The sequence below is a fragment of the Balaenoptera musculus genome, chromosome 1, assembly GCF_009873245.2.
Source record: "Balaenoptera musculus isolate JJ_BM4_2016_0621 chromosome 1, mBalMus1.pri.v3, whole genome shotgun sequence".
Lineage (NCBI taxonomy): Eukaryota > Metazoa > Chordata > Mammalia > Artiodactyla > Balaenopteridae > Balaenoptera > Balaenoptera musculus.
In genome coordinates, this window is record NC_045785.1 from 121,918,847 (window position 1) to 121,985,465 (window position 66,619).

The 66,619-nt window shown below is 40.9% G+C and overlaps 2 protein-coding genes across 3 annotated transcripts in view; one reads left to right on the top strand and one right to left on the bottom strand.

Moving 5' to 3' along the window:
* Positions 1–8,515, top strand: part of MGST3 (microsomal glutathione S-transferase 3) — a 19,838-nt gene extending 11,323 nt beyond the window's left edge. Inside the window, exons 1-6 of one of the 2 annotated variants that reach the window (XM_036825096.1) lie at positions 1,116–1,206; positions 3,010–3,133; positions 4,257–4,330; positions 5,186–5,243; positions 7,484–7,556; positions 8,268–8,515. In XM_036825096.1, coding sequence (XP_036680991.1) covers positions 1,118–1,206; positions 3,010–3,133; positions 4,257–4,330; positions 5,186–5,243; positions 7,484–7,556; positions 8,268–8,404 — 555 coding nt within the window. In that variant the 5' untranslated portion in view covers positions 1,116–1,117 and the 3' untranslated portion in view covers positions 8,405–8,515. Of the gene's footprint in view, positions 1–1,115; positions 1,207–3,009; positions 3,134–4,256; positions 4,331–5,185; positions 5,244–7,483; positions 7,557–8,267 lie in introns of those variants that run through there. The other variant, XM_036825104.1, reaches the window with a different exon arrangement.
* Positions 8,516–25,895: 17,380 nt separating this feature from the next.
* On the bottom strand, positions 25,896–54,370 carry ALDH9A1 (aldehyde dehydrogenase 9 family member A1). Its single transcript, XM_036860365.1, has 11 exons — positions 54,044–54,370; positions 52,091–52,236; positions 44,037–44,166; positions 43,142–43,276; positions 41,655–41,851; positions 40,843–40,983; positions 35,711–35,899; positions 35,391–35,478; positions 31,725–31,866; positions 28,258–28,370; positions 25,896–26,644 (listed from the first exon to the last, which is right to left on the bottom strand). The coding sequence occupies exons 1-11, from the start codon at positions 54,222–54,224 to the stop codon at positions 26,550–26,552; spliced, it is 1,557 nt and encodes a 518-aa protein (XP_036716260.1). The 5' UTR covers positions 54,225–54,370; the 3' UTR covers positions 25,896–26,549.
* Between the last annotated feature and the right edge of the window lie 12,249 nt (positions 54,371–66,619).

Consider the following 66,619-nt stretch of genomic DNA (forward strand, 5'->3'; position numbering starts at 1 on the left):
ACAGGCTTGGCTCTGGCACCTATGCAGGTGTGTCCAGGGCTCCTGCAGGGAGAGCCTTGGAGAGGGCCGCCTCTCTCCTCCTGCCCCTAGTACGCTCACTGTTTCCTGACCGATTACGCTGTCCTTTGCACACCACCCACTTTAGCATCGGACTCTGGGTCTCCCTTACTGTAAATTCTCCGTCCTTCAAAGGTCTTGTTCCTGGCTCTGCTTGCCCTCACCTAGATTCTTTTCCCCTCAGTACCTATCACCGTACCAAAGTGTGAGGAGAGTCACTTTCACTTTAGGTGTGACTGCCTAAAAGTGTAACCTCCCAGGTTGCATTTATACTTTGGAAGAGGAGGTCAGTAGTAAACATTAATTTCTAATTGCAGGTTTTTGAGCGGTTGCCTTTCTGAGTGTTCATTGCCTGCAATAGAAACATCTACTCAAAGGACACTTCTCTGTCCTGCCACCTAGCTTCTCCTACCCAAATCCTTACAGGCCAGAAAAACAGAGGCCAGTGACCGAGCCACCGAATTCTAATGTTTTGCCTGGGCTTGCTGGAGTATTTGGGGAAGAATTCTAAAACCTGCTCTGGTCTTAGCTCTGCCCTCATCTCTCTACCTGAGCCTCCATTTCCTTTTCTGTAAAATGGAGCTTATGGGATTTGGGGGGAGAGGAAAAATGAGCTGAAAAGTCTGCACCAACACAAGGTTACCCCAGGCTGCGAGAGAGCCTAGCCTCCTGTCTAAAGGTGAGGTCTGAACAGACTTTCAACTTGCACACTTTGACCTAAACCAGATATGCTTAATTGTATCGTTCTTAAACAGGCGGCTTTTGACAAAGTTAGAGACAGCTTCGTTTTCAGTGGCCTGTTTGGCCCAGATGTGTTGAACCCCAGGGATATCAGGTAGTCATGTTTATTTATTTTCAAAGAGGTGTTCAGTATTCACCCCATATTTTTGTTTTAATAACTACTACCAAAGCTTCCTCCCCAAGCTGATTTTCTAAACTCTGGAAAGGACTAATTCTAAAAGAGAATGAGGGCAGGGAAGCTTGGAAGGCAGCCAAAGGCTCCTTGCTCTCCGCAGCCACACGAGATGGCCCAGGAGAGGCTGACCTGGAGGTGATTCCCATGCTGAGTCATGGGGACGACCCTTTCCAGTGTGTGTCCCCTTGTCCCGGAGGAGGGGATGCTGGGTGCCCCTCCGCAAGCAGCTCTAGGTAAAGAAAGAATATAGCAGGGGAAACTAACGGGAATTATTGTGAAACATGGTTGGGGGTGGGCAGATTTTAGGATTTTGGCTCCAAATGTTATTTTGCAGACCTAAGGGAAACTTACTTTTAAAGAACTGACCTGTTTGCTGGCCCCAAATTCCACACTGAGAAAGATTCTGTGATCCCAATGCCAGTTCAGCTCTAAATCGTCAAGTGGGATTGAAAGGGGACATCGGAACTGAATTGGAACCTAAATCTGAATCCCAACTCGGATACTTTCTCTTTCAGACCTTGGGAATATTACTTAACCTCTGGGTGCTCTTTGGAAAATAGGGGTATTAGCATCTTGTTGGGTTGTTTGTGAGGATGACTAAAACATTTGGGAGCAGGGTAACCTTCCCAGGCTTTCAGGAGAGGTTGCAGCCAAACAGTTTTCAGGGGTGGAAATTTTTTTTTCTTTGGCCACGCCATGTGGCATGCGGGATCTTAGTTCCCTGACCAGGGATCGAACCTGTGTCCCCTGCAGTGGGATCGCGGAGTCCTAACTACCGGACCACCAGGGAATTCCCAGGGATGGAAATTTTAAACTGAAGACAGAATACACACAGGAGCTGTTGGCCTGTGGCAGCCATGCACGTGATGAGACAGCAGCTAAGGATCTCTGGAAGCGTTGTAGCTATTTCTCTGTGTCCTGCCGTGCTCTGACCCTTCAGACATCTGGTGATCAATGCTCAGATAGACTGGAGGGCAGCACTAACTTACTCTGAATTTATTAGGGCTTCTTCCCACCCAGCAGGTTTTCCTCTCTTTGATCTCCGGTATGTTTCTTTCCTTCTTTCTTCTTTCCTCCTGGAGCAGGACAAGAGCTAAAAGAGCTGAAATTGCTGAACACTGAAAAATGCGGAGATGAGCTTTTTCTCCAAACATTTCATATGAAATTTTTCAAACATGCAGAAAAGTTGGAAGAATTGTATAGTGAACATCCATATAGCTACCACCCAGGTTCTAGCATTAATATTTTGCTATATTAGCTTGTATCATCATTTTCTGATGCATTTCAAAATAAGCTGCATTGCAGGCACTAGAACACATCATGGGGTTAGTTTTGAGGTGTTAATTTGATGAAGAATCTGGGTTCTCCAAGAGCTGCCCAGAGCCTTGCTCTGCTTTCAAAGAACTAGAACTGATCCCTTCCCTACAAGTGTGATATTTCTGCTGCTGTACCAGCACGTGCCTCAGGATCCAAGGGAGGCCCTAGGGTTCCTGCCCTCAGAGTGTCCCCGATGCCAATAGACATACAAGCGAAAAACTTGGAATCACTGTGTACATACTGACTATATCCCGTTTCTCTCTCTGTTTCTCTTTCTTTCTCTTTCTCTCTTTCTTTCTCTTTCTCTCTCTCTCTGTCTCTCTCTCTGTAACTTAGTATATCTTTTAGCATTTTGCCTTGCTAAATATTTTTTTAAATTGTGGTTTTTAGTGGCCAGACCATCCAATAGCAGTGACTACTGCAATGGTTTAGATAAATCTCATACATGCAATGTTGATCAAAAGAACTCAGGCACAAAAGAGAATATACAATGTGATCGTGAACTTTTCTGTGTGTATATCGCAGACTTGAATCATTTTTTAATTCTGCTGGGTGGTATACAGTAATATCTCTACCTCTTAGAACCACCAGATCACTCATGCCTCTTTTTGATCTGTAGCGATACGTTTGCTGGTAACAAAGCATCCCACTCTTGAGGCCTCCTGCAGCTTGGAGCCCACAGTGCCAGGTGGCGCCTGAATGTGTTCTTTCTCCCACAGAGTCAGGATGGCCGTCCTCTCTAAGGAATATGGTTTTGTGATTCTAACTGGTGCTGCCAGCTTCATAATGGTAACTCATCTAGCCATCAACGTTTCCAAGGCCCGCAAGAAGTACAAAGTGGAGGTGAGTAGGAACACAGTGGTGCCTCTGTGGGTTCGTCGGGGCAAGAACTTGTTTTCAGTTGTGGAGGGAAAGGTGAGGTGCTAGTGGTCAGCGGTGGCAGTTTCAGGCCTGTTCCTATTAGAAATTCTGCCCCTGTCTGGCAGGAGGAAGGCAAGAAATATGGGGCCCTTCTGGAGAGTCATTTCCATCTTGTTTTACTTTTGTCTCTTCTGTAAAAAGACCAGGTGTGCTTTTGGCTGGAGCTCTTTGCTAGGAAGACAGTTATTTTCTAAAGGGGGTTAAATAGGGAATTCCCGGGCTGTCCAGTGGTTAGGACTCTGCATTTTCACTGCCAAGGGCCCAGGTTCGACCCCTGTTTAGGGAACTAAGATCCCACAAGCCTCACAGTGAGGCCAAAAATAAAACGGGGGGTGGAGGGGGTTAAATAGCAGTTGTTTCCTGGTGTGCCACTTTAAAATGATGTCTTCTGGTGATTTTCCTGTTTCCCAAGTAGAAGAGAAGCACGTGGTGCTGAGTTAGCCTGTGTTTGGACATCAGACATAGGGAGGAGATCTACTGAATGCTTCCTTTAGCTCTAGCTGATCTAGAAGGGATACTTACTGAAGCTGTCCCTGGTGAGCAATGTTAAATGTCTACTTCTTTTGAGCAATTTATAATTAGAGCTCCTTTTAAAGTTTTCATGTCTAGTTTATTATTTTGATGGGCACATTAAAACTCTCACACACTCAGTTTCTGTTCCCCCATTAAAGGGAACCTTAAAAGGATGTGGTATTTGCTGACTCTTGGGAAGGAGCTATTTCCCAATGGCATCCTTGTAATGCATCCCAAAGCCACCAGTGATGGCATAACGTCAACAAAAACCCCGAATTTGGCACAAGCTGCCTCTACCCCTTGAATGGCACAGACATATATTCTTGTCACTGGATATTAATAGACACAGATTGAATCTGCCTCTGAGAATGAGACCTCTGTCACCACATGCATGTAAGCAGAAATTGAATGATCATCTGACCAAGGTTATGGCAGAAAATGCTTTGGGATACATTATCTTTAAGGTTGATTTTAACTCTCAACACTGAATGCTACACTTGACCGTTTGATCACACACACTTTGTTTTAACAGTATCCTACAATGTATAGCACTGACCCTGAAAACGGACACCTCTTCAACTGCATTCAGCGGGCCCACCAGAACACGTGAGTGCTGGCCCTGCCCGGCCCCCAAGACATCTGCAGAATGGGTGTTTTCTGTCCAACACCTCAACCCTTGGTACTCTGTTTGCTGAGTAATAGCAACGATGACGATCATGGATACTCATTAAAAGTATCATTAAAAATGTATAAATGAACAGATTAAATATTAAGCAAAATTAAGAGTTGTTAGGATGGTGGGATTCTAGATGACCTTTTCTTTTTTTCTTCCATTTCTTTTAGTTTTAATTGAAGTAGCATTGATTTACAATGTTGTTAATTTCTGCTGTACAGCCAAATGATTCAGTTATAAATATATATATATTCTTTTTTGATATTCTTTTCCATTATGGTTTATTACAGGATATTGAATATAGTTCTCTGTGCTATACAGTAGGACCTTGTTGTTTATCCATTCTATATATAATAGCTTACATCTGCTAATCCCAACCTCCCACTTCATCCCTCCCCCAATGCCCTTTTCAAACATGAATTTAATGCTGCATTACTCTTCTGCAGTATTTGCAGCAAGTTCACTCTAAACTGATACTGAATCTCCCAGCCTAGGGGGTGAGAGGCTTTGAGCTCTGTAAGGAAATCTACTCTAATTCGCCTCATCAGTTTGTCAGATTTGAGGTCTTTGACTCACTGTGTTCTGAGTTACCTCTAATCTAATCCCAAGCAGAGCAAAAGAAGGTGGATCTTAGCGGTCAGGCCTTCTGCCCTCTGGTCAATGTTTATTTTTATTCTCAAGTTTCTAACTTGGCAAGTAAGAATGTAAAGGGTTCTTAGTTTTACATAGACATACTTATATAGAGCACTTTAAAGGAAAAAAAAACCTTTTTTTTCTATCTATTCCAGGTTGGAAGTGTACCCTCCCTTCTTATTTTTTCTAGCTGTCGGAGGTGTTTACCACCCAGTAAGTTTTTCCGGGGAGGGGGTTCATCTAATTAGATTTAATAGATTGAATTCACTGAGCCATTCAGGAGGGAAGAGGAAATGAAACTTTAATGAACATCTTCAATGTCTAGGCACCATGTATTTAAAAGAATTTCATTCAGTTACTTCTTACAAAGTTCCTTAAAGTAGGTAGAATTTTTCCCGTTTTTTACAGATAAGGAGAAACCTCTTGGATACTATGTAACTTTCTCAAGATCAAATAGCTACAGAGTAGATGAATCAGAATTTGAACCCAGGTCTCTCTGATCCTAGGAGGTTCATGTCCATTGAGTTTTCCTTTGCCACATTATTCATGCAACGAACGTTTCCTGGACACCTGAACAAAACAGGCAAAGACTCCTGGTTTCATGGAGCTGACTCTTAGTTGGGGTCGCAGACAAAAAGCAATTCAAGGACATCGTGTAGCATGTTAGAAGGTGATGCTCCCCACAGAGGAAGCAAAAACAGGGATGGTGGAAAGGGAGTGCCTGGGGACGGGGGGGACAGTGTTGAGTGGGGCGGTCAGGAGGACCGCCTTGATGTGAAGGTGACACTTAAGCAGTAGGTGAGGGAGCAGGTGCTGCAGATGTCTCCAGACATCTGCAGGCAGGAGACGAGCCAGGGCGAGGCCCTGGGGCAGGAGCCTGCCTGGTCTGTGTGGTGCACAGTGAGCGGTGCGGCTTCAGTGGTGAGCAGGAGGTGAGGGCTGCAGGTGAGGGTGGACCTCAGGGCCGTGTAGGCCGCTATGGCCCTTGTGAGCCTTAGGTTTGGTCTGCACTACACCTTATCTAAATAAAGCAAGTTTATCTGAGCCTGATTAGTTGCCACTGGGGTCTTGCCTTACACAGAAAGTGTTTCCTTTTCAGGGCCCCGATTTCCCCTCCATTGAGTTCAGACCAGAGTGCTGGCACCTCACATTTCTGGTTCTGAGACTTTCATAAGCCTCTGGTCTGTACCTGAATGGCCTTGTGCTTTTTTTGTCAGCTGCCAGAATGGCACATCTATAGTTCATGACCTCAAAGTCTTGTATTTTTTTCAAAGAAAAATCTGCTACTCTCTTAGAGAAGATGTTTCTTTCTTGTGCCTCTAAAGAGCCCCAATCCTAGCAAGTAAATAGGCTAGCTGGTCTAAACAGACTAGCTGGTCTCTCTAGGCGTCACCTGATGTCCACCCCAGCCCCGTTCCTGTCCCACTTCCCTAGATCCCATTCCTTGTGCTTAGTTCTTGGAAATACTCTAAGACTACTCTGAAGACAAGCACCTAATATTGTTCCTGGGTTGACGGTAATTATGCGACTTTAAAGAGAGACCTGGCAGAAACTACAGAGCTTCTAGATAGTGACTTGTGCGCCTGGGGGTTTTATTTATAGTTGTTTCATGCTCCTACTGATACTTAACTTTCCCTAAAATCATCAAAACAAACAAATAAAAATCCTAAAGTAGGAACCTCGCCCCCACTGATGCCACTGCTAAATTGAAAAGACAGCTGGGGACAGTGACGCCCAGTGACTCACGTCCTCACACACCCTCTCTCTTCCTCTCCCCTGTCTCCTTTAGACCAAATGGGTTGGTCACCCCGGCAGGGTGTCCAAATGGAAGGATTTCCCATCTTGCATGAGTTTTCACTCTCTCTTCCCAAGGGTGTCGGGAATGGGGAGACTTTCCCCTCCAAGACCACATGTTCTGGGATTCACAACATGACACACTCCCCTGACTTTTTCTAGTGGAGCCCCATGCCTATGCGTGGGCCACAGCACAGCCCCTTAGAGCCCTCCCAGAGGGGACCTGGCTGAGATGAAGCAGCACGCAGCCGTGGGGTGTGCAGTCCATCTCCTGTCCACAGGGCTCCTCCCCTAGTCCTGCCTTTCAGTCGGTTTCCTCTCCTGGCTTACTCCGCAACCCCCAGGCCTGCCTCTCCTTCCCCTGTGCTCTAGCACACTGAGTCCCCTGGGGCAGGCTGGGAGGTTCCTCCCATCCCACCTACCTAGGAGAAGGCCAGCAATCACCTCCCAGGTCTCTGAGCAGTTCACAGAAGGATCACAGCGCTTTGATTTTCCTGACTGAAACAACTTCATTCTACCCTAACTTTGGTAGGGAGTATTTTACTATATCCATAAAACTGTTAACTCTTTGTTAAAACATTGTGTAATCAATCCTAGATGTTAATAAAATTCTGCCTGTTTCTTTCATGCAAATAACTAACAGAGCCCTTTTATTTTAGCGTGTAGTTTCTGGCTTGGGCTTGGCCTGGATTGTTGGACGAGTTCTTTATGCTTATGGCTATTACACAGGAGGTAAGGACATATTGACATCTGTCAAGGAAACAAATTTAAAATCTTATACTACTATATTTTCCTGTTTAGCAGGGCTTTAAGAAGAGGGAAAGTAACTTGATATTAAGGTGAAAGATCTGTTATCTTCTTTCTTTTTATTAACCTTTGAATAGTAACAAAGCGCATTCTGCATTTTCAATGTGTCAGTTGCTGTTCTAAGAACTTTGCATATGCTATTTAGCCTTACAACAATTCTGTGACATAGATAATATTATTTTATAGATGAGGAAACTGAGGCTTAGAAAGATTAAGACTCTAGGTCACAGAGCTACTAAGTGTAAACTAGAAAGCCAGGATTCAAACCCAGGCAGTCTGACCCCAGATCCCCTGCTCCTAATCAGTACTATAAATGGTGTGCCTGAGAGAGAAGGGGGAAGAGATTCTTCTGGCTGGACTTACCTCTTGGAAGAGGGAAAACTCCAAAAGATCCTGGAGCGAAGGTGCTCTAATTATTATCCCACAACGTGTTTTAAAGTTCAATACTGTTGTGGCACACGACTTTGCATGCAGTATGTAACATACTGACAGCTTAGGCTGAAGAGCTGGTTGGCCTCCTAAGACTAGATGGTCTAATGTACAACCCCAAGTGCCTTGACAGAATGGCTGGTGGATGTTGACAGCACTGTCATTGTGGAGCACCCCCAGTAACTTCTGCTCTTTCCTCTTTTTTAGAACCTAGAAAGCGGAAACGGGGAGCCTTGAGCTTCATCGCCCTCATTGGCCTGATGGGCACCACGGTGTGCTCTGCTTTCCAGCATCTTGGTTGGGTTAGAACTGGCTTGAGCGGTGGGTGCAAAAGCTGCCATTAAAGAGTTATAGGGTGTTTTGAAACTCTCATTCATTTTGACTGACTTTTATTTTCAGTGACTTTTTTTTTTTTCCCTAAATAAAAACTTACCTGGCGTCAGCCTCATACCTAACCCTGACTCTCAGTTATTTCTTTTTGAGTCTTTATCTAAAATATAAGTAGCCTGTTCCTAGTAGATGAGAGAGAGGCCACAGGTATTAAGCACTCCTTCTCACCCTGCCAGAGGATGTTTACTTAACGTGTGAGCTGGAAAAAGGTCTATTTGTGGAAATATGTTCATAGTCATGCCACAGCAGTGAAAAACTGGGGCTCGAAGAAAGTCTTTTAGTGCTAGTTATAAGATTATCTTATCACTTGCTAATACATAGGATTTAAAAAAAACCTCTATTGAAGATTGCTTCTAATGCTTAAAAACTGAAGTGATAGACTAAATTTAAGGTTATGAAACTTAATAGAGATGAATCTAATTTCCTGCATTTGGATGCAAAGATCTGATTGCATAGGTACAAATGGGGAAGGACAACCTTAGCAACAAAATATGGAAGACTTAAAAGGTTTTAGCTGACTTGGAGAACAATGCGAGTTGGCAGAATGAGATGGCTGTTCCAGAAATGAATGTGGCCCTAAACTACTTAACAGTAATAGTGTCTAGATCTGTGCTTTCCAATACAGCCACTAGCCACATAGGACTATTTACATTTAAATTTATGCTATACTATATAAATAAAACAAAAAAATCAGCTCTTTAGTTGCTCTAACCACATTTCAAGTGTTCAGTAGCCTTTGAGGATTAGATAGGATTTGAACCCAGGTCTGACTCTCAAATCCATGCTTTTTCCATTGTACCCCACTACCACTTCGAGGAGCTAAAACATTTAAGGATAGAATGCCCTGGTCGGCAATTGAAGATGGTCAGCTTTGGCTAGATGACTGCCTGGAGTCCTCAGGGCATTGGATGAGAAAGCTGGACTAGATCAGTGTTGGTTCATGAGAAATTTTCACCAGTGGAGAGCAAAATAAGAAAAATGAGGACTGTTTTTATAAAGCTTTAACTTGTATTCTTTTTTACATTAAAATGTCCCTTTATGAAATGATGGTGGTGATGAATGGTACGGTTTTCTTTGTTCCTGACTTAAAAAGATAATATAATTAAAAATTTGTAATAAGCTAGGGTTGTGGTTTGGGTTGTTTTTTATTTTGATTTTTGCCTTTTTGGTTTTTGTTTGATAAGAACTGCACCTAAAGAGATTGGAGAACTTGTTAAGGTTTCTTTTCTCATCAGAGTATAGGCATCAGCGAAGCAGGGCAGGGGAGACATGGAGACAAAGTTGGGTTTTCACCTTTGTTTGAAGTCTTAACAGGGTATGCTTTTCAAAGTAATATGATCCATCTTTGTCATTTTGCTATTATAGAATGGGCTCAAAGGAAGTTTTATAAGGAACCCAACACATGAAAGGGTGCTGTGGTTGAAGTGGGGAACCCAGAGCTCTGCCTTTTCATTTCCCTGTTTCCTCCACAAACACACTTCCAGGGCACCCAAGGGCTGGGCAGAATCCAGTTTGTATCAATGCCATAGAGAATAACCCTGCCTGGCCAGCTAGTTTCTATTAAATTCCCTGGTCTCATGGAGAAAAAAAAAAGGGCATAAGTACTGCTTCCACTCACTGCTGTTCCGCAGTGTACATTCCAAAGAGTCAGTTTATTTCTATGGAATAACACATTCTGAGTTCTGTTATAGGTGGAAATTAGAGAACCATACCAGTCTACCGTTGCTCCATACTGAACCTCAAGTATCCCCCCCGCTGCAGGTAGCTATATGCCCTTGAGTTTATTAGCCTCCCTAAGCCTCCATTTGCTCAGCTGTAGGTTGGGGATAATGATAATACTTACTGTATAAGGTTCTTTTTTTAAAATTGAAGTATAGTTGATTTATAATGTTGTGTTAGTTTCTGGTATACAGCAAAGTAATTCAGTTTCATATATATATATTCTTTTCAGATTCTTTTCCATTATAGTTTATTACAAGATATTGAATACAGTTCCCTGTGCTATACAGTAGGTCCTTGTTGCTTATCTATTTTACATATAGTAGTTTGTATCTGCTAAGCCCAAATTCCTAACATCCCTCCCCTATCCCCTTTCCCCTTTGGTAACCATAAGTTTTTTTTCTATGTCTGTGAGTGTATTTGTTTGGTAAATAAGTTCATTTGTATCATTTTTTAGATTCCACATATAAGTGATATTATTTGATATTTGTCTTTGTCTGACTTATTTCACTTAGTATGATAATCTCTAGATCCATCCATGTTGCTGCAAATGGCATTATTTCGTTTTTTTCATACCTGAATAATATTCCATTATATATATATATATATATATATATATACACACACACACACACACACACACACACACACACCCCACATCTTCTTTATCCATTCATCTGTCAATGGACATTTAGATTGCTTCCATGTCTTGGCTATTGTAAATAGTGCTTCTATGAACATTGGGGTGCATGTATCTTTTTGAAGTATGGTTTTCTCCAAATATATGCCCAGGAGTGGGACTGCTGGATCACATGGCAACTCTATTTTTAGTTGTTTAAGGAGCCTCCATACTGTTCTCCATAGTGGCTGTACCAATTTACATTCCCACCAACAGTGTAGGAGGGCTCCCATTTCTTCACACCCTCTCCAGCATTTATTATTTGTAGACTTTTCGATGATGGCCATTCTGACCAGTGTGAGGTGATACCTCACTGTAATTTTGATTTGCATTTTTCTAATCCATTGCTAATTAGCAGTGTTGAGCTTTTTTTTATGTGTCTGTTAGCCATCTATATGTCTTCTTTGGAGAAATGTCTGTTTATGTCTTCTGCCCATTTTCTGACTGGGTTTTGTTTTTCTTGTTATTGAGCTATATGAGCTGTTTGTATATTTTGGAAATTAAGCCCTTGTGGGTCACATCATTTGCAAATATTTTCTCCCCGTCTATAGGTTGTCTTGTCACTTTATGGTTTCCTTTGCTGTGCAAAAGCTGGTAAGTTTGATTAGGTCCCATTTGTTTATTTTGCTTTTATTTCTATTGCCTTGGCAGACTAACCTAAGAAAACATTGCTATGATTTATATCAGAGAATGTTTTGCCTATATTCTCTTCTAGGAGTTTTATGGTGTAATCTCTTATATTTAAGTCTTTAAGCCTTTTTGAGTTTATTTTTGTGTATGGTGTGAGGGAGTGTTCTAACTTCATTGATTTACATGTGGCTTTCCAACTTTCCCAACACCATTTGCTGAAGAGACTGTCTTTTCTCCACTGTATATTCTTGCCTCCTTTGTCAAAGATTAATTAACTGTTAGTGTGTGGGTTTATTTCTGGTCTCTCTGTTCTGTTCCATTGATCCATGTTTGTTTTTGTGCCAATACCATGTTGTTCTGATTACTGTAGCTTTGTAGTATTGTCTGAAGTCTGAGAGGGTCATGCCTCCAGCTTTGTTCTTTTTCCTCAGGATTGCTTTGGCAATCTGGGTCTTTCATGGTTCCATATAAATTTTAGGATAATTTGTTCTAGTTCTGTGAAAAATATCATGGGTAATTTGATAGGGATCACATTAAATCTGTAGATTGCTTTGGGTAGTGTAGCCGCTTTAACAATATGAATTCTTCCACTCCAAGAGCATGGGATTACTTTCCATTTCTTTGAATCATCTTCAGTTTCCTTTATCAAGGTTTTATAGTTCTCAGATATAAATCTTTCACCTCCTTGGTCAGGTTTATTCCTATGTATTTTTTTAATGTGATTTTAAAAGGGACTTTTTTCTTACTTTCCTTTTCTGATATTTCACTGTTAGCGTAAAGAAATGCAACCAATTTCTGTATGTTAACCTTGTATCCTGCTACCTTGCTGAATTCGTTTATCAGTTCTAGTAGTTTTTATGTGGCATCTTTAGGATTTTCTACATATAGTATCATGTTATCTGCATGTAATGACAATTTTACCTCTTCCCTTCCAATTTGGATACCTTTTATATCATTTTCTTTTCTGATTGCTGTGGCAAGGATTTCCAATACTATGTTGAATAGAAGTGGGCATCCTTCTCTTGTTCCAGATTTTAGCAGGAAGGCTTTCAGCTTTTCACCACTGAGTATTATGTTGACTGTTAATTGTGTTGAGATATGTTCCCTCTATACCCACTTTGGTAAGAGTTTTTATCATGAATGGATGTTGAATTTTATCAATTGCTTTTTCTGCATCTATTAAAATGATCATGTGGTTTTTGTCTTTTCCTTTGTTGATGTGGTGTGTCACATCGATTGACTTGTGTATTTTTTAAAATCAAATCGTATTGGGAGAAGTAATTTATCTTATGGAAAAGTTTTAAGGCTTATCCCATTGAAACAAAGGAAAAGTTGAACCAAAGAAAACTTTACAATAGATTATATTGCATGAGCTCCCACAGGTAATGGGAAATATACGTACATATTAGATTACATATACTTTGAATAAACAAAGAGGAATTACTATGATGTTAATATTTTCATGTGACCAACACTGAAGGATAAATTATGCTCGTAACTGGACTATAAATTAACAGTTCACCTGATTTCTCTATGCCAATAGTAAAGACTTCTGACTTTTGATTAAATAGCTATAAGCTGCATATTTTTTCCAAGTAAACTAAGCAGTTTTGTTTTGTTTTGATTTGCATATGTTAAGCCATCTTTGCGACCCTGGGGTGAACCCAACTAGATCATGGTGTATGATCATTTTTATGTTTTGAAGGATTTGGTTTGCTAATATTTTTGTTGAGAATTTTTGCATCTATATTCATCAGAGATGATGAATACTGTAGTTTTCTTTTTTGTTAGTGTCCTTGGTTTTGGTATCAGGGTGATGATGGCTTCATAGAATGACTTTGGGAGTGTTCCCTCCTCTTCAGTCTTTTGGAAGAGTTTGAGAAGGATTGGTATAAGTTCTTCTTTGTATGTTTGGTAGAATTTCCCAGTGAAGCCATCTGGTCCTGGACTTTTCTTTGCAGGGAGTTTTTTAAATTGCAGATTAGTGATTGGTCTGTGCAAATTATCTACTCCTTGATTCAGTTTTGGTGGGCTGTATGTTTCTAGAAACTTGTCCATTTCTTCTAGGTTGTTCCATTTGTTGACATATAATTGTTCATAGTATTCTCTTATGGTTTTTAATATTTCTGTGGTATCAGTTGTTATTTCTCTTCTTTCATTTATTTTATTTGGGTCCTCTTTCTTTTCATCTTGGTGAGCCTGGCCAGAGGTTTGTCTATTTTATTTTTTCAAAAAACATGCTCTTGGGACTTCCCTGGTGATGCAGTGGTTAAGAATCTGCCTGCCAATGCAGGGGACACAGGTTCAATCCCTGGTCCAGGAAGATCCCACATGCCGTGGAGCAACTAAGCCCGTGCACCACAACTACTGGGCCTGCACTCTAGAGCCCCCACACCACAACTACTGAAGCCTGCGCACCCTAGAGCCCACATGCCGCAACTACTGAGCCCATGCTCCGCAACAAGAGGTACCACTGCAATAAGAAGCCTGTGCACTGCAACGAAGAGTAGCCCCCGCTCACCACAACTAGAGAAAGTCTGTGCGCAGCAATGAAGACCCAACTCAGCCAAAAAAAAAAGAAACATGCTCTTGATTTGATTGATTTTTTCTATGGTTTTTTACTATTTTATTTACTCTCTGATCTTTACTATTTCCTTCCTTCTGCTGACTTTAGGTTTTGTTTGTTCTTTTTCTAATTCTTTTAGGTGGTAGGTTAGGTTGTTTGAGATTTTTCTTGTTTTTTGATTAAGGCCTGTATCACTATGAACTTCCCTCTAAGGACTGCTTTTGCTGCATCCCATAGATTTTGTATAGTTGTGTTTTCATTGTCAGTTGTCTCAAGGTATTTTTAAAATTTCTTCTTTGATTTCATTGTTGACCCATTGGTTTTTTTTTAGTAGCATGTTGTTTAGTCTCCGTGTAATCATTTTTTTTCCTCGTTTCTCTTTCTCTGGTTTTTTTTTTTTTTTTTTTTTGTCTGCATTGGGTCTTCATTGCTGCACAGGCTTTCTCTAGTTGCGGCGAGTGGGGGCTACTCTTTCTTGTGGTGTGGGGGCTTTCATTGCGGTGGCTTCTGTTGTTGCGGAGCATGGGCTGTAGGCGTGCAGGCTTCAGTAGTCGCAGCACACAGGCTCAGTAGTTGTGGCTCGCGGGCTCTAGAGCACAGGCTCAGTAGTTGTGGCCCACGGGCTTAGCTGCTCCGTAGCATATGGGATCTTCCCGGACTAGGGATCGAACCCGGGTCCCCTGCATTGGCAGGTGGATTCTTAACCACTGTGCCACCAGGGAAGTTCCTGTGGTTGATTTTTAGTTTCATGCTGTTGTGGTCAGAAAAAATGAGTGAAATCATTTCTACCCTCTTAAATTTGTTGAGGTTTGTTTTGTGTTTTAGTATGTGGTCTATCCTAGAGAATGTTCCATGTGTGCTTGAAAAGAATGTGTATTCTGGTTTCTTTGGATGTAATGTCCTGAAAATATCAATTAAGTCTAACTGTTCTATTGTGTCATTTAGGATCTCTTTCGCCTTATTGATTTTCTGTCTGGAAGATCTGTCCCTTGATGTCAGTGGGGTGTTAACGTCTCCTACTACTATTGTATTCCCATCAATTTCTCCCTTTATGTCTGTTAGTATTTGTTTTATGTATTTAGGTGCTCCTATATTGGGAGCATATATGTTAAGAAGAAGTATAATATCCTCTTCTTGTATTGATCCTTTTATCATTATATAGTGTCCTTTTTTATCTTTCTTTATAGTCTTGTTTTAAAGTCTATTTTTTTCTGATATGAATATTGCTACCCTCGCTCTCTTGCTATTCCCATTTTCAAGAAATATCTTTTTCCATCCCCTCACTTTCAATCTGTGTGTCCTTCGTCCTAAAGTGGATCTCTTATAAGCAACATATTGTAAGCTCTTGTTGTATTATCCAATCTGCCACTCTATGTCTTTTAATCAGAGCATTTAGTCCATTAACATTTAAGGTAATTAATAGATATGTATTTTTTGCCATTTTAAACCTTGTTTCCTAGTTGATCTTGTATTTCTTCTTTGTTCCTTTCTTTTTGTTTGTGGTTACCCTGGTTTTCAAGTATGTTAACTCATTACTATATCTATTTGCTTTAGATTGGTAGTCATATAAGCTCAAACACATTCTAAGAAAAAATCTACATTTTTCTTACTCCCATCTCCCACATTTTATGATTCTGATATCCTCTTTTGCATCTTCATGCTTATCCTTTTGCTGTTCATTGTAGTTATAATCACTTCCACAAAAAATTTTTGATTTTTTTTTTAATCTATGTACTGGCTTATTTTAGTGTTTTACTTTCCTATTGTGATTTTCTCTTTTCTTTATAGATTCTTGCTTCTTTTCTATTTAGAGAAGACTCTCAATATTTCTTTCAGGATAGATTTAGTATTGCTGTATTTTTAAATTTTTGCATGTCTGAGAAATTCTTTCTCTCTCCTTGTATGATCAGGCCACCCAAGACGGTTGTTCTCCTGCTCTCTGTACATCCCCTGCTCAACCAGTGCCTGCTTCACCTATACCCTACTCACATGACTGACCTTCCTACACATACTTGCCCCCACCCCAGCTAGTTCTTCCTACATATTTGCCCCCAACCTAGCTAGTGACTGTTCTAATCTTTAATCAGAATATCTCCACCATGATTGATAGCTTATCAAAGGGGCACTGAGGGGGTGTGCCCCTCTGCTAGTTTCCCTGGTAACCAATGAGCCAACCTGACCTCAATTCCCCCTATAACTGGTAACCTTGCCCTCACCCCAGGAACAAAGATTGCCGCCACGTCCTGCCCATCTGCCACACACAGTGGGGTGTTGCTCCAGGACCTTGCTTCAGTCATGTTAGATCCCCCATCCATTAAACCATTAATGTCTCTGTCACGGACTCGGGGCTCTTTCTTTGGTCTCAAGGATGGACTAGTACAGAGCTTGTAGGCCTGCAGGGTGCAGCCCCAAAATTGACAAAGCCAGCAAGGAGACCCAGGAAACTCCTGTGAGCACAGAGATATCAGGAAATAAGGACAGGGAATGGAAAGTTGCAGGGACTGTCCACTAACATGTGGGGTACAAAAGTTGTGGGAGAAATCCCAATGTGGCCGTCTACTAACACATGGGGCCCATAAGTTGCAGGGGAAATCCTGGGGTGGCTATCCACTAGTATGTGGGGCCCTATGGTGGCTGTCCTTGATGAATGAGGGCTGCCAAGAGAGTATGGAGAACAATGGCCTAATGGCTCTGCTATTGTATCAAAATGAGCCTTTTGTAATTGGTTTGGCTTTACTCTTGGGTGTGTGCATGAGTGCCCCAGTATATGAGTCCAAATCCTGTTGTCTCTCCCTGATTTTGACCCTTGTTAGGGGGTCCTGGTAACTTGAATGCTGATTCATGTTCCTCTGAAAGTGATGGATATGAATGTGAGTGAATGATATGTACTACTGTCTATCACTATTGTTTGTTTAAACTGAATTGGCTATTCAGAAACTGAAAAAATTCCCTGAAAATGTCCAAGATGGGACTCTTGACATTCTAAAACTGTTTTTTGCATATGCCATTAGAGGAAATTAGCTTTCTAGAAGGAAATGGTATTTCTCTTCCTGTGCCTTTGAGACATAAATAATCTACCTGAGAGTGAAGGGGGAAAAAGAGACCCTCTTAAACTCTAGCAGGAAAACTGTGAGGTCTCTGTGTCTATATAGATATATGTATGTCTATGTGTACCTTATAAACATGATGTATCACTGTCTCCAAATGGCATGGCAAAGATTGGTTTGTGGATGAGCTCTGTTTAATTGGCTTAAAAGAAATTAAGCACTTATATAAATTCTCAGAAAGATAAAAGAAACTGTCCAGAATGAATTTCAGGTTCACATGATCTGGGAAATATTCAGTACTGAATTGATATCTGCTATTGAAACTACTTAAGCTTGTTGGTTTGATTAATATAGATATGTCTTTAGAGTCATCAGTGTTAAGTATAATACTTCTGTTGTACCTAGGTTTACGAGAGGTCAAATAAAACCTTAATATATCTGTTGCAAATTTGTCAGCAAGGAAAATAACTTGGGGACTTCCCTGGTGGCGCAGTGGTTAAGAATTCGCCTGCCAATGCAGGGGACACAGGTTCGAGCCCTGGTCCGGGAAGATCCCACGTGCCGTGAAGCAACTACGCCAGTGCGCCACAACTACTGAGCCTGCCCTCTGGAGCCCACGAGCCACAACTACTGAGCCCGCGTGCCACAACTGCTGAAGCCCGTGCGCCTAGAGTCCATGCTCCACAAGAGAAGCCACCACAATGAGAAGCCCATGCACCACAACAAAGAGTAGCCCTCGCTTACCACTAGAGAAAGTCTGCGCACATCAGTGAAGACCCAACGCAGCCAAAAATTAATTAATTAATTAATTTAAAAAAAGAAAAGAACTTGATATAATGAAACTTTAAGGAAATGTAAATGAGATAAGAGATTTGGGACAAACTCTCTAGGAATTACTATGTTTTGGGAATGTCTATCTAAAATAGTCTCTCCAGATTTTGGCAACTTGAAACTAAATGAAGAGAATTCATTGACTATCTGGGTCATTTCAAATAGGATAAAATATTGGAACATTAATTGCTGGGTGGGTCTAAGTTTACCTACCTTTGCCTTCTTAGGAGAGGAAGACTAAAGCGTAAGTTTTCCAATCAGGAAATGCTGGTATAAAAAAAGTTCACAATTACTTACTCCTTGGTTTTTGCCAGAGATTAAGGTTTTTAAGGGTTAAGATTATAATCAGTCATAATTCTAGTTATTGTAACCAAGTTTCTTTATTGATTACATTGTAATCAGGTATTTAACTGTACCTTTTTAAGTCTTCTGTCATTTATAGACAATTATTGTTGTACTCTGATGCTTTTGCAAAAAGTGCTTCATCTTCAAGAAGATTCATAGGAAGGACTTTTTGACAAGTACAGGTCTCATAAGTTTCAGCTCATACTGCTGAACTGGGTAAGAAATCAAGGAATGCTAATGGAAAACCTGATGATTTCATAAAAAGTTAAAAGGATTGGTTACTGAGTGAACTGGTGTATACGGTTATAATTTTTATGGTTTTTGTCTGGAGTATTACTGGTTTTGATCTATATTTTCCAGATATAGGGAAGCCCTTCCCTTCAAGTTAGTTATGACTTCCAGCAATTTGGTAAACTATACCTATGGGTAAATTGAAACATTTTTCTTTTCTCTCTGCCTGGTCCCTCCAGAAATTGGAGACTCTTGGGTTCCAGGCAGGTGAATTGGAAAGACTGTCTTCTGGCATGTGCAGGAATCTCAATATTTGGGGGACTTCTACAAGAGGGGACTCCACCGAGGCAGAGTTGATGGCAGGCCTTGGTATGGCTTTCCTGGCCTTGAGAGGCCTTTTGGGAATTCAGTCTGAGACTTCTGAGGAATTCCACCACAGCCAGTTTGGAGGAGCCTAGGTGGCCACTGTAGGTGTGATTTTTGGACACATTCCTGTATTACTGAAAACTTGTTTTCTGAACTATATTACAGACCTGGACAAAAACGACAGGCAGGTGTGGTTGGTATTATCTCAGAATACGGATATGGCTTGTATTTTGCTTAATGGTCATGATCTTCCCTGTGTTGTGCCTGTTAGGTGTCTTACATTTTTGTCCCTAGCCTGAGTGGAGGAAATCTATTCGAGGACTGAGCAGCAACAATAACCTCACTGAGAAAAGAGTCTAATTGCTGGGTTAATGGCAACAGCAAGATGCCGTTGTTGTCTTCCTCTGGATTTCCATGAAAAATTGACCTGGCTAATGTGACCATGTGGAGACAACTGACAGTGGTGGGGGGGGAGGGGTGGGGGAAGACCCTTCCCATCTTCCTGTCCCACATGCCAGTACGTCAGAAGGACCCTGTCGGTAAACATTACTATGTAACACATCATACACTTTGACTGCCCATGAGCCCCCCCCTCAGGCTATGCTGTGTGGAGTGGAATAGGCTGGCTTCTGGACACACAAGTCCAACTAGTGTGATTAACTGTTTTTTGTTTGGAAAGACCTAATGCGTCCACCCCTAACAAAACATGGGGTAACTGCTAACTCCACCAGAATGTATTTTTTAGAGCCGGGGCCTTCTCCTCCTCATAGGGGTTGCTCGGGATTTGTGAAAAACAGGGTTGGCCTTACCTTCCTTATAACCAGACAGGGCACTGCTGCTATTGACTCCCTCTCCATTACCGCAGTAAGCGCTTGGCTCCAAAATTTGCCCACATTCTGGCAAATGACTGTTCTTAGCCTACTAGGTATCTTACTCTTGATGCTCTTTGGCTGCTGCCATCTGTATTTGTGGCATCTGTTTGCAGTGCCCCCCCCCCTACATACCTGACCCCAGGGATATCACAGAAGAGGGGGAGACCAAGATGGTGAGGGTCGTGCAAGGTATGTAGGGGTGGAGTGTATGATCAGGCCACCAAGATGGCTGCTCTCTGCACATCCCCTGCTCAACCAGTGCCTGCTTCACCTACACCCTACTCACATGACTGACCTTCCTACATACTTGCCCCCAACCCAGCTAGTGATTGTTCTAACCTTCAGATCAGAATATCTCCACCATGATAACTTATTCATGGGGTAGTGAGGGGCGTGCCCCTCTGCTAGTTTCCCTGGTAACTGATGAGCCAACCTGACCTCAACTCCCCCTATAACTGGTAGCCTCGCCCTCGCCCCAGGAACAAAGACTGCTGCCATGTCCTACCCACTGTCTGCCACACATGGTGGGGTGTCGTTCCAGGATCTCGCTTCAGACATGAAAGATCCACCACCCATTAAACCACTGAGGTCTCTATCACTGACTCCAGGATCTTTCTTTGGTCTCAAGGATGGGCAAGTACAAGGCTTGTAGGCCTGCGGGGTGCAGCTCAACACTCCTTCTATTGTAAATGATACTCTCCCTGGTGGAGTATCCTAGGTTGCAGATATTTCCCTTTCAGGACTTTGAATGTATCTTGCCACTCCCTTCTGGCCTGCAATGTTTCTGTAGAGAAACCAGCTGATAGCCTTATGGAGATTCCCTCTGTTTTTCTCTTGCTGTCTTCAGGATGCCTGCTTTAACTTTTGCCATTTTAATTATTAGATGTCTTGGTGTAGGTCAGTTTGGGTTCATCTTGTTTGGGACCTTCTGTGCTTCCTATACCTGGATATCTGTTTTCTTCTTTAGGTTTGGGAAGTTTTCCACCAAAATTTCTTCAAGTACATTTTTGATCCCCTTTTTCTCCTTCTGGGATCCCTATTATGTATAGATTGGCTCACTTTATATTATCCCATAGGTTTCATATACTGCTTTCATTTTTTTTTCATTTGTCTGTCTGCTGTTCTGACTGGGTGATTTCAATTATTTTATCTTCCAGATCACTTATTCATTCTTCTGCATTATTTAGTTTGCCCGTGGCCAGGACTGTCTGTGTAGGTCTCTCTTTTTTCTGCCTACCACGATGCAGCTACTGCACTGCCCTCCGAGCCTCTGAAGCTCCCTTTCTGTCCCGGCTGATCTCCCAGCCACTGAAGGGGCTTCCCAGAGTGAGGGAACTTTTCCTCTTTCACAGCTCCCTCCCAGGGGCACAGGTGCTGTCCTAATTGCTTTTTTTTCTTTTGTCCTACCCGGTGATCTTTCTTACAGCTTTGGTTGTATGAGATCTTCTGCTAGAGTTCAGCAGGTATTCTGTGAGAACTGTTCCACATGTAGATTTTTTTTTTTTAATTTTATTTATTTATCTTTGTCTGTGTTGGGTCTTCGTTTCTGTGCGAGGGCTTTCTCTAGTTGTGGCAAGCAGGGGCCACTCTTCATCGCGGTGCGCGGGCCTCTCACTATCGCGGCCTCTCTTGTTGCGGAGCACAGGCTCCAGACGCGCAGGCTCAGTAACTGTGGCTCACGGGCCCAGCCGCTCCGCGGCATGTGGGATCTTCCCAGACCAGGGCTCGAACCCGTGTCCCCTGCATTGGCAGGCAGACTCTCAACCGCTGCGCCTCCAGGGAAGCCCTAGATGTATTTTTGATGTATTTGTGGGAGGAGGTGAGTTCCACGTCCTTCTATTCTGCCATCTTGACCTCCACCTGTCCTTACTGTATAAGGTTCTTGAGGATCAAACCTAGCACGGTGCTCCCGTGGCCAAGGGCCAGCTCAGGTTCCAGCATGAGATGTGGTAGGAAGCAGGAGAGCCACCTGCTGGTGAAACTTCATCCATCAAAAGTCAGCAACTAGGTTATCTTCTTATGTTCCAAGGACACCCCCAGAGTTTGCCCCACTTTCCTTTCATCCCTATATCACTTGCCTCCAAAGATGCTCTCCTAACTCAGTCGAAAACAGCTCTCAGTTCCCTCTCTTAAGCAGCACTGTCCAATAGAACTTTCTGACATGATGGAAGTATTATTCAACTGCACTGTCCACTATAGTTACCAAAACCCATGTGTGGCATCGAGTACTTGAAATGTGACGAGAACAACTAAAAACCTGAGTTTTTATTTAGTTTTAATTGTATTTAAATAGCTAAATGTGGCTAGTGGCTACTGTACTTGGATAGCACAGCAGTAAAGCAGTGGTTCTCAACCTTGTCTGTCCCCTAAATTCACCCCAGCAGGGACCTTTTAAGAATCCAGATGAGCAGCCCACACCCCGAATCAATTAAATTACAATCTCAGTATTTTTAAAGCTCTCTCTGGGTATTTCAAACATGTGGCCAAAGTTGAGAACCGTTGCTCTAAAACCAGTGTTTGGCAAACTATTGTGCGTAAGAACCTCCTGGGGATCTTGTTAAAATGCAGATTCTGATTCAGAGGCCTGAGGTGAGAACTGAGATTCCACAGGTCAAACAAGCACAGGCTGCTGCCCCTGGGCCACACTTGAGTACCAAGGCTCTACCCCAGCCCTTCTAATCCGTTCACTTACGCAAACATTAGGTACTTTCTGAGCCCAGTGGCATGACAGTTCTGGCTTTTCCAGTTTCCATTCTAATCAGAGAAATAATAAGCTTGTGATCTCAAACAGTGATAAATGCTTTGAAGTAAATAAAACAGTGTAGTGGGATAAGGATGTGTGCAGCAACTGCAGATTTGAGGAGGTGAATGTTTAGTTTTCGGCTTTCAGGAGCCTACAGGCGAAGATCTGGAGAAACATGCTCTCTGGGGAAGAGGCTGCTGAGGCAAGGACAGGCCTGGCAGAATAACGCTCAGGTGAACAGGGAGAGTGACAGAGGGGGATCAGAGAAGGGCAGTGGTGGTCACGGTGAGGAGTCTGGACTGTGTTCTAACTGAACTAAAAGCCGCAGAAGGGCCTTAAGCAAGAGCATGAGGAATGCTGATTTACTCTGAAGAGATTGCTCACTGCTGATCCGACTTTCTGATAGTTTTTCACAGCATCATTTAACTGCTAAGGCTTGGTCTCCTCTTTCCCCTTTGCTGATTTTATTCCCCCCTCACACTGTAAAAAGAAATACAAAGATAGGTCTTTAGGTATAAGAAAAACCAAGGAATCATTTTTACTTCTGAGGAAAGCCAAACTCAGAACTAGGCACTTCAGAGAAGCTAGGGTGGAGACTCTGCCATTGTAAGAAGCAGGCGAGGAACTCAGGGTTGCCCCCCTTCTCCGGAAGCTCCTCGTGGATGACTTCCGGGGAGGGTGTCAGTAAACTGTAGCCCACCTTCCTTCTGCCAGATTCTTGCCTTAGGCAGCAAGAGGATAGAAGGTGTAACAAATAAAGAGCAGCAGGAGGAAAGAAGGGACCCAGTGGCCACCTTTTGTCTGAAAAAAACCTGCCGAAGTGAGAGACTGCCTCTGTTTGGAGTCACAGAAAAGCCAAGCCAGAGATCAGGACTCAGCTACTGCAAAGGAGTAAGCCAACATGGGTCTTGGTTTTCTTCTTTCTCTCATTAATACAATTCCAAAACCATTTCTGTCAGTAGCAGTTAAATGACGCTGTAGCACAGGAAGCTGTCAACCAAATAAATCTTAAAATGCATATAAAAGGACATGAGTTGAATAAATTTACACGTGGCCTCATCAGGATACAGGGTTAGTTGGCAGTTATTACCTTTAAGAAAATCCTAGGAAAGATATGCACCCAAATGTTAACAGTAGTTACCTCTGGGAGATAATATTAGATGGGAGAAGGAAAAAGAAGGGTACCTTCTGCTTAACTTTCAAAAGTTAATCAAAATACTAGTAGAGGGACTTCCTGGGTGGTCCAGTGGGTAAGACTCCACGCTCCCAATGCAGGGGGCCAGGGTTCGATCCCTGGTCAGGGATCTAGATCTCACATGCCACAACTAAGAGCCTTCATGCCACAACTAAGAGTTTGCACGCCGCAACTAAAGATCCTGCACACCCCAACGAAGATCCTGCATGCTGCAACTAAAGACCTGGTGGAGCCAAATAAATAAATATTAAAAAAAAAAAAATACTAGTAGAGAAAAAGGAGACTCCAGGAGAATTTAACTAGATGATACAACTTCTTCCAAATCAAAGGAAGGCCTGGTCTCTTGGTTAAATCATGTTTCCTTAAGTGCCTTTTGTACATATTATTACTCTCCTAAGATGCTTCATTAACAAACAAGAATCTTTGTTCAGGTAAATTTGTGAAGTACGATAGCTGATGACATCCTGGAACACACTTTGGACCATGCTGCATAATGCTCCCCACCAGCTATGTCACATCTTAAGTTTCTGGACCTGTGAATATTTATATGGCAAAAGGAGACTTTGCAGATATGATTAAGTTAAGGATCTTGAGATAAGAGATTATTATGGACCATCTGGTGGGCCCTCAATGCTATCATAAGTGTCCACATAAGAGGGAAGCAGAGGGAGATTTGACTACACAGAGGAAGAAGGCAATGGAAGCAGAGAGGCTTGATGCTAAGCTGTTGCTGCTAAACAAAGAGGAGGAGCCATGAGCCACAGAATGCAGCTCTAGAGACTGGAAAAGGAGGGCAAAGATTCTCTCCTAGAGCCTACAGAGGGAGCATGCCCTGCCAACACCCTGGTTTTTGCCCAGTGAAACCATTTTGGACTTCTGACCTCCAGAACTACGAGACAATAAATGTGTTGTTTTGAAGTCCCCACATTTGTGGTAATTTGTTACAGCAGTCATACGAAATGAATACAATGAGTTAAGGTCTAGGAATCGGGGAAGGAGAGCAGAAAGCATAAGAGTTAAAGTCCCACATAGCTGGATTGGAACTCTACTCTTCAACTTACTGACTTGGCTGTGGTCCAGACTTCTCCAATTCTCAGCTTCTTCATCTGAAAATTGGGGCTAACAACTTCCTCATGTTTAGTGTGAGTATTCAATGAGAAGGGAAGTAGCAGATGGATCGCAGGGAGTATTCAAATGTTGGTTCCCTTTCCCTGGCTGTTTTCTCTTCAGAGGAACTGCCAGAACCTTGTCTTCTCCCAGGCGGCTCCTACTGTGGAAGTCACACAAGGACCCCTGAAGACCCAGGGTGAGATCATTGTTGGCCTTGCTCGGTATCATATATGTGCCCGCTGTGCGAATATCCACCAAGAGAGGCTGATTCAATTGTTCTCATCCTCTAACTACAGTTTTTACCCATCATAATAGATAATCAGATGCAGGCCCAGTAACAAGAATCATCCCTTACCTCTTAGCTACTGTGATGATTAATTTTACATGTCAGCCTGACTGGGCGATGGGATGCCTGGGTATGTCTATGAGGGTGTTTCCAGAAGAGATCAGCATTTGAACTGGTGAACTGAGTAACGCAGATGGCCCTCCCCATGTGGTGGGAATCATCCAATCCATTCAGGGCCCAAATAGAACAAAAAGGCAGAAGGAGGGCAAATTCACTCTCTCTGCTTGAGCTGAGACATCCATCTTCTGCCCTCAGACAGCAGCACTCCTGGTTCTCAGGCCTCGGGACGTGGACTGAATTATACCACCAGCTTTCCTGGGTCTCCAGCTTGTGGAGAGCAGATTGTGGGCCTTCGCAGCCGCCATAATCACGTAAGCCAATTCCTATAAGAAATCTTCTCTTATACGTATCTGTTCTATTCTATTGGTTCTGTTTCTCTGGAGAACCCTAATACCACTATTAAATCTAAATTATTCCCCTGAAAGGGAGATAAGAGGGCAAGATGAGGATCACTGCAACAGTCTGAGAAGTCACCATGATCTGACAGCCCTTTAAGGACAGCCCCTGTTTATCTGGGCTGGGAAGAACATGGAGCCCAGAAGTCTGAATGGGCCACTGAAAGTTCATTACAGCAACAGAAGCCTGCCCATGTGTACTCACTGCAAAGAAGGTCAAATCCTCTGCCTTAAATGTTTAACTTGAGCCCTATCCTGTGTCCTCCTATAACCCTGAGATGTGTATAGCTTCAAAACATGACACTGAAAGGACTGACGGTGTGATTTATTTAGTTTCAGTATACTGCAGTGGATTACAAATAATCTCTACGTTTAAATGGAAACTCTTCTGTCATAAGAGAGCAAGCTGTAACTCAAGGACTGGAGCCGGTTTCCCCCATCCTCGCAGCGCTGGCTCTGGCCAGTCAGCATTCACATCAAACTGACCCGTCTATTAGCCAAGCCCTCTCTCCCGACTGCCAGCCTTCTGAATGGAATGACAAGGGGCCATGTCTTTAAAAATGTCAAGGAGCAGAAATCTCTGCTGATTCCCCCAGGAACCTCTAAAGGCACGGGTTCTTTAAAGCAAGCTAGAGAATCAACCTGTCAGTGGGTCGGCTCTGTGGAAGAACAATCCTGTTCCCTCCCCCTGTTCTCCAGTAGTGTGCTAGCGGCTCTCAAAGATTTCAGAGAAATTTGCTTTAAAGAAAATCACAGCTTTCTTGATTAGCATCTAAAAGGCACTTACGCACATTTTCACTTAGGAAATTGATTAAGCGATGGAGAGTAACACTGAACCATTCTCTTATCCTGAATGGCCAACATTCTGGATCTAAACTGGTAGGTGGCTGCACGGCCACGGTCAAGAGAGCTGGTTCTCGTTATTCCCAGGCCTGGCCGTGTTCACTGGCTTCACTGCACTTTTTCAAAAAGCAGACTCCACGTCACCCATCTCCACGCACACAGTCTTTAGTTGTGAATAATATTCAATTGTCACACGGCCATTCTCTCTGCCAAACCCTGAAAGGAAGAGAAAGGGTGAGGGTGAGCCATTGCGGTAATCCAGCCACAGCGACCTGCAGAAACAGGCACTGCTCCCAGGGCTGGGGAAGAGCGCAGGGCCAAGAAATTCTGGGATCAAGTCCTCAACTGCATGTATTAGCTGTGGAGCTAGACGCGGGAAAAGGGACACACTAGCCTTTGGGGGTGGGGAAATATTTAGGTTTCATTTCTTACCAGTATGACTCTTAACTTCTAGTATCTACTCTTCTATTAACTTCTAGTATCTACTCTTCTAGACTAAGGTCTAAAAATGTTCAGACTTTCTTATCAAGCATTAGAGCATTCTCTACAATTATCAATCAACCTGATGCCTTTGAAAGTCAGTGCTAACTTAAAACTTAACTCTACACAATAGGCTTATTAACCTTCTCTTATACTAAATCTGTAAGAGCACCTACTATTTACACTCTGTCCACTCATGTGGGGAGTGGACCCTTTTGGCTCTCAGGTTACTCAAAGTCAAGACACTGCCAATCACTAGTAGATGAGGTTACGTGCTAAAAGGACAGCCTTCCTTGTGTCCCCTACCCCAGACTGAGGCAGGCTCTGCATCCTAAGAGCAAGGCCCAGTCTCCAAAAATGCACATCTCCAGGGGGCATCATTCCAAATGGGACATACACAATGGCCCTGCTAAGGCCTCACTCTGCCTTTTGTTCCTTTCCAAATCCTCTCAGCATGGAGCCCATTGGGCATGTTAGGCCAGCTTTCTGTCCCTCTCATCTCATGTAGGCATATCCATGGGCACTGATCCAAAGATTCAGGTTTAGGGAAGGGAAAGCTGGCCTCAGAGGCCCCACTGAGGCCAAAGCTGCAGATTCTAAACAAACTGAGGGTTATTAATTAATAAAACAGAGCCTTGGTTCCTACCCTGCATTTACGTCTGTGTTACAGCTCCTCCAGGTACCCACAGGGACAAGAATGACTAGTGAAGTATGACTAGAGAATGCCAGAATGATACCAAACGCAATACCACATAAAACTGTCAAATTAACACCCACCATCTCATCACCATTCATCCATGTTTATATGTTTGCCAACACTGTGATGGCCATAAATATCTGCCAGGAGACTAGGGGTCAGACTCTTAGAATGGTGCACCTACAAAGTCCAAACCAATTTTCATACAGAATTGGTGAAATTAGCAACAAACTCCAAAGAAAGAACCTCAAAGTAATGGCTATGTTCCTGATGCCTCAAATCTCCTAACAGACTAGATTTACAAACTTGCCATGGTTAGAACGCCTAGGGGTGCTTTTACACTTAATGGCAATCACAGACTGTGAGGAAAAAGTAATCCTACGCATGAGATAAACCTTTCTAAGATGTATGTCAGCTGTTCACAATCCAGTCTACACATCAAAGACTTCTGGAGAGCTTTTGGAAAAAATAAAGATGCTCAGCTTCCATTCCCAGAGACGCATACAGTGGGCCTGGGGAGGACCAGGAATTCATATACTTTTCCAGGTGATTCTGATACACACACAGGTTTAGGAACCTGTTCCATAAGGACTGAATTATGACCAGTGTCTCTAGAGACGGGGGTTTGCTTTCACAGTTCCCAGATCCTCACCTGACTTCTTATATCCACCAAAGGGCAACTCCACTGGGCTGACATTATAGTTGTTAATGAAGCACATTCCAGCCTGAAGCTCAGCCACCACTCTGTGGGCACGCTGGATGTCCCTATGAAGGAAAAAATGCATTGGTTATTCATTGTTTCTTTTGCTACAACCTTAACAGGAAAAGTTAGACTGTCACTTCTAAGGGTCTCAAAACATTGCCAAATTCTTGTTTCTTCAAGATGTGTTTTACAATCTTACACCATCCATGCAAAATAGATAAGGATTTGAATTTTATAGTCTCATCCAAACGCATGTACAAAGTAAGTAGCAGCAACAAGGGTGCCAAAACAATTCAATGGGGGAAAATAGTCTTTTCAACAAATAGTGCTAGAACAACTGGATATACATATGCAAAAGAATGAAGGAAGATCCCTTTCTTACACTACACACAAAAATTAACTCAAATGGGTCACTGACCTAAAATGTCAGAGTGAAAACCACAGAACTCTTTGAAGCAAACAGGAATAAATCTTCATGACCTTCGGTTAGATACAATCTTCTTAGACATGACAGCAAAAGTAACAGATAAAGAAAAAATAGAATAATTACACTGACAAAATTTTAAAATTTTGTGCTGCAAATGAGACTATCAGGAAAGTAAAAAGACAACTCACAGAAATGCAAATCAAAACTGATACAAGACACCACTGCACAACCGCTAGGATGGCTAAAATCAAGAGAACCGACAATAACAATTGCTGGCTAGGATGTGGAGAAACTGGACCCCTTATACATTGCTGATGGGAATGTAAAATGGTACTGCCACTTTGGAAAACAGTTTAGCAGTTCCTCAAATAGTTAAACACAGAGTCACCATAGGATCCAGCAACTCCACTCCTGGGTATATACCAGAAATGAAATATACAAATATCCACACAAAGACTCATATATGAATGCTCACAGGAGCATTATTCATAATAGCCAAAAAGTAGAAACAGCCCAAATGTCTATCAATGGGTCAATGAATAAACAAAATGTGATATATCCATACAACAGAATATTACTCAGTAGTAGAAAGGAATAAAGTAGTGATACATACTATAACAATAAATGAACTTTGAGAAGAAGCCAGTAGATGAACTAAGTGAAAGAAGCCAGTCGTGAAAGGTCACATACTGTATGATTTCATCTATGTAAAATATTCAAAATACGCAAATCTATAAAGACAAAGTAGATCAGTGGTTGCCAGGAACTGGGGGGAGGGGAAAATGCAGAGTAACTGTTATTGTTCTTAGAATGAAGAAAATGTTCTATAATTAGATTATAATGACAGTTGTACAATCTGTAAATATACTAAAAACTACTGAATTGTACAATTTAAATAGGTGAATTGTTTGGTACATGAATTATCGCAACAAAGCTGTTTTTTTTTTTTTAAAAAAAAAAAAAAAGGAGTTACCCCCCTTTGTAACTGGCCTTTGTCTGCATTTTGGTGGCGAAGCAAAGCAAGAGGAGAGACTTATCCCACTCAATCCTCAAATCAAAAAAAGCAGCTCCTAGGGCTTCCCTGGTGGCGCAGTGGTTAAGAATCTGCCTGCCAATGCAGGGGACACGGGTTCGAGTCCTGGTCTGGGAAGATCCCACATGCCGTGGAGCAACTAAGCCCGTGAGCCACAACTACTGAGCCTGCGCGTCTGGAGCCTGTGCTCCACAACGGGAGAGGCCGCAACAGTGAGAGGCCTGCACACCGCGATGAAGAGTGGCCCCCGCTCGCCGCAACTAGAGAAAGCCCTCGCACAGAAATGAAGACCCAACACAGCCAAAAATAAATAAATAAAGAAATAAAGAAAGAAAGAAAGAAAGAAAGAAAGAAAGAAAGAAAGAAAGAAAGAAAGAAAGAAAGAAAGAAAGCAGCTCCTGGGACTTCCCTGGTGGTGCAGTGGTTAAGACTCCATGCTCCCAATGCAGGGGGCCGGGGTTCGATCCCTGGTCAGGAAACTAGATCCCACACGCATGCTGCAACTAAGAGTTCACATGCCACAACTAAAGAGCCCGTCTGCCACAACTAAGGAGCCCACGTGCACAACTAAGACCCAGCACAACCAAATAAATAAATAAATAAATATTTTAAAATATACATATATATACCAAAAAAAAAAAAGCAGCTCCTGGGAATTCCCTGGCAGTCCAGTGGTTAAGACTCTGTGCTTTCACTGTCAAGGGCCTGGGTTCAATCCCTGGTCGGGGAACTAAGATCCCATAAGCTGTGAGGCGCAGCCCAAAAATACAAAACAAAACAAGCAAACAAAAAAGCAGCTCCTCAGAGAGGACTTTTAGGGCAGTGAAACTACTCTGTATGATACTACAACAGTGAGTACAAGTTATTATACATTTGTCCAAACCCATAGAATGCACACCAAGAGTGAACCCTAACGTGGACTATAGTCTTTGGGTGATAAAGATGTGTTCATGTAGCTTCATCAATTCTAACAACTGTTCCACTCTGGTGGGGGATGTGGATCATGGGGGAGACTATGCATGTGTGGGGCTGGGGTAGTTGGGAAATCTCTGTACTTCCACTCAGTTTTGCAGTGAACCTAAAAGTGCTCTAAAATATAAAGTCTATTTAAAAAAAAAAAAAAAAAAGTAGCTCCTCACTTTTTTCTTCAGAACTCAAAAAGAAGCTATTACATCAGGTCTTCAAGGGAGACTTGGGTCTTCCATCCCACGTTCCTGACCACAAAACTACAAAAAATAATAACCTTGTGTATCACTAAAGAAATAGCATAATCCCAAGTGTAAACAGTCTTAGAAAACTGCCTACTACTGCCAAAGACTAATCAGAGTTTGTACATAAACAAGCAATCTGCAAGCATTTTCTAAGAAATTTTTCTCCAAAATCACTTTTTGTTTTTCTTATAGTGGTTAAAGTTTATGTACAAAGATATTAATCCCAACATAACTTACAATAGTTAAAATTGGAAATAGCACCCTAAATACACAACAATGGAAAAAAGGCCCACATGTGTTACAATGCATTCTAATTTAGGGACTACTATAAAGCTAAAAATCATGGCTTTGAAGAATACTGCCCAGTATTTATATGCTTATGGATTTCTAAATTCCTTGACATACATGTTTTTAATAGGCACCTAACATGATGCTTTACGTAGATCAGAAACTTAAATATTTATTCAATGTATGAATGAAAAAAGGATAGAATTTTCATCAATAAAGCTAATAGCTAATTTAAACTCAACACTAGGGTTCTCTGGCCATTCAGGGCTAACTGTGAAATGCTACTTTGCCATCTTTTGACTTTAGCTGAAGCAAATAGAAAGTGCTGATGAAAATGCAGTAAGGGCAAACTCCAGTGAGGGCAAACTCCAGTGAGGGAATAAGATCAATTACATATCTAAGAAGACACTGCAGCCCCATTTCTTCAAAGCCATTTGGGGTGTCCTTCCCCACCTACCTGGTGAAGACACCAGCCGCTAGTCCGAAAGTGGTATCATTGGCTCTTTCCAGAACCTCAGCTTCAGTGTCAAATGATAAAATGGACATAACCGGTCCAAAGATCTCTTCTTTCACACAGGTCATGTCATCGCTACAATTAGCTGCAAACATTATTAAAAAACCAAACATCAGCGAAGGAATGATTATTTCTGGCACGTTAAAATTTCCTGTTCACAGTAAACAGTGAATACACAGCTTTAGAGAAATTTCAATGTGACATTTTCAGTGTGAATATAAATCCGAGCATCCTTTCTGCATGACGATTTAACACTACGTATTAAGGAGCCATGGCCTCTGTATTCATTCTAAATCTACTTTTTTGAATTCATCACGAGGAAATAGCTAAGGAGGTGGACAAGGATGTACATACAAGGACTTCCATCACAACATTCCTGTGACAGTCAAAACTAGAAGCAACAAACTAGACATCCAAAACAGATGCGATGATCACGTGAATGGTACACAACCCAATGATGAATTTCTATGAAGCCTCAAAAAGTAATGTTCTGGAGACTTCCCTGGTGGTCCAGTGTTAAGAATCTGCCTTCCAATGCAGAGGACGCGGGTTCGATCCCTGGTTGGGGAACTAAGATCCCACATGCCGCAGGGCAACTAAGCCCACGCGCCACAACTAGAGAGCTCACGTGGCCCAACTAGTGAGCCTGCGTGCCCTGGAGCCGCATGCCACAACTACAGAAGCCCATGTGCCACAACTAAAGAAGCCCATGCACGGCAACAAAGACTCAGTGCAGCCAAAATAAAAAAACAAAAAAACAAAAAAACAAAAAAAACGGTGTGTGTGTGTGTGTGTGTGTGTGTGTGTAGGATGCACTCCAAATGAATTAAAATGATTACTAAAAAAAAAAAAAGTTATGTTTTTGAAGAAAATTTAATAAGTAAATGCTCATGATTAACACTCACTGAAAAAGATACAAACTGTATATATCCTCTCAATTTCTGTTAAAATGTACACATGACTAACATTTTTTATATTTTTTCACATTTTCTTAATGACTCTGATATGATTAGAATGAGAAATAATATTTTTAAAAAAGAAAATACAATGCAAAAAAAATAATAACTTAGAAATAACTGAAGGAGTGTTCATTTTATATGAAAATGTACTTAAGTTTTTAAGTGGTTAATTCCCTAAAAAGATTAAATTCACACATGACATTTTAAAATATGCATATATGTCTAAAGAAGCTCATATATTTAGATGTGAAATACTGAACCCCACTGATCCTCAAGACAGTGGTGCTTTTATCCGCACTCTGGCTGAAGAACAGCTCACCTCAATGCTGGCAACCACGCATGGAGTGAGATATGTTGTTTGTAAGGTTGTGTGATACATGTAAACAATGTGGAGGCAGAAATACAGCTTGAGAACCCTACTTTAAACACCAGCTTTGCACTAGCCAAAGCTAAAAACCAACTTCTCACATATCTACAAAGAGGAGGACTCTAAAATCTCATAAGAGATGAATCAGAGCTTGTGCATACAAAGTAAGAACAGCACTCTGGTCGTCTGTACGTTACACTGTACTCTGGGGACACCTAAACTATCTTCAAAGGTATATTAAATAATTTTAGGTTGTGTTTAAGGATAGTTTATTATAATCTAAATCTTTGAAAATTACTAAGCCACATACAATTTTTACGGAAATTGTTAGCCAGAATATTAAATTACTCAAGACAATTCATTACCCAACAGTCCCAGAATACAGTTTGTCTTACACAGGTTGATAACACAGTATGGCTCTGTGTGCAACGCATTCTATATTGGAGAGTCAAAAGAGATGAGGGGATAAAGCGGCAGTTGATGTTATGAGAAAAGAAAAGGTTCCTGCCCCACATATAACACTCATTATACTCTAGCCCCAAATCTCAAGTAAATGAATCTAAAGATTGAGGCTCTGGAGTCATTCTCAAACTTTAACATGCGTAAAAATGAACTGAGGACTTATTAATGTGCAGATCTCAAGGTCCTGGGCCCTGAAAGTGACATTTGGGGGTCTAGGGCAGGGACCAGAAATCTGCATTTTTAACAAGTTTTCCAAGTGATATTGATGCTGTAGATGACAAACAAGGCTTTCAGAATCACTAGAATGAAGTTAAGGTAGTTAGCTCACTGTCCTTTGCATAGGTTCACAGTTTGTTTAAAAATATTTTTTTTCCTAATTGTAAAATACATGTTCTCTGTAGAAAATCTGTAATATTCAGAAATGCACAAAGTATAATAAAAAATCACCTTTAATCCCAGCATCTAGAGAAATCCACTATCAATATTATGATGCGGACTTCCCTGGTGGCACAGTGGTTAAGAATCTGCCTGCCAATGCAGGGGACACGGGTTCGAGCCCTGGTCTGGGAAGATCCCACAGGCCGCGGAGCAACTAAGCCCGTGCGCCACAACTACTGAGCCTCCGTGCCACAACTACTGAAGCCTGTGCACCTAAAGCCCATGCTCCACAAGAGAAGCCACTGCAATGAGAAGCCCACTCACCACAACGAAGAGTAGCCCCCGCTCACCACAACTAGAGAAAGCCCATGTGCAGCAACGAAGACACAACACAGCCAAAAATAAATAAATAAAATAAATTTATTAAAAAAAAAACAAAACAGAAACCTGATTCCTTTAAAAAAAAATACTATGATGCATATTCTCTGTTCCTTCTTTTTCCCATGCACATATTTGATTTTTAATAGATTTGGGATAATACCATATACACTACTGCTTAACCTGTATTTTCTACGTAAAAACCTATAGTAAGTTTTCCCTCTTCCTTAATAGCTACAAGCTAATCCATAGCATGGATGCTAAATTCACAGCCCTTAAGCCTCAGCGGATCTTTAGCTTTTTAGCAAGAGCTAAAAGGTTAAACTGCACCAAATATCAAGTGTTGAAAAGTGACACCACTATCAACCTCAGGGACAAAAATCAGCTGAATCTATCTTCAGGATAAGGTGAAAGGAATTATACAACATAATTCCATCTATATATAGTTTTTTAAAGTCAAGGAAACTAGCAATATTTTTATAGGAGATACTAACATACAATATAAAATGACAGAGAAAAGTAAATGACAACAACAACATCTAGAACAGTGTCACCCCCAGTAGAAGGGAAGGAGATGGGTGTGGGGACAGTAGGATGACCACATACTTGACTGTCCAAACCAGGAGATTTTTCAGATTGAAAGGAAGTGCTAAAATTATTATATCATATAATTTTTGAAAATATTAATATATTGTCCAACAAATTGGTTTTATTATATTGATGATCTAAAGTTCAAAGAAAAGCACATTCTTTACCAACTTTCTTGAGAAAAGAAATTCATCACTGAATTTTTAACAAACATGCCCTTTAATTTCTTTGGAGTGCCTTGATTCTAGAACAACAGCCGTACACCCAGTTAAGTCCCAGGTAACTGATATCATTGTCCAAGAAGAGGAGGGGCACACATGAGGCTTCCAAGGTAAGGGAGAACTACTCCTTAAATCTGAGTAGCAGGGACACACAGTTGCCAACCCTTGCCTTACACCATATACACAGTTTATAAATATTCTCGTCTATCTGACATTTAATTCAAACTGTTTAAAAGCAAACAAGAAGAGGACATACCTAACACACAAGGTCTCATGTAATACCCATCCTTTAATTTGGGATCTTCAGGTACGTAGAGGTCTCCACCACATAATACTTTAGCACCCTGCCAAAAAAGAAAAAAGAACGCATATTTTATGTTAAACATAAAACCCCAGTATGCATTCCTGAAATGCCACTTGTGTCCTGAACAAATGCATACTTAGTCACTCCACGGCAAGTACAACGCAGAATACAGCTCCCAAATGGATATGACCATAGGAAAGAAGCATAGAGCAAGTAACCTAGGAGTAACTACCCCTCCCCCTCCTCTCATCTCACCTCCACTTGTTTCTCACCTGCTCCTTTGCCACTTTAACAAACCCAAGGACTCGCTCCAGATGTGGTCGGTTGATCAGGGGACCCATCCTTGTATCTTCCAGGAGGGGATCTCCAATTTTTATCCTTTGGGTCTGTTTCACCACTTCCTCTGTAAATTGATCAAGAATTTCCTTTTGCACAAATACCCTTGTACCATTACAACAAACCTAAAGGACAGACACATAAAAATTTATATGTAGATGAGGGGGAAAAAAGGAAAAGGAAAAAAAGTCCAACAGCTTTAAATTTAAGAGACAGTATACTTTCTTTAAAGGTTAGTTCCACTCCTAAAAATTATCACCATACTGAATTGTATCACACATGTAATTGTGGACATACTACCCCACACACAAACTCTCTGCCCTTTGAGATAAAAGTTATGCCTTTGTTTTTGTTTAAATTTCCTTAAAACAATTAATAGATCCATATGACCCATAGGACTTCTCCTATTTCCTCATCTCAGATGCTCAATTTGGCTGTATATTTTGAGAGCAGGAGGTAAGAGTGGAAGGGACTGAAGAGTAAAAATAGAACAAGAACTGAGGTCTTGAGTCTAATAAAAACGTAGGGCGGTGCAGAGTCAATGTTTGTCTCTAAAAACACAAGTAATGGGACTTCCCTGGTGGTGCAGTGGTTAAGAATCCTCCTGCCAATGCAGGGGACATGGGTTCGATCCCTGGTCCGGGAAGATACCACGTGCCACAGAGCAACTAAGCCCATGCGTCACAACTAGTGAGCCTGCACTCTAGAGCCTGCGAGCCACAACTACTGAAGGCCGTGTGCGCCTAGAGCCCGTGCTCCGCAACAAGAGAAGCCACCACAATGAGAAGCCCACACAGCGCTATGAATAGTCCCTGCTCGCTGCAACTAGAGAAAGCCCGCAAGTAGCAACCAAAATTTAAAAAAAAAACACATACACAAGTAATGACTATTTAGACCCTCCCACAGACATGAACATAAATACTACTCAAATGCTATCAGAACAGTAGAATAGAAAAGAAAGTCCAAAAATAGATCCAAGTACTCAAGGAAATTTAGTTTATGATAAAGGTGGAATCTAAAACCACTAGAGTAAAGATGAATTAGTAACAAATGGTTCCACTGGTTAGCCATGTGGAAAATAAGATACAATCTCATACTGTACACAGGAGTAACCCCCAAATGTATAAGGAATCTAAAAATAGAATAAAAAAACAATTACTGAGAGAAAATATAGGTGAATTCTTCTATAACTTAGGTGCAGGAAAAGGTTTTCTAACTAGTACTCAAAATCTAGATGCAATGAAAGAAAAAAATGATAAATTTGACTACATAAAATTAATAATCTTTTGCATGGCAAAAACATCCTAAACAAAGCCAAGACAACAAACTGGAAGAAAGCATTTACAACGTACATCACAGATAAAGGGTACTATCACCAATATTTAAATAACTTATAAAAACTGAGGGAAAATCAAAATAGCGTAACACACCAAAAAAAGTGAACTTGGGAATTCCCTGGCAGTCCAGTGGTTAGGACTTGGCACTTTCACTGCCAAGGGCCCAGGTTTGATCCCTGGTTGGGGAACTAAGATTCTGCAAGCGTTGTAGCATGGCCAAAAAGACAAAAAGTGAACTTTGCTATGTGTGAATAAGAAAAAAAATCTCTACAAAAAGAATTGAAGGAAATGACTAGATGTTCAATATAAAATTGGATAAAAGTTATGCACAATTCACACACACACATATAAATGGTCCTTAAGCCTAGAAAAGATGTTCAATCTCATTCATAGAGAATTGAAATTAAAACTACAATGAAATATCACCTCTTACCTCGTGAGGAAATAGGCACACATATATTGTTGGTAGGAATGCAAGTTGGTCCAACCCATTTGGAGGGGAATATGGCATTATCTTATAAAATTATATATGCACTCAACATCACTAATGATAAGGGAAATACAAATAAAAACCTACAGTGAGATACTACTTCACATCTACTCTGATGGCTGTGACCAAAAAAACCAGAAAATAACAAGTACTGGCAAGGATGTGGAGAAATTAGAGCTTTTGTGCATTGTTGGTGAGAACATAAAATGGTGCAGCTGCTGTAGAAAACAGTATGGCAATTTCTTGAAAAATTAAACACAGAATTACTATATGATCTAGAAATTCCACTTCTGGGTACGTACCCAAAAGAAAGCGGGGACTTGAGTAGATATTTGTACATCAATGTTCATAGCAGTACTAGTCACAATAGCCAAAGGTAGCAATAACCTAAATGTCCACCAGTAGATGAATGGATAAAGAAAATGTGGCATACATATACAACGGGATACTACGCAATCTTGAAAAGGAAGAAAAATCTGACACATGCTACAACATAGATGAACCTTAAAGACCTTAAGTTAAGTGAAATAAGCCAGACACAAAAGGACTAATACTGTTTGATTCCACTTATATGAGATACCTAGAATAGTCAAATCCATATAGATAGAAAGTAGAAAAGTGGTTACCAGGGACTGGGAAGAAAGGATTTATGAAGTTATTGTTTAATGTGTAGAGTTTCAGTCTTGTAAGATGAAAAGAGTTCTAGAGGTGGATGGTGGTGATGGCTGCACAACAATGTGAATGTACTTAATGCCACTGGACTGTACACTCAAAAATGATTAACATGGTCAATTTTATATTATATATATTTTACCACAAAAAAATAGGCACAAAAAATTACATATACATTTACCACTTCTAGGAATTTACTCTGAAAATATATCTCCAACAATATGAACACACATGTGCACGAGGTTATTCACTGCAGAACTGTTTGTAATCACAAAATACTGGAAACTAAATGCCCATCCAAAAGAGAGTAGTTGAATAAACTAACAGCTATATAAGGAATTATACTACACAGCTATAAAGAAGAAAGAAGATTTCTATGAAATGAAGTGATTTCCAGGTGAAAAAAGCAAAAAGCAAAACAGTAACTCTAATATCTTAGAGTTACTATTAGCTATTATTAGTTACTAGTTACTAGTTACTACTAATTAGTTACTATTAGTTACTAGTTACTACTAGCTATCTTTTGTGTTGAGGAAAGAAGAGAAAATAAGAAATATACAAGTACCTGGTCATTTGTGTAAAAAGAAATAGGAAGGAAAAATGAGAAACAGATTTGGCTGGATAGGGATGGATTGGAAGAAGGAGGGAACGGGAGTGGGTAGAAGGGATAGGAGGAATGCCATTTCTGTTTGCTTTTTTGGTAAAATTCTGACATTTAGAACCATGTTAGTATTTCGCCTGAAGCAAGGATGGGTGAAAATAAACCCCAAATGAAATACAAACAGAAACGAACAAACTCATTATTTAAAATGAATATCATAACCATACTGAAGGGGGTGGTGAAGGAAGAACTGACTCATTAACCTCTGAACACAGAATTTTAACTGTGCCCCAGGCTAAAGACAAAAAGGGCTGTAAAAAAAAAAAATGTTGCACTCTAGTTAGAAGGTTTATTTTTCACAGTAGTGTACTTTCACAAATCTGAAACTATTATAAACATATTCTAGGATGGAGTAACTACATACATTGTGAGTAATGGAAGCTAAATGTCTCATCACTGTCAGAGAAGGAAATTATAAATATGAAAGGGAGGAGGCTAAAATAAACCTTGCAGCGTTGGAATGATTGAAAATATCTGTATAAACTTGTAGTTATTAATAGAGATGGATACATAATACATGTGTCTGTGCATACATACACATATGCCAAATATACATTTCCTGGCTCTGGCCTCTGAGAAGACATAGGAGCAATGATACTCCAGTAGAAACGAGTACACCTGGCACCCAGATCTGGGTTTCTAAATACCATTTACCACTAAATGGAACCAAGCCTCCTTAGAGAGATGGCTCATTACAGAGCTCCACCAGAGAAAGCACAAGATGTGTCTAGAACACCTTGCTGTGCCAGGAAGTAAAGAAGTGCTCAAAGAATAATGAGAACATATCAAAAAGTCACAGAAAGAGGCTCCCACTACATGAATCTGCAATTATTTGAGCATCAAAATAAATAATACTAGCAATGGGTTATAACTTGTAGAATGAGATAAGAAGCCATGGGTCCATGCTGATATAATGAATGAAAAACAAACTAAGGAAAAGGGAAAAAAGTTCTTTCTTGTAATAGACAGTGAACTATATAAAGGTAGAAGGAGTAACAGAATTGGAAATACACCACTTGGTGACCACCAGAAAAAAATGTTTCCAGCAAACATCAACAAAGGGTGCTAACACTAGTAGGTTAAAGTTTGATAAGGAACAAGATAGTCTCACTTTATCTCCTACAATATACTTATTAACCACAAAGGAAAAAATAGTAACTTTACTGTAAAGACCCACCTTAAGCAAGTGATCAAAGTCAGCAACACCACTGTGAAATATAAAACATCATTTTTGTGGTGTTTTGCCAAAAATGCATAACCTGAATCCAATTAAAAAAAAACAAACAAAACCTAGACAGACCCAAAATGAGGGACATTCCACAAAATAAATGGCCTGTATTCTTCAAAAATGGCAAGGTCCTGAAAGATAAGAATGACTTTAGAACTGTTCCAGATTAAGTAAGATTAAAGAGACACAACAAGTAAATGCAATACACCTTCCTGGATTAGATCTTGGACCAGCAAAAAAAAAATTGTTTCTAAAAGGACATTAGTCAAACAAATGGAGAAATCTGAATAAGGGCTATAGATTGAGTAATAGTACTACATTAATAACAAGTTATATATTTTACTAAGTATTTTGTGCTTATTTAAGAGAATGCACTTGTTTTTAGGAAATACACATAGGACTGTAGAGGTTAGGGATCTTCTGTCTGCAACTTTCAAACAGATCAGAAAAAAAAACAGTAATAATATGCATATGTAGGTATAGACATACCAACAGAATGGTAAATGTGATAAAATGTTAACACTGAGGGACCTGGTTCAAAGATAGATTGGAATTCTTTGTACTATTTGTGCAACTTTTCTGTAAGTCTGAAACTATTTCAAAATAACAAGCTTTAAAACACGCTGTGAGATGAAGGGGTGGAGATTCCCGTTAAACCTCTTCCTGGGTCAGGTACACACCTCGCCTTGCGTGAGGAAGTTGGCCATCAGTGCCCCCTTCACAGCATTCTTCATATCACAATCTGAGAAGATGATCAGTGGAGACTTGCCTCCAAGTTCCAAGGTAACAGGTTTAATTCCTTTAGCTGACATCTCCATGATCTTACAGAACAAGAACAAAAGCATTCAGAAGTCTAACACCAATGAGATTACATGCTACATTAACAAGATCCTGACCCTCCAAAGTCATCTTGAACTATGCATGACCTGCAGCCTTGTTCTCAGTATACTTTGTCCTCTGTCTACTTGAAATATTATTTTCCAGAACACTGAAGAGAATCCACAGAATTGCACTTTATAGTCTGAATAGGGAGTTCATTTAAAAAATACTGTCAATTCCCCTGACTGTCATGGGCAGAAACTCTTTTGTATTACTGTTACTATGTTCAAGGCGGACAGAGTTCAGGGCACAAACTAAGGTCAAAACAATGAATCCGAAATAAACTGAGAAAATACCCTTTCTTCCGAGGTGGCTGCTATAGATGAGGTAAGTCACCAAACAATACAAGTGGCAGCTCAGGGCCTGCCCTCTCAGACACAGGCAGGAGAAGATGACTCCCATCCCCAATGAGCCTAACACCAGTGGGCTGTTCTAATTATCCTTCACACTTTTAAAGCACACTTCAGACCTCTGCCCAATAATACCTACAGCCTCCCTGCCAATACAAGCTGGGTAAAATCAGAGGATAAGCCTCCAACATATATTCTGGGGAGGCTTGACACAGCCGGATCTACATGCCATTTATGTTCTCCTATACTGGTCTTGTCTTCACCTTTGAGCCAGTGGGCACACTTCCAGTGAAGGAGACTTTGGCCACATCGCGATGCTGACACAGAAACTGGCCTGTGGCAGCCCCTCCTTGCACCACGTTGAAGAGCCCAGGAGGCACGCCGGCCTCAGTATAGACTTCAGCCAGCAGCAGTGTGGACACAGGTGTGAAGGGAGAAGGTTTAAAGACCATGGCATTACCTGCATTACCGAGACACAAACACAGGAAGACTTTTAAGACTGAGGATCCCTTGAAGACAGGACAAGAAGACACATCAAGAACAACTCCAATTGTTTCCTTTTTTAAAAAGTTAATTAATTAGTTAATTTATTTATTTATTTTTGGCTGTGTTGGGTCTTCATTGCTGCATGCGGGCTTTCTCTAGTTGCGGTGAGTGGGGGCTACTCTTCGTTGCAGTGTGCAGGCTTCTCATTGCAGTGGCTTCTCTTGTCGCGGAGCACGGGCTCTAGGCCCACAGGTTCAGTAGCTGTGGCACACGGTCTTAGTTGCTCTGTGGCCTGTGGGATCTTCCCGGACCAGAGCTCAAACCCGTGTTCCCCCTGCATTGGCAGCTGGATTCTTAACCACTGCACCACCAGGGAAGCCCCTCCAATTGTTTCCTGTTCCCCATCAAATTCTAGGTCAAAAATGTTATTAATAAGTAAATATATCTTGCTCTTCCCCCTTTGGTTTCTCTCATTAAACAGACCCCAAGCCACACACTTGCAGTGTCTCAGCCAATAATACCTTATACTTGCATATCTAGGCCTTTTTGCATATATTAATCTCATTTAACATTTGTAACAGTGGTAAGAAGTAGGTATGATCAGACCCATTTTATAAGAGTTGAAACTGAAGACCAGAAAGGTTAATTAATTTGATGCAAGTACCCAAAGCTAGTAACTTAATTCTATTTCTCCTCTGTCACAGAGAAATGTGCAAAAAGAACGTGAAGCAGCAAAAAGAAAAAAGCTGCATTTCAATACAGTGTCCTAACAGTAAAGCTTTTTTAACCTGACAGTTTTTCTAAGGTACAATGTCTTCTTTACCGACAGATTCTTCTCTTTAAATAGCGTGAGAAAACTTTTTGTTAATCAGCCAAAGCTTCTCCGATGGAAGCCTTGTTTATCACTTCTCTTAAGACACAAATGAAGGAGGAAGTTTATCTTCTGCTTCCTAAATGAAGTCAAAACTCCTAAGTGCTATCCCCTACACAGAAATTCATGCCCAGAATTCTTGTCCATAAAGGAAGAGAACTTACAAGTAGCACAAATCTAATTCATTTGACAGTTTAAAAAAAAAAAAAGACCTCCAAGACGAAAATTAACTTTCTTCCTTCCCATAAACAAAAATAAATTAAACAAAAAATGGGAATAATGTAGACACGATCTGTGTGTATAACCTCAAAGCTCCGTAAGGGGCAGGGCAGGGGTGAAACCGTGTCCTGGGAGAAAGGGTGGCTCACAGGTAGAGGAATAATTCATTCTTACCACAAGCCAGAGCTGGAGCTGACTTCCAGCAGGCGATCTGAAAGGGGTAGTTCCACGCTCCTATTCCGACACACACCCCTAGTGGTTCCCTTCTGGTGTAACCAAAGGATCCGCCAGGGAGCTGGATGTGTTCGCCTAAGGGGAAAAAGAGGGTAAAGGAGAGTGCAGTACCACTTGTCCCAAGACTCCACCAGCACCTGGACTCACTCTGGACTTGTCAGACCAGCCCCCTCCCAGGCCCCAGCCACTGGGCTCACCCCATCTCTGTTCTTTTGTTCATTCTAGTCATTCTTACACTGCTTCTGCATGTTCTCTTCACATAAATAGTCTTTTCTATCCTTCAAAACCATGTTCGTTCAACTCAATATAACCCTCTAAAAATTAACCAAGCATCCACTACATAACTTAGATGAAATGAAACAGAAATGGGGAAAGACTCAGGAGCTGAAGCGTCTGAGGACCCTGAAACCTCAGACTTCTGGCTCCCCACAGCCCTCCTGGGCCCTGCTAAACCAGCCGACATGTAAACTGATGTACAGTTCCTAGACAAAGAAAATTTTTTTGCTAAGTAGGTAAAACTAATAAATATGATGTACTTACTGACTCTTGCAAGAACTGGTTTTTCCACAACCTGTTCTACAGCTCAGGTATGAGGCTAGGTGCTTTACATACATCATCTCATTTAATCCTTATAATAACCAAGAAGATAGAGATTACCATCTCCAGTTTAAATAAAGAAAGATAAAGTAGTTCTCAATGTCACCAAAGTAGAGAGTGATAAGCCCAGGATTTTAACCCAGGCCTGTCTTAATTCCAAAATCTGTACCCTATGCCCCCAGGCTCTGCTCTCCTGCCTCCTTGTCAGCTGGTCACAGAAGGCCAGGTGATGGCTTACCGGCCATGGATCCCGCTAAGCCTGCATAGTACTCCAGGCACTGCCAGGAAGTGTTAATGTCCCAGCGGGCCTCAAAGATGGACTTGCCGTTGTTGATGGTCTCCACAGTGGCGATTTCATCCTTCCGATCCTTTGGTGAAACAGAAGACCAGATTTAAGACAAATTACCATACACCTCAACACATTCAACAATCAAACCAGAATACATTGCCCAACTTTTAAAAATAGAAACAGCTTTCACTTTCAATGAAAACAGAAGGAATGGCAGTGTGACATTTGGAAGAGAAATAAAACTTATTGCTAAACAGTACCCTGTTCTCCCCATCAAGTAACTGTCACAGATACAAGACCAACACCTCATTTCAAGATCAATTAGAAAAGGAATGTTTTGAGAAATAAATATTATATATGTACATCTGTATAAATATGTATAGATATGTGTGCATGTGTTTGCATGTATAGAGTAAGAGCAAACAGTCCTTAGGAAAACTGTACAAAATAGCCAAACACACAATCGACATTTAAAAGGTTATATACACATGGCTTTAATTCACCCAAAGAAATGCAGCATGTTAAAGTCATAAGATAATCACAAGACAATTATTTTCTAATGCTTAGTACTCATCAATTCTCTTTTCTAATACTGTTTCCAGATGTAGTTTATACAACTTAGAGGTAAGACAGTCCAGGGATGAAGGAAAAAGTTTGGGAAATTAGACCTAAAAAGAAAAGCTAAATAATGCCCCTAAAGGAGATCAAAAAAATGAATATGTAAGAAATAGACATTTGCTATTATGGATCCAATTTAAAATAAACATTGTGGTCAAAATCTAAACATACATAAAAGATGAATCAAATAATTGACAAGAAGATGCATTCTCTTACTAAAACTGATAATCAGTAAGGCTTACCAGAAGCAAAATGAAATGGCAACAGAAATTAACACAAGCATCTAATTAACACAAACTCTATCAAGATTGAGTACAAATCTCAGAAAAGATGGAAGGAAGAATATGAAAATCAGTATGAAATACATGAAAGGACAGTATGATAATGATATTTGGACATGTTCTGTTTCTACAAAGACCAGAGGTATAAAGTGCTTTGATTCATTCATTCCATATTTGTCGAATTCCAGACAAGATGGCAGAGTAGAAGGACTTGAGCTCACCTCCTCTCATGAAAACACCAAAATCACAACTAACTACTGAATAACCATGGACAAAAAAGACTGGAACCTACCAAAAAAGATATCCTACATCCAAAGACAAAGAAGAAGCCACAATAAGATGGTAGGAGGGGGGCATTCGCAATCTAATCAAATCTCACACCCGCCAGGTGGGAGACCCACAAACTGGAAGATAATTGTATTGCAGAGGTTCTCCCAGAGGAGAGTTCTGAGCCCCATGTCAGGCTCCTCAGCCTGGAGGTCTGGCATCGGGAGGAGGAGCTCCCAGAGCACTTGGCTTTGAATACCAGCGGGGCTTGATTGCGGGAACTCCACAGGACTGGGAGAAATAGAAACTCCACTCTTGGAGGGCACACGCAAGGTCTCATGCACACCAGGACCCAGGGAAAAAGCCGACACTTCATAGCAGCCTGGGCCAGACCTACCTGCCGGTCTTGGAGGGTCTCCTAGGGAGGCGGAGGGTGGCTGTGGCTCACTGTGGGGACAAGGACACTAGTGGCAGAGGTACTGGGGAGTGCTCATTGGCATGAACTCTCCTGGAGGCTGCCATTTTGACACCAAGACCTGGCCCCACCCAACAGCCTATAGACTCCAGTGCTGGGATGCCTCAGGCAAAACAACCAACAGGGTGGGCACACAGCCCCACACATCAGCAGACAGGCTACCTAAAGTCTTCCTGAGCCCACAACGACCTCGAAACACACCCCTTGACATGGCCCTGCCCACTAGAGGGACAAAGCCCAGATCCACCCACCAGTGGGCAGGCTCCAGTCCCTCCCACCAGGAAGCCTGCACAAGCCTCTAGACCAGCCTCCTACACGAGGGGACAACACCAGAAGCAAGAGTAACTACAACCCTGAAGCCTGCAGAACAGAGACCACAAACACAGAAAGTTAGACAAAATGAGATGGCAGAGAAATATGTTCCAGATGAAGGAACAGGATAAAACCCCAGAACAACAACTAAGTGAAGTAGAGACAGTAACAAATGGAATGTAACAAATGGAATGATTGCCTAAGAAAAAAAGGATAGATCCAGTCTCTGCCTTCAGGGAGCTCACTTCAAGGAGTCTCACTTAGTGGGACTTCCCTGGTGGTCCAGTGGTTAAGATCTTGCCTTCCAATGCAGGGGGTGCGGGTTTGATCCCTGGTCAGGGAGCTAAGATCCCACATGCCTCATGGCCAAAAAACAAAATCAAAAAACAAAAAACATAAAAAAGGAAGTTAGTAACTTCTAAATAAATTCTGCAATTACTGAATAGACATGTTCCTTCAGAAAGGATAATTTGTTTACATTCAACACAGTCTAAATTAAATTGCCTTTTAAACCAGCAATTTACCTTCTCTTTCTCTGATTCTATACTCACCAAAACGACTTTTTAACAATTAACTTGCTTCCCAGTTACTGATACTGGAAAGAGGGTACCTAGGAGGACAACAAGCATCAGTTCTGATGTAACAGTTCTTTAACTAGGTGTAAGTTATTCCCCTTCTTGGATCTGTTGAGTATGATCAACGTGAAACACATTTTCAAAAGGCACCATCAACCATAAGTGACTTAAACTACATTTCTAGAATGCAAGAGGGCAACTAGTCCCTAAAGAGGAAGTAGGTACTGGTTCACTAATCAGCATGAATACACTGATGAATCAGTATATTACACTTCAAACACATGAAGAAATATTAAACTGGCAAAAGTGAAATGCTGTTGTCTTCCAAATTAATACAAGAGTGGACAGACAGGAAGTAATCTGTGCTAATCACTGAAAAGCCTTGGAATATTTACTAAGAAAGGAAGTTTTATTATTATTATTATTTTTTTTTTTTGGTAAACAATGGACAGGCAATTAGCTTTAAGGACTGTTTCAAGGTTTGAACTCAAAGAGAAAATTCAATTTATTGGCTGGCCTTTTGAGATTTTTCTTGTCTTATTCCAGCATTCTCTACTCTCACAAAAAAGGTTATTTCTAAAAAGCCATTATGAGGGACTTCCCTGGTGGTTCAGTGGTTAAGAATCTGCCTGCCAATGCAGGGGACACGGGTCCGAGCCCTGGTCCGGGAAGATCCCACATGCCGCAGAGCAACTAAGCCCATGAGTGACAACTACCGAGCCCACGTGCCACAGCTACTGAAGCCCATGCACCTAGAGTCCATGCTCCACAACAAGAGAAGCCACCTCAATGAGAAGCCCATGCACTGCAACAAAGAGTAGCCCCCACTCGCCACAACTAGAGAAAGCCCGCGCACAGCAATGAAGACTCAACGCGGCCAAAAATAAAAAAAATAAAATAAAAAGCCATTATGAGATCTTTTAACATACCTTCAAGGATCATCAAAAAAAGTCCCTGACGAAAACTATCAAAGAGTCCAAGTGGATCTCTACTGATACTTAATATTGCTTTCAGGGAAACGGTATTCGCTTTCCCTCCCAGAATAAGGAGAGCAGAGGAAGAAGGGGAAAACAATATAAGTTTCCTGCCCCTACTAGTACAAGAGCCATCACAAAACAAAACTGTCCACGATGACAATGTACTGCTGTAAGTATTTCTTGGGAAACATGTACTTCCTATATACCCCTGTCATCCTCTCCACCACCCTGCTTCACATGTGACCTGACCAGGGGTCCTCTGGGATGAAAGAGAAGAAGCAAAGGGCAGGAGATTCGCCTCTCTCCTTCACTTCAAACCCCCCAGCAAGCTCAGTGTTTAGCTTTTATAAGAGAACCACCTGAGCAAAGACATGCCCACTAAACCCTGACAAGCCTGAGCCCCTGCTTGCTTTAAGAGGCAGAGCTGAGCAAAGCAGTCACTGAAGGCAAGTGCATAATCTATATACATAATCTTTTTATATGTAAATGTGTTATCATAGTTTTAAAACACATTTTCTCTCTCCTTTTAAAGCCAAACGATAGCTACTTTCATAAGAACACTCCAACTAAGAAACAATTGGGGCCTACCATTAAGATCTTTATAATCTGATAAAAAGCATCAAAAGATTCAAAGTGAAAAAGGAAACGTAAGACCAATAAATATACCAAAAACCATTCACTTCACTAGGAGTCAATGGGCTTCCAGCTAAGGTGGAGTTACAGGGACCAGATTTAGCCTCCACCTTAAGCAACTAAAAAGACCAGGTAAAATACGTGAAACAACAATTTTCAGACACTGGACAGACAGCTCAAGACAGTGATCCCTGAGAGAGAAACAAATGAGGTGAGCCCTACACATATTCTTGCCTACTGCCTGGAAACAGTTCATCACAGAGCAGGGAGGAGGAACTTAGGTGGGGCCCAACAGATACTCTGAGTTGAGGAAACAGGTTGGGAGTTCAGGGAGTATGTGATGGCTACAGTCTGCAGGCTGAGTATGGGACAGAAGAGAGCTGCACAGGAGAACCCCAGAGATCCCCCTTAAGTCTTCATCTGAGAACTGGTCAGTTGTGAGGACACTACCCAAGGCCAGGAAAAAAACTAACCAAGAAGGTGAAAAAAATCCCCAAAACTCACACAGGGCCAGGAATAGTTCATGTTCCCAAAAGCCACAGTGAGAAAAACCTCACTAATACACAGAGCATCAAGCTAGGTATTCAAGAGGGTATTCAGTAGTGGGGTAAAATTAGCTGCTCTGGTCATACCTAACAAAACATAGAAGCAAGCCTTGCAAGGATCAAATTGATTCCAAGTAACTTCACTGTGTCCCAGAACAAAGTTCATTAATATTTTTTAAAGTACAAGAATATTCGGTATCCAACAACATACAATTCACAATGTCTACTGGTAATAAATTACCAGACATGCAAAATGTAGGAATGTTATATAACACCTAACCAGGAGGAAAAAAACCAATCAATAGAAACAGAACCAGAATTGAGAGATGACAGAATTAGTAGACAGGGATATTAAATGTTATTATAACTATATTCCATGTGCTCAAGAAGGCAGAGGAAAACATGAGCATGTTAGGGAGCAATGTGGAACAACAACAAAAAAGACTCATGTTGAACTTCTAGAGATGCAAAATACACTGGATGGGATTAATAGCAGATTAGACACTACAGAAGAAAAGATAGATGAACTTTAGGCATAACAATGGAAGTTACCCAAAATAAAACACACAGAGGAAAAAAACTGGGGAAAAAATGAACAGAGCATCAGTGAGCTGTAGAATAGTTTCAAGCAGCCCAACATATGTGTAATTGGAGGCTCTGAAGAAGAGGAGATATAAAAGGGGGCAGAAAAAAAAAATCTGAAGAAATAATAGCCAATATTTTTTCAAATTTAACTAAACTGTAAGTGTACAGATTCAAGATCAATAAACTCCAAACAAAAGAAATATAAAGAAAACTGCATCAAAAGCCATAATGATGCACCCCAATGTTCGTCGCAGCACTGTTTACAATAGCCAGGTCATGGAAGCAACCTAAATGCCCATCGATAGATGAATGGATAAAGAAGATGTAGTACATATATACAGTGGAATATTACTCAGCCATAAAAAGGAATGAAATTGGGTCACTGTAGAGATGTGGATGGACGTAGACTGTCATACAGAATGAAGTAAGTCAGAAAGAGAAAAATAAATATCATATATTAACACATATATGTGGAATCTAGAAAAATGGTACAGATGAACCAGTTTGCAAGGCAGAAATAGAGACACAGATGTAGAGAACAAACATACAGATGCCAAGGGGGGAAAGCGGGGTGGGTGGAATGAACTGGGAGACTGGGATTGACATATATACACTAATATGTATAAAATAGATAACTAATAAGAACCTGCTGCATAAAAAAATAAAATAAAGTTTTTTAAAAAAAGGAAGATATAATGAAATTGCTTAAAACTAGTGATAAGAAGAAAAATCTTAAAAGCAGCCAAAGGGGGAAAAAACATTAAAACAGAGGAACAAAAATAAGAATGACAGCAGACTTCTCTTCTGAAACAACACAAGCCAGACGACAGTGGTGCAACATCTTTAAAGTACTGAAAGAAAAAACTGTCAACCTAGAATTATCTACCTAGAATTCCTTTAAAAATGAAAGCAAAATAAAGACTTTCAGACATACAAAACCTGAAAGAACATCTCCCGCAAACCTGCACTATAAAAAATGCTAAAGAAATTTCTTCAAGCAGAAAAAAAATATGATAACAGATGGAAATTTGGGCCTACCCAAAGGAATGAAGAGCACTAGAAATGCTAAAAATGTGGGAAAATATCAAATATTTTTATCTTATAAAAGATAATTGTGCATAGTTTAAAAATGGAAGGGGCAAAGAACTGCAGATCATGATTAACTAGAAAAATCACTAAGAGGAACAACTGAGAGCTATAACTGTAGGCTGTGGTCAGAGGGTGGGATTTGTTTAGTTATGGAATAATTTTGGGTAAAGGCAGATCCAGGGTATGATCATCAGAGAAGAGCTTTAGAGAAATATAGTAATATATTTTTGACTGTAATATGTAAAAATATTACATAAGATATTAAAGAAAATGGAATGGGGAGTTTAAAGGAAAAGAAAATTAATATCAGATAGTCCATTTCAGAGCAAAAAAAAAAGTTAGGTATTATTCAGGATTTAAAAAGTAATTATATAATGATAAAGGAGCCAGTTCTTAGGAAGATATAACAACCCAAATGCTTATGCGCAAGAAAACGTGAGAGACAAATCAGAATAATAAATTATCAGCTTTGAGTTACCACTTTTAATCTATCAAATAAAAAATAAATTTTAATAGCAGAAAATACCTTGTTGGGAGAAAATTCTCCAGGAATATTTTGACACTACTGCATGGTCCAGCTTTCTGAGCAAAGGACACTGGCAAGCTGACTGAAAAACAAAGGCCTTAGAAGGCAGAGACAGGGTCTCCCAAAAGATAGAGGTCACTGGAGCGATGTAGAGATATAAAGCTCTCTACTTCCTGTTCCTGGAGACATCTGCTTATATTCCAGGGTAATAAACCTAATGACACCTTCCCCCTTAATCCTGGAGATGTGCTTAATGAGTAACCTCTCTCCAGAGAAGAGAATGGGCAGATGTGCAGCCCCCATATAAGCTGAGTCTCATAATTTTAGGGATCCTCTCCTGCGGTGCAACCACTGCATGCAACAGGGTTAACATCTGCCTCTCAATGCATCACCCCATGGGGACTGGGACTCAGAAAACTAGTGCTGAAGTATTGCTCTGGGTACAGCATCTGGGTGCTGTAATAAACCCTTTCCCTAATCCAGAAAGCTTCATGTCTCTTGTCAGAATACACATATAACCTTGCAAGTAGGGTAACTCTCAGACCCTCCGTTTCTGACATAACACACTGATGAGGAAAAAAAATCATCGCAGCCTACACTGAGAGATATCCTTGACTTATATTTTGGTGTATATCCTCTGAATTTTCTAATATTCTGTAATGACAATCTAGTACTTTTGCTCTTTAAGACTGTAAAAAGCTAAACTTTATGTCTTAAGAGGGGAGCATCGATGAATCTATGAAATCTTCCAGGCAACTAAGGTAGAAAATAAACCTGAAAAAGAAAAGTGAACTTAAGAGTCATCAGAGGAAAAAGTAAAAAGAAAACAAGTATACATAGTAAAATGAAAAGGAGACAAGCTACAAAGAATACATTATCACTCCAACAAAGAAGGAAAAGAAAACCTGCCGAGGGAGATGTCACAAGGAGCCAGGAGCCAGAAGGAAATCACTGATGGAAAGCTTGTTGTACATACCAAGGTGAGCATATGGAAATGTCTTCCTACTTCATCAAAAAGGTATCACCTAATAGCACATCAAGGTCTAACTGCAAATCATCATAAAGAACTCACAGAACAGTGCAAGAGGACTTTTCTGGAAGACATTAAATTAAAACATACCCTTATTATCCTGGCAGCCTCCAAAAGGATTCGGCAACGTTCCATGCCAGATTTTTGACTCCATATTTTAAAGGCAGCCTTTGCATCTTGAACAGCTAAATTTACTTCCTTTTCTCCTGAACAAGTGAAAGTAGCTATCACTCGCCCTATAAATACAGGGAAAGTCAGTGTTATCTCAATTGGTTGCCACATATTTTAAATAAAGTATTGTGTATCCAATTTTCCTTTTATTGATCCTCTTCTTGTTTTTAAGTATGTTTTGATTTAGTGACCACCCTTATACCAGCAGCTGAACTTTTTAAGAATCTAATAAAAATTGCAGACTTCTGTCCAGAAAAATGTACTGAACCATATCACAGAATTATAGAGAGAACATGTCCCTTGCCTAGCACACCATGAACTTCAGGGTAAGAACCCCTGCCCTCCTCTATTTTACATTTGGGTTTACTAACATTAACCTCCAATCAATTATTTCACAATGCTCCTTAACAATGTTTGAGAATCCCAGAGGTCTTACAAAATCAAAGTACTCCGTCTCCTGGATTATGAACTCTGATTTTAAATCACTGGTTTATGTTCTATACAAGTCATATAATACTGATACTTGATGAATATGGTTAATAAACAGAATATCAAGAAAAGATATTCCTAAAAGCAAGAAAATTTTTTTCTCAAATATGGGGAAAAGACAAACAGTCCCTCATTTTCTTATTTCAGTCTTATTCCCTATCCTGGGCAAAATATGAAATGATCAGTTTTTCTAGACCCAAATCCCAAGGGTTGTGGCTGACTCTACTAAAAAGAATTCTCTAAGATGTCAAGTCAGCAGTTTCTTTTCCCCTCCCACAAGAACACCTGGGACTCTGCTTTTTCCAGAGATTTCACAAACCTGCTATTTGTTACAAATTTGAATAGCCAACTGGTAAAGGCAGTGCTTAAGGATCGCACACACTGTAGGCAATTAAAATAAAGAGCAATTTTTCTTCCTTTTGTATCAATATGCGGGTGGGGGTCAAGAGGATGTTTCCTCCTACCTAAAGAAGAGCCTGATGGTGTCTGTGGGCCCCTTCCTGCTCTGACAAGTCTCTGCTCCGTGGTTTGGTGTAATTGGTCAAATGTAAATTCTCCAGTCTCTTGAAATCCAGTTTTATCCCTCTGGCTACACACCACTTGGTTTGCACAAACATTTACATTTTTCTCCTCACAAATATTCCATAACACCCAGCAAAACAAACACAAAGCAAAACCAAAACAAAAAACCTCTTCCTCATTTGCTTTGTGATCTATGGAGCTCCCAGGGCAAACTGAGGGCCTGGCACAGTGCTGGGCACACATTAAACATAGGCTAAAAGCAGTATTTTTTTTTTTTTTTTCCCTTTCCCAGTTCTGGTTCATGTTCGGAAATATTTTAACACTAGGGGATGGCAACAAAGTCCTCATTCACGCTAATTAGAAACCTCTGTGCGCGCTCCTCCATTTTGGCACAAGTGTTTCTTTTCACCCCGTCCTTCTAGAATTCCTCTACTACGTGCACGGTTGAAGACATTACTGCAGTCCTAACCTTAAAAGTTAATAATTAACGAAGACCCCACCTCACCCACCGGGGCTTTGTGGACTCTGTTCAGGCCGTTGTAAAACTACCCATGACCCCATGGAGCAACTCACCAGCCTGTCCAGTTTCCTACGACCCCCTTGGTGTCCGGTCCACATGCTTTCGAGTTTGCACAGCACCGTTAGCTGCCTACACATACAACTTTATACTCTACACTGTCACTTACCTGTGCTCAGTAAACGTCTGCTGAATGCACTACATGAAGGTTCAGGGAGGTAGACTAGGTTCACCCCTGGGGCGGGGGAGAGTCAATCCGCGCCCGACCCTCGCCCCTACCCCGGTCCCCGCCGCGTTCCCCGTCCCGCCGCCCCGGCCCTGCCCCCCGGTCTCCGTCCCGTTACCGGTTGCTGGCTCGAACGCCTTCTCGGTGCCGGAGGCGTCCACCGGATCCACGCGGGCCCCGCCGCGGTAATTGAGCGGCTGAGACACGACGAAGGTGCCAGTGCTCATGGCGGCGACCAGAGCAGGCCGGAGAGTGTGGCGAAGCGGAGACAGCCCGGCCAGACCCGCTCGCAGGAACATGGGGGACTGGCGCGGTGTTGTGCCCTAGGTTAAGGGGAGGGGGCGAGGGGCGGGGGCCGCGGGAGGGGCGGGGCCGCGGGGAGGCAGAGCTAGCTGCGGGCCGAGGGGCGTGGCGCCGCTGGACTAGAGTTAAGGGGCCTCCAGGCAAGGAGCCGGGCCTTCCGGGGCGGAGTTTGCGAGACATTTGGGAGCCCACGCTAGGCTCGTCCGCGGTCCAGGTCTGGCCCTCGCTTAGCTGAAAGGATGGGCGACACACCAGAGACTTACACACACGCACACGCATGCACGCTTTCTCTCTCTCTCTCTCTCCCTCCCTCCCTCCGTCTCTCTCATTTTCGCTTTCTTCTTCCAGATCAATATTTGAAACAAGAGTTATCAGGTACATCACTGCATGTAATCATCCCAGGATCTTACTCTCGATTTTTCCGTCTGAAGAAAGCGGAGGATTGGAGTGCTAGTAATTTTACTTTGGGGATTACTTCACTCTTAAGCCACCATTTCTTTATTTGTGTAATAATACTTTAAAAAAGTGATTGCCTTTGTTGTACACCTGACACTAACACAACATTGTAAATCAACTATACTCCAATATAAAATAAAAATTAAATTTAAAAAAATTTTAAATGTTATTGTAAAGACCAACGGGAGGACTGTCAAGAAAACATACGATATTTTGGAAAGTGCTGGGAGCGGGGGTGGTGGTGGGATGAATTGGGAGATTGGGATTGACATATATACACTAACATGTATAAAATAGATAAATAATAAGAACCTGCTGTATAAAAAAATAAATAAAATTCAAAAATTCAAAAACAATAAATGCAGTAAATAATTCTGAATAAATTAAGACAAGTAAAAAAACCATGATATTTTGATGTGAAACTGCTTTTTTTTTTAAACATCTTTATTGGAGTATAATTGCTTTACAATGTTGTGTTAGTTTCTGCTGTATAACAAAGTGAATCAGCTATACATATACATATATCCCCATATCCCCTCCCTCTTGCGTCTCCCTCACACCCTCCCTATCCCACCCCTCTAGGTGGTCACAAAGCACCGAGCTGATCTGAAACTTCTTTTTAAATTCCGAAAGGTCTATGTAAATTCTATTAATGACAGCAGCACAAACGGAAACCTAATAACAGGTTATAAAGAGCAAAATCCTCATGAAAAGGCCTGTGGAAAAAAGGCACTCCCAAGGTCCCAGCAGCTAAGGGATCTTACACAAAAGCAGTCTTGTTCATTCTTCATACTGAACTCCCATGCATCTGCAGCAGAGACTTTCATGAACAGAAATTAATTACCAATATGCACATTCCATTATTTCCGGCAGGCTTGTTACTCTTCTAGGGGCTGCAGGCTTGCTCAATGTTCTTTCCTTTACCTACTAGCACAATATTAGGGAGGGTGATTTTCAGGTTTGAAACAGAAATAAACTACACTGGTCAACTTTTCCAGAACTCTATGCCAATTTGTTAACCCCTGCAATGCTTCTGAGATTTGTAGGTCTTGGTCCTCAAGTGGAAACAGCAACATTCAAACTTAGAACACCTGGGGCCAAACTCAGCTACTACCTTTGTTATTATTGACCGTTGGAAACAGAATTGAAACATATCATGAGTTGATAACCAGCAATGTAGATTTCCAGGATCACTGGATCAAAGATGGTCATTTGCGTGTACAGAGACCACACGGTCTCAAGGTTTTTACTTGGGGGGTGCAATTCTTGTTTATAATGTTCTGCCCCAACAAATGCATTTTGACTTGTCAGATCATGGTTCCTGATGTTTGTTTTAGACATATGGTCATGATGTCTGTTGCTATAATTCATAGATTATAAAAATGACAAAACTCCACGAAAATATTCAGCTCTGCCCCTTACCTATCGGTGCTTTTTATTATTAGTGATATTAACATATTATTATTTGAAAAACCCAACATGTAGAGAGAGCTTTATAGGTTGAAAAGCCCTTTCACATTTATCTCCTCACATAATGCTCATAATAACCCTGTAAAAGAAAAGGAGACTAGTACAGATTGAGTGAGGAGCTCATATAGGGCACTCATAAATATCTCAGTGGTAATTCTGCAAGTCAGGTTTTATCATCCTTTGTGTAGATGAGGCAACTAGCTCAGAAAGGTTGTAGATCTCCCTGCCTGGAGGACCCGGCATGGGAGTCCAGGTCTGTGCAAATCCGAAGCACATTTCTTCTCACTACACCAGGTCCAGATGGTGTCCCCAGGAAGGTTGCCATCAAAATTCACTCTTAATTGGGTGGTCATTTATCAAAGAAAAGGGGGATTTTGAAACCCAGGAAGCTGGCCCTGGGGAAAAGATTTAAAGAACCTGTAAATTTCCTGGGAGGAGCTTGTTAGCAATACTCCGAAAGCAGCTGAGAAGCCACAGAGTGTGTTGGCCAGTTGTGATCAGGGTGAAAATTTAAAGAGACAGGCACACACTGAGTGAGAGGAGTGCACCTCCTGAGATGGATGCACGAGGGACAGCACAGGTGAAGGGATAAAGAGGAGTGGGAGGAGTGGAATCGTTGCTAAAGGAGGAGGAGAAGCTGAGAGAAACTGCCTACCTCACAATTTGCTTAAAGCCAAGCCTGGGTGCCACTAAAGCCGCCTCCATATCCAAATTTCCTTCCCCAGAGAATTGGAGGTGAAGAAGAAAAGCAACTAGATCCTCTTCCCCCATCTCCAGGATTCCCAAAGGAGGGAGCCCTTGGGAACCCATTTGGGGTCCCTCACTCCCCTCTCACCCCCATGTCATCCAGCTGCCAGGCTGTTGCTTTGGCTTAGTTTCATCATTAGCGGTACTCCATGCTTTGATACATCTACCAGGAGGAAAAGAAAATGTCGTTAGGGAGTAGCCAGCTCTTACTCCATCTTCTAGAACTACATTAAAAATAAACACTCATACAACTTTTTTCCTGGATACAATAATATATCTATTACACTTTTAATTCTTTCAATGAGGAACCAGAAAACCATCCACACAAAAAGAGGAAAAAAATTATTCAGAATCCTTTTCCTGCCCATATTTACAGGGACTTTCTCTTATAATAGTTTACAGATTGAATTCCATTTTAAGCCTTGAGAATGCACACATTCTTCACATATAGAATATAATTGTCTTGGGACTTCCCTGGTGGCACAGTGGTTAAGAATCCACCTGCCAGTTCAGGGGACATGGGTTCTATCCCTGGTCCGGGGAGATCCCACATGCTGCAGAGCAACTAAGCCTGTGCACCACAACTACTGAGCCTGCGCTCTAGAGCCCTCGTGCCACAACCACTGAAGCCCGCGCGCCTAGAGCCCATGCTCCGCAACAAGAGAAGCCACCACAGTGAGAAGCTGGGGCACCGCAATGAAGAGTAGCCCCTGCTCGCTGCAACTAAAAGAAAGCACGCGCGCACCGAGGACCCAACACAGCCAAAAATAAATTAATTTAAAAAAAAAAAGAATATAACTGTCTTACTCAAGATCTAATAGGTTTCCTGATCTATGCACCCTGACGCTAGGATTAGGTCTGTAATGAATATTTGTTGAATAAGCAAATGAACAGTAATTCAGTCAGAGGTGTTGCAAATCTGGACTTTGACATCATCACCCTGATAAAAATGTTCCAGGACGCCAGTTAGTTATCTCTACTTGGAGAATCCAGTCTTTTCCATTTTCAACGTATTTTTCATGCTGTAATAGTCATATGTTCAAAAAATAGGTCGAATTTGTAAATATCAGGTAGTATGAAACAGAATTTGTGAAAGTGGTCTTAAAAAAAGTACTGTACAATTGTCATTATAGTCATAATGCATTCATAGTTTGCAGTGCCTTTCTGTTTTGTTTTGTTTAATGAAAATCAGAGTCATTGACTTTGGAATTTGTTCTTGGAGCTAATAACCCCAGAATATGAAAGATCATGGATCTTACAGAAAAATTTAGAACCCATCTGTATCTGAGAGAGCAGAGTTATACTGGAATTATTTCAACTCTTTTACATGTATATGATATATCATTGGTTGTATTAGTGTTTTTTTCTAAAACATAATAGAACTTTGATTATTTGCATGGGTATAATATGTAGTCAGTTAAAAACAAACTTTAAAAGCTTAAACAAGGACCTCTCTATAGAGGAATATTGGAATATTTTTCCAATTTCTTGAGTCTATAGTATTTCAAAATAAAGTTTTAAAAATTAAAAAGGAACACATGCTCACTATAGAAAAATCTTTAGAGATTTTTTAAAAGAAAATTAAAGCAATTATTTCACCACCTAGAAATAATGTTAATAGCTAAGCACCTATTAAATACTATCATACTTTACTGTTTTACTTTGTATTATCTCATTTATTCCTCAAAATGACACTATACGGCAGGAACTATTAACCCCATTTTACAAGTGAGGAAACTGAGATTTGGCAAAACTGAGTAATTTGTCAGATGTTAGATAGTAAGATAGTAAGAATGAATGAATCGGCTATTGGCTTAGTTGTTTTCTTAGGACAGAATCCTAGTTAGACCTAGGTGTATAATTGTTTTTAAACCTTTTGATACAAATTTGCAGGCATCCTTTTTTAAAGCTAGAGGTATTGAGGTATAGTTTACAATAAAATGCATTCATTTTATTTTTTTAATACTTATTTATTTATTTAATTTATTTTGGCTGTGCCAGGTCTTAGTTGCAGCACGTGGGATCTTTGTTGTGCAATGCGGGCTTCTTAGTTGAGGCATGCAGACTTCTCAGTTGCAGCCTGCAAACTCTTAATTGTGGCATGCATGTGGAATCTAGTTCCCCAACCAGGGATCAAACCCGGGCCCCCAGCATTGGGAGCGCGGAGTCTTACCCACTGGACCACCAGGGAAGTCCCAAAATACATTCATTTTAAAGGGACAGTTCAATGAGTTTTGACAAAGGTATACACTCATGTAACCATCACCTCACTCAAGATATGGGGGCAGTTTATTTTTTATTATATGAGTGTGTAAATATTAGTCGCCACTGAGCCAATGGTAATAAGTGGCCAATTTAATTACATTTGCTTTCTTTATAACTTTTTATTTTTCCTGGAGTTCATAATTGCTTCTAATTTCCATTTGTTTAGTTTTCTGTGAACACTTGACCAAGTCCTTCCACACCCTCTAGCAGCTCTGTAAAACCATGCTCCATACAATTTCTACGTGGTCAGATCTATTAGAGAATGTGTTTTATTCCCCTGAAGATATCTGTGTTGAAGCCTTCTGACCTCATCTACTCTGCACTGGTTGCTCTCTCAACCTGCTGCCCAGCTATTGCCCTGGGAGTTCCCTTGCTGTCATCTTAAGCATTCATTCCCTTTGCCTCTGCCCTGTGGTCTCCTCTGCTTCCTGCCTACCATGTCTTCTTCTTTCTTGGTGTATTCCTTATTTTAACAAAGACATTTTCTAGTAGTAACTTCTTGAGAAAGGATATAAGGGAGGTAAATTTTTGGAAATTGCCTGATTGAAAAAGGTTCATTCTCACCTCCTGCATGATTGATGATCTAGGTGGGATCAGGTAAGTACAGAATTCTAAGTTGAAAATAATTTTCATTTAGAATTTTGAAGGCAACACACCTATCATCTTCTAGTTTACAACATTACTGTTGAGAAGTCTGATATGTGTAGGCAGTTTTTCACCTGCCTTTCCAACAAGCATTTTTTGGAGGACCTGTTCTGCACGAGGCATTGAATTAGATGTGAGAGTATACAGGGCTGAATAAGCCTCACACATAGTAAGAACTTTAAATAGCTGTTTGTGAAGCCAGTTACCAAGATGGCCTCGAATAATCCCTGCTTTGTGGTATTCTCACTTTTGTGTACTCTCCTCTCAAACTACACCAGGGTTGGTCTCTGTGACCAGTAGAAAACGGCAGAAGTAGTCACTTCAGGGGTTAGGTTATAAAGGATACTGTGGCTTTCCTCTTGGACACTGTCTCTCTCTGATCACTTGCTCTGGGGGATGCCAGCTGACATGTTGTGAGGCTGCTGTGGAGTGGCCCTCATGGTGAGGAACTGAGGCCTATTTTGAACAGCTATGCTGGTCAGGTTGGGAGCACACCCGTCAGCCCTAGTCTTCAGATGATGCTAGTTCCAGCCAACAGCTTGACTACAACCTCATGAGTGACACTGAGCCAGAAGCACCCAGATAAGCTACTCCTGGATTCCTGACCCTCCGAAACCAACTGAAATTAAAATGTTTATTGTTGTCAGCTGCTACTCAAGCTTGGAGTAATTTTTTTTATGCAGCAATAGATAACAAATACACTACTGAATTAATTGAGGTAGTTATGGTTCTCTGCCTCCCAAAAAAATTACAGCCTTGGCTTTTTTACAGGGTAAATACATTTAAGAATAGCTTATTTCAACCTTGATATATGTCACTGTCCTCTAGAAATCCTCTTCAAGAGTCCTATTCATCTGTTCATTTAACAGAATTTTACTGTGTGCTAGGCATGAAGTTAATGGTGATGAATAAAACAAACATGGGGACTTCCCTGGTGGTGCAGTGGTTAAGAATCCACCTGCCAATGCAGGGGACACGGGTTCGATCCTTGGTCCGGGAAGATCCCACATGCCGCGGAGCAACTAAGCCTGTGTGCCACAACTACTGAGCCTGTATGCCACAACTACTGAAGCCTGTGCGCCTAGAGCCCGTGCTCCACAACAAGAGAAGGCATTGCAATGAGAAGCCTGCGCACTGCAACGAAGAGTAGCCCCTGCGGCTGCTAGAGAAAGCCCGTGCGGAGCAACGCCCAACGCAGCCATAAATAAATAAATAAATAAATAAATAAATAAATAAATAAATAAATAAATAAATAAATAAAAAGTGATATCCCTTAAAAAAAAATGATCTGTACGCTCATGAGCTAAGATTTAAGAGAGTAAGATAGAGAATAAGCAAATAAATAAATATGCAATCACAAATTTGAAAAATGCTGTGACATTTGTGTGGGTAAATGAACAGAAATGTCTGGCAGAGGAGGTGACGACTAAGCTGAAACTGGAAGGAAAAGAAGAAATTAGGCAAGGAAAGTGTTGAGGGCAGAGCATTCCTGACAGAGAGGACTGAAGGCATGAAAGTTCTCAGACAGAGAAGAGCTGGGCATGGTCTAGAAACTACTGATGACTCAGGGTAACTGAAGTGTTGCTGTGATGGATGAGAGTGGCTCAAGACAAAGCTGGAGGATCAGCATCCGGCCACAGAAAGGAGTCTGGATTTTATCCTAAGAGCAATAGGACAGTCGTCAAAGGTGTTAAGCAGGAGAGTGACCTGATCGAGCATAAACTTTTAAAAGCTCACCCTGCCTGCTCTGTGAATGATGGATTGGAGGGAGGGAGCAACACAGGAAGGCAGCAGAAGGACCCAATTAGGAAAGGTTTTTGCAGCCATCTAATCAAGAGATGACGGTATCTGGACAGACTGGAGTAGCAGGGCAGTGGATGAGTCCAAGATATGTTTTAAAAGTAGAAATGATAAGACTTGATAATGAATTGGACCATTCTTCCATCAAGGATCTACGATTAGCAGCACTCCCCTGCCAATATTCAGATAAGCTCTTAAGGTCCATTTGTAGGAAAATGTTGGGTAGTCAAGCTTCCAAGACTCCAGACACATCCAAATGAGGCCCAGCATGTGGCAGTCTGCCTTTCTTTAAAAAAAAAAAAAAAAAGTTCTGGATTATGATCTATGTTAGAAATTGTCCAAAGTACTTTGGTTAAACCTTGCAAAAGAAAAACAAGAAACCAGATTTGAAATTTCAAACATCAGACATTTCAGTGAAATTTTTATAGTGTTGTAGAAAAATAAGTTTTTAAGCTAGGATTCATTTTTCAGTTTGACCTGAAGTCATTAACAACAGGTACTACATATAAATGATCAATATCTCCTATCTGGCCATATTAGTCTTCAATTATCTAATACACATCTCTCAAACCTTGATCTCCATACAGATACTAAGGTTTACATTTCAAATAGGTAACACAGACTTTGAAAGGGGAGTCCTTATTTTTTTCACTTTGCAATAGCAGGAAAGCACAACAGAAAAATCTATTCCACACGATAAACAACAGAGAACAGTTAAATTAATCTCACCATGATTGGTCAGAAAGTAGGTTCTCTGTTTACCGTTGAATTAATTACGTTTCATATTTGATTGCATTATCAAAGGCAAACATAGCAGATGCTTATAGAAGAAATAAATTTTTTTCTCCATCATACAACATGCTGAGCAGTGCAGGAATAATATGGCAGCCCTAAAGTGTTAGGGACTCAGGCACCCTCTGTCTCATTGCTCTGATACTCTCACATGTTAATTTCTCCATGTTCCTTCAAAGGCCATTCTCACTTAACTTCTCATAGAAGAGCTTCTGACATACCGAGACTTAGCTACCATCTTGTATATCATAACAAGTATCCCAGGCAATTCTAATGCCAGGTAATTTTGACGTAGTCCTTGGACCACACTCAGAACGACTAAGCATTGTTTCCCAAATTATGACTCTCAGAACACTGATTTTGCAAGATGCTCCTTATAAAAAAGGATTCTACTTAATATATCCTTCTCCTGGAAATCAGCAATAATTATTAGCACATTTAGAGCTCAAGTAAGTGCTGCAGTAAAGAAATCTGTTCAAAATAGGTGAGGGAGACTAGAAGTACAAACTTCCAGTTACAAAATAAATGAGTCACGGGGATGTAATACACAGCATAGGGAATACTATCAATAATATTGTGAAAACTTTACATCAGTCTTATAGTGGTGATCAGTTTGTAATGTATAGATGTATCGAATCACTATGTTATATACCTGAAGCTAATATTGTAAGTCAATTATACTTCAATAAAAAAATAATAGCAATGAAAGAAAGAAATCTGTTCAATGTTGTAACCCATGATTTCCCAATCTTATTTGAATGCAGCACACTGTTTTTTTCAAGCGGCAACTGTTAAACACTCTGGAAAATGTTGTTTTAGAGTCAAGCTGGGAGACGAGACTGTTAAAGTTTATCAGTTAAGGAATCTCGAGCATCCTTAAATTGAGCAATTTCAGTTGAACAGTGAGAAGAAGCTGGACTATAAATTACAGAATGAACCGGAGGTCGCGTGGACACAGAGAATGTACAACTGTACTTTCAAGAAGTATATGAAAGGAAGAAAAGTTCAGTACTGTTTCAGGAAGAGAAAAGGAGCCAGGAAGAGAGAGAGCTTGCAAATCCAAGAGAAAGAAGGAACAACTGATGGAAAATTCCAAAGGAAGTAAAAAAGGGTGGGACAAAGAGAGTAAGTAAAGACATGAAGAGAAGTAATGCTATGGGTTTTTCCCTCAAAAAAAAAAAGATAAAAATATGAGTGTAGATACATATGTTTGAAAGTGAAGGAGCATGGCTGAAAGGGAACTGTTTTTCTCTATAAAGTAGGAAACAAAATCACCTGCTGAAAACGAGGAGCAAAGAAAAGCTTCAAATGGGAGATAAAAATTTAGGAACAGCACTTTATTAAAAATAAGAAACACTGCTGATTCAGAATTAGTAAAAATATTGTTGAGCAAAACTCATTTCTGATTGGACTGTTGAATAAATTTTTCTCCATCGTCAGTGGTCCAGGAGAGGAGCAAGCAGGTATTAGTATTTGTAAGGATCGATGGAGCAAGGGAACCAAAGGCCCACCCAAGAGTGTTGTTGAATGATAATTTTGTTGGGTTGGTAAGAAAAGGAAGCTAGAAAAAGAGAATGATGGGTAGAGGTTAAGGCTCTGGAGGTTTCTAGGATGTGGAAGAGCAGGTTTGGTGGGGATATAGGAGTGGAAGAGTTGGGAGGTTAACAGGGTGTGTTCACATGAGATTTCTATGTTCAAGATTTCAGAGTTTTAGGTGGTAATTAGATCAATTCATGGGAATGAATTGTTGGAGTGAACTGGAGGGGAAGGTTGCTGCAGTAAAGGATATCTAGGAATTGTAAAGCTAATAAACAGGACATACGACATAGTGAAAACAACAATAGCTACCATTAAATCCTCGCTCTGTCTCTTGAACAAGTTGCTCAACCTACTCAGCGTGTTTCCTTTTTTTGTTTTGTTTTTGTTTGTTTCATTTTGTTTTGTTTTTGTGGCCGCACTGCACAGCATGCTGGATCTTGGCTCCCCAACCAGGGATCGAACACGTGCCGCCTGCAGTGGAAGTGCAGAGTGTTAACCACTGGACAGCCAGGGAAGTCCCTGTGTTCCTTATTTTTTAAGAAAAGGGGGAAATAATAACTATCTGGTAGGAGCAATGTGAGAAGACAACATATATGAAGTATCTGGCACAGTGAATTTAAAAAGCAGTAGCTATTATTATTGGATTCGTTGGCTCTGAGGATTTTATAGATGCCTGGAATGATGGCAGAAAAATGATTAAAAAAAAGATCAGAATAGGCCAGATGATGAAGTCCTCCACGAAACTGAGGAACTGACTTGTAATTTGCTAAGGGGATGATCAGGAGCTGAGAGATTGCTGAGAGGGTAGGTCTTAAGAGTTCTCATCACATACACATACACACATACAGACACAGAGAGAGAGAGAGAGAGAGAGAAATAGTAACTACGTGAGATATGTGAGGAGATGAATACGTTAATTAGCTTGATTATTTCACAATGCATACTTAAAACATCAAGTCGTACATCTTAAATATATACAGTTTTTCTTTGTCAATTATACATGGATGGAGATGAGGGGGGAAAAAAGACTTGAGAGAACCCAGAGAATGTTGAGTCCCTGACTGTGGTACTTTCTGATTCACTGTCTTCCATGTCCTCATTGGAAGTGGCTGTTCAGACTTCTGCTTCCGATGATGATTGAATAACTGGGGCCAGATTCATCTTCCTGCCTTAAACAACTAGAAGAGTGAGCAAAATATAGGAAACAATAATTTACAGACATTGGACAACAGGTAACATAGGACAGTGATCTCTGCAAGTGAGCTCTTCAAATTTCCCAGCTCTCTACCTTAAAAGAGTTTCCAGGCCATAGTGCAAGAGAGGAAACTCAAAGATAGCCCAGCCATGTTCCTGTATGAAGGAGACATAATTCAGAGTAGCTAGAAAGGAAGGAGCTGTGCAAAGAGAGAGCTTTGGAGAGCTGCAGGGAGTCCCTGATCTGAAGGCTGACGACTGATCTACAGTACTCAGTAATGAGGAAACTACCCAGGGCCAAGGGAAAACCCACCAGAAAGGAGGAGACAGAAAAATCCCTTGAGCTCATATAGGATTGGAAATTGTTTTTGTTCCCACCAGCCAGAGTGGAAAGACCTTATACCATAGGGCATTGTGTAGGGTCCTTGAAAGGATATTGCCTCAATAGTGGGACCAAATTAGCCCTAGGCTAGTGGTTGCTCTGGGACTGACAGAACAAATCTTAAAGCAAGCCTCAAAAAGATCAAATCAATTTCAAGTAACTCATCTGTGTCCCAGAACAAACCCCCCCAAATATTTAAAGGAATACAGTAAAGTCCAGCACCTAACAAAGTAAAATTCACAATGTCCAAAAGCCAATTAAAAATTATCAGGCATGCTAAGAGCCTGAAGGAACATCAGTCAAAAGAAAGACCCAGAAATCACACAAGTGATAGAACTATTAGATATGGATGTTAAAATAGTTATTATAAATGTATTCCATATGCTTAAGAAGGAAAACATGAACATGATGAGAAGGAAAATGGAAGATATATGTATGAAAAACATAATATCTGAATATTGAAAATACACTGTGTGGGATTAACAGATTAGATACTGCAGAAGAAAAGATTAATGGATTTGAAGACAGCAGAAGAAACTCCAAAATGAAACACACAGAAAAAAAATACTGAAAAACACAATGAACAGAGCTTTAGCGGGCTATGAGGCAATATCTAGTGACCTGACATATATATAACTGGATTCTCAGAAGGTGGGGGGATTAGGAGGTGGAGAGAAAAAATATTTGAAGAAATATTTGGTCAACATTTTTCTAAATTTCATGAAAATTATAAATTTTCCAATCCAAGAAGTTCAATGAACCTCAAACAGAAGAAATATTAAGGAAACTAAATCAAAACACATCCTAATCAAAATGCTAGGAACCTGTGATAAATAGATATTTTAAAGTGGGTGCTAAGGAGTCCTTCTTCGAGGACTATTTGGCTTTTGCAGCCTGATTTTGCAATCTGAGAGTCCAGGATTTGTTTTATTTTAACAAAACTTTTTTTAGGCCAGGCTTCCTATGGCTTCTTCAGGAATACTCTCACTTTACAAACTTACAAGGCTTTTAATCTATTTGCTTCTATTCAGTTCCATGTGCCAGGGGAGACACGCAGAGTTCTTTTCTAGACAGAGTCCTTAATCTGTTTCAGCACTTTGC

Bases quoted from the DNA above. Each gene is read 5' to 3' on its own strand.
- ALDH9A1 (XM_036860365.1), bottom strand. From the start codon at position 54,224: ATGTTCCTGCGAGCGGGTCTGGCCGGGCTGTCTCCGCTTCGCCACACT. The intron at 41,852-43,141 runs GTAAGAATGAAT...TCGGTAATGCAG, and splicing joins AGCTCCAGCTCTGGCTTGTG to GTAATGCCATGGTCTTTAAA. The intron at 40,984-41,654 runs GTGAAGACAAGA...TTGTTCTGTAAG, and splicing joins GTGTGCCCACTGGCTCAAAG to ATCATGGAGATGTCAGCTAA.